Source organism: Scomber japonicus, chromosome 16 (genome assembly GCF_027409825.1).
Source record: "Scomber japonicus isolate fScoJap1 chromosome 16, fScoJap1.pri, whole genome shotgun sequence".
In the NCBI taxonomy this organism is placed as follows: Eukaryota; Metazoa; Chordata; class Actinopteri; order Scombriformes; family Scombridae; genus Scomber; species Scomber japonicus.
Genome location: NC_070593.1, coordinates 5170262 through 5223837, shown reverse-complemented (window position 1 = coordinate 5223837; position 53576 = coordinate 5170262). Strand labels below are relative to the sequence as shown.

The 53576-nt window shown below is 42.1% G+C and overlaps 2 protein-coding genes across 2 annotated transcripts; one reads left to right on the top strand and one right to left on the bottom strand.

Moving 5' to 3' along the window:
* The first annotated feature begins 29014 nt into the window (after positions 1 to 29014).
* On the top strand, positions 29015 to 34216 carry LOC128375674 (dr1-associated corepressor). The gene is made up of 6 exons (XM_053336073.1): positions 29015 to 29056; positions 29750 to 29822; positions 31522 to 31615; positions 32625 to 32741; positions 33656 to 33755; positions 34190 to 34216. The coding sequence occupies exons 1-6, from the start codon at positions 29015 to 29017 to the stop codon at positions 34214 to 34216; spliced, it is 453 nt and encodes a 150-aa protein (XP_053192048.1).
* Positions 34217 to 36075: 1859 nt separating this feature from the next.
* LOC128375666 (activator of 90 kDa heat shock protein ATPase homolog 1-like) lies at positions 36076 to 51279 on the bottom strand. The gene is made up of 9 exons (XM_053336063.1): positions 51111 to 51279; positions 43447 to 43637; positions 42244 to 42326; positions 42021 to 42138; positions 40321 to 40412; positions 39548 to 39676; positions 38852 to 38953; positions 38673 to 38724; positions 36076 to 37052 (listed from the first exon to the last, which is right to left on the bottom strand). The coding sequence occupies exons 1-9, from the start codon at positions 51188 to 51190 to the stop codon at positions 36880 to 36882; spliced, it is 1020 nt and encodes a 339-aa protein (XP_053192038.1). The 5' UTR covers positions 51191 to 51279; the 3' UTR covers positions 36076 to 36879.
* Positions 51280 to 53576: the final 2297 nt, after the last annotated feature.

Sequence of the window (53576 nt, the reverse complement as noted above, 5' to 3'; positions counted from 1 at the left end):
TGGGTTAAATATCATATTAAGTTATCCTCACTTTTAGTTTTTTAATATTAGTTAGTTTCCAATTAAAAAACTATTTCCTACATTTCCAAAATGCAACTTGATGGCCTCTTTTTTTTCTTTTTTTCTTTTTTACACTCCTCCCTGCCTGATAATCAGCCACATCGTTCAAACACAGGAGCCCATTTTGTAACGACGACTTTTCTGTTATAAGTTGAACTCTGATGATAACACCAATTACATCACCGTGACATCACAGAGGTTATCCTGTCACCTAGGAAACGATGAGCGATTGGAAGCCATGATTAAAATAGGTGGAATTCCCCTTTAATTGTTTTATATTGATCGAGTTTAGTGAAGGCTATCAAAGGAAAAAAGGCAAGACGCTCGTTTTTAGTGATGATTAACTTTAATTTTATAATAAATTAGTTATTAAAAGTTATTAATTAAGCAAAAGCAGGCGATCATTTAGCGGTTTTGGATTCTTAAATGTGAGGATTTTCTTATTTCGTCCAATTTTAAACATTTATAAGTTGAATAAAGTTCCTTTTGGGCTTTGAAAACTTATCATTATTATCATTATTTGTATTTTTAAGAGCTAAAAGTGTCGGTTGATCACTTTCCGAGCTGAAAAGCCAAATATTCTTCGGCTTATTGGATACTATAAATTAAATGATCTTATATTTTGGACATAATAAGAACAACAAAAAAGGAATTAAACTTAATGAGAAATTCTTAGACGATCTATTTTAATTTCTGGTTAAAACACTTTACAACCAATTGTGTCAATTAATAAGAAAAATCATCTGTATTTTAATCAGTTTTTGCTATTTTGCACTTTATGTATAAGAGATGTTTTATAAAATTCAACTTATTATCAATGATTTCTAATGACAAGAAACATTACGTGTTTAGTTGCAGCCCTAAAACAATAATGAAAAGATAGTCATATTTTCCCACAGAGTCAAAGGGAAAGTCTTCAGAGGTCTTTTTTGTCCGATTAAATGTCAAAAACTCAAAATATACTATTAAACTATAAATTTTCCTCCATATACGACACACAGAAACGTACCATCATCACATTTAAGAAGCTGAAATCTGCTCATTTGTCATTTTTGCTTTAAGAAATGACCAAAAACGACGAATAAATTACTAAAATAGTCGCCTTTTAATTTTCTGTCATTGACTAATTGATTAATTGACTAAACTGTTGCAGCTCAACGATAACGACAGTCAATTAAACATTTGTCAAATCAGTAAAAGGCAACTTTTCTGATATTCAAATAATCATTTTGATGTGTTTTTAAAAGGAAAAATGTGAATGTTTGCTGATTGAAGCTTCACAAATGTGACAATTTGAAGCTTTTGAGTATTGAAGTTCAATATTGTTGCATTTCGGACTGTTAATCTGACAAAACTAAGCATTCAAAGACATCATTGTAAGCTTTAAAAATATATTAGGCCGATAATGAAATACTGAAAACTTAGCTGCGGCTCAAAACTAACATTCCAATTCATCCAAAGTAAATAAACTAATAATACATTAAGCATAAAAAGAAGGAAATCTGACTTGTGACCAACCACAATACAAGAAATGTTTCTTTCACATGAAAGCTGATAAATGAAGTTTCACTTTAACATTCTTGACCTACTTTAAACTTTAAGAGGTGTTAAAATAACACTCGGTCATCTAAACACAAGCCACACCGTGTATTTAAACTCTTTAACACTTATATATTAGTATTAATTAAGATATCTTTATGTTTAATATTGTGAGTGTGTGCCTCAAACTTCCCTCCTCTCCTTTTTTTGCAGAACAAATACTAAAAAAAAAAGAAAGATATTTAAATAGAATATATACAATGACTTTTTTTTTTTTTTTTTTTTTACAACCCCAGATCTACTTTAACACACCTTTGCAACCACCTTGTTCACACACACATGCTTGTGCTTTTTCACTAGTGACAGTGGAGGAGTAAGGCTGGTGGGAGGAACTGCAGGCTGGCAGGCCATTGGACATGCAAAACGTGTCTTTACAGCAGCAGCAGCAGCAAGAGCAAGCTAGCCTCTCTCTCTTTCTCTCTCTCTCTCTCTTTTAGCTCCTCTATTAGCTTTTTTTTCCCATGACACCGAATCAACCTCTTTGCAGCTGATCCTTCGTGTTGTATTAGCTCACAATGACAGTGTAATAAAAGGAGGTGTGTGTAAAAAAAGAAAAAAGAAAAAGAAAAGCAATGTGAGAGGTAGCTTGGTAGCAGCTAAAATGAAGTAGCAGTTGTCAGCAATCAACACGTGGAGCTCACACACACATAGAGAGAGAGAGATGGAGGAGAAGGGGGGGATGGGGGCACACACACATAAAAAAATACATATATAGGCAATCATCAACACCTCCTGACTCTCATTAGACTTTAAAGCACTTTAAATCAACTCTTAAATAAAGCTCCTAGCTGTGACAAGACACAAGACACGTGCTGGAAGGAGTTTTTTTTTTTTGGAAAGGGGGGTTGGATGTCATGAAATAAAATAAATATAAATGTTCACCTTTCTCCTGGTTGTTGCTGATGTTGTTGCTCGGTACTCTGCCTGTTGTCCTCTTCGTCCAAGGGTTGACTTTAGGTGGAGGAGCCTCTACAACTTTCCTCTTCACCGTCTCAGCAGCAGTAGTAGTAGCAGTAGTAGCAGCAGAGTCTGCAGCGTTGCTACTCTGCTCGTTTTCTTTGTCGTTTTCTTTGCATTTCTTGTTGTTGTGTGTGTCTGCTACTTCTGAGGTGTGAGTGTCCGCCAGATGTTTCTCTGAGCTTTTTTGCACAGCTGTTTCTTCTTGTTTTATGCTGGTGTTGGTGTTGGTGTTGGGTTTCTTCTCCGACTTGTTGTTTTGGTTGCTGCTGCTGTCCTCCTTGTTTGCTGCTGCTGTCAAACCAAACTGAGTGCTCTCGACCTCGGTGGACATCCTGCTAGTTTCCTAACAGCATACACAGTGTTAAATCCAGGGTGAAGTTTTGGTCCTTTGCTCTTTTATCCCAAAAAAAAGAAGAAAAAAAAGTCGTGGAATAGGCAGCTCTGACCACATCCACAACTTGAGGTAAACAACTTTTTTTTCGGTTTTGGGGCTGGACCTCGTTTAGCCTCGTTAGCTTCGTTAGCTCCCCGAAGCTAACCTGTTAGCTCAAGGCTAGCGACCATGCAAGAAGTCAGCAGAGGAGCCTCCTTTTTTTTTCTTCTTCTCTTTTTTAAATGTTGTCCTTTCTTTCCCACGATTGATCGTTTTTACACCATCAAGTAGTTTCCTCCGTGTGTGTAGTCGGTCAGGCTCTGAGCAGGATTCACTTGCTAGTTTGGTGTAACTTTTTTTTTTTAAAGCAGCTACTACAGCGACCTCCTCTATATCTCTCTCCTGCTCTCGCTCTCTCTCTCTCTTCGTCTCTGGTTTCTACTCCACGCTACCAGAGAGGAGCTACACCAGTAAACAGTGACTCTGCTGCCCCCAGCGGCCACGCGGAGGTACTGCACCACACATGCTCACAGTCACTTCGTGTGTGTGGGATCAGGGGGCGATTTTAGACCCTGTTTATGACTCTAAATTTGATCTCAGCACCCCTAAAAATAATATAATCTTTTATACAACTTTTAGGGTTTTTTGTATATATTATTTGTTCTTATTTATTTAGGTATTTGTGTATATATTTGAGCCTTTGGATAGGCTACATTAAATTTCCCTATGGTGATGAATAAAGTATATATCTATCTATCTATATCTGTCTATAATTATTTTTGTAAGCCTGTCTGTTAGAGATGTGACAAACACTTATGCTACAGGTTCAAATGGTTTTATTTTAACAGGTTCAATGATAGTTCTGTCATTGATATTGTCTTTCCCCTTCAAGGTTCATTAACTATCTTAGAGTCTTTTCTTTAGAAATCTGTGATTGTTTATTCTGAACCATTATTATTATTATTATTATTATTATACCGTATTATACACTACAGTAAACCACTCTACTATGTTTTAATGTCTTGTTGCCCCTAGTGGCCACATGGAGGTACTGCATCACACATGTTCACACAGCTCTATGTCACATATTAGTGTGAGTAGGGGGGGAGTAACTAGTTACATCAGGGGTGATTTTAGGATCAGACCTCTAGGGGGGGAGTTCAGCTCCTAATAAGAATTTGACATACAACGCCCTGCAAGTGTTCAAACCCCCCTCTGCTAAACTACTCATCTTACAAAACAGCTTTTACGCCAAAAAGCTATTAATGCACTAAACTTCATTAAATAATGGCTTTTTTTTGGTTTTGTTTTATTACTGCACTTTAAGGACGGAATCTGTTTTGTTGTGCTTTGTACAATGACAATAAAGACTTTCTATTCTATATTCTACTCTATAACGTAAATTACAAGAAGAAGTATTAATACATAATAGAGTGGTCTACTATAATGTATAATAATAATAATGGTTCAGAATAAACAATCACAGATTCCTACAGAGAGGACTCTAAGATACTTAATTAATCTAGACCCTTTTTTGGGGTCCCTAAATTTGATCTCAGCACCCCTAAATATATATATATATATATATAATTGTATTTTCTTTCTAAAAATCATTGTATACAACTTTAATTATTTTGTGAGCCTGTCTGTTAGAAATGGGACAAACACTTCAAATGGTTTTATTTCTTTTATTTAAAAATGAATCCAATATCCAATAATTAAATTTTGCACATTTGATTTGATTTTTAAAATGTATTTATTTATTTTCTTTCATGTGTTGCCTGTTTTATTGGTTCCCATCTGTCTTTCTGTCTGTCATTTAAATAATTTATCAGCTTCTATCATTTAGTCTGAAACACAACTGCAATGAACACTTGTGATTTAGTCATTTGTATAATTTTTAACTCAACTTTATATAAATGAAAAAAACAACAGTTAAGGAAACACTTTATAGCTACAGCAATGAAACTGATCAGTATTTAAACCATTCTCACTGATTGTTGAGTTTAACTGAGCGTGTTAAAGTACGCTGGGTTAAAGTGTCGGTCAATAATAAAAAGTGAAGCAGCGATCTAACTCAACATTTACTTGATTTGCATTACATTTGCAAATGAAACCAGAGTATATTCAAATCACAGGTTTGTTCCAGCGCTGTTATCTGCTCATGTTTACGGCTCAAAATATACAACAACAACATTTTCAACTCATAAAGTTTTAAAATGTTTAAGAGCAGCAAAATTGAGTTAACCCTCCTGTTGTCCTCAAGTCAAGGGAGGGAGGGAGGAAGAAGGAAGGAAGGAAGGAAGGAAGGAAGGAAGGAAGGAAGGAAGGAAGGAAGGAAGGAAGGAAAGGAGGGAGGGAGGGAGGGAGGGAGGGAGGGAGAAAGGAAGGAAGGAAGGAAGGAAGGAAGGAAAGGAGGGAGGAAAGGAGGGAGGGAGGTAGGGAGGAAGGAAGGAAGGAAAGGAGGGAGGGAGGAAGGAAGGAAGGAAGGAAGGAAAGGAGGGAGGGAGGGAAGGAGGGAGGAAGGAAGGAAGGAAGGAAGGAAAGAAGGAAGGGAGGAAGGAAGGTAAGGCGGGGGAAAGAAAGAAAAGGATGAAGGAAAGAAAGGAAGGAAAGAAGGACAGAAGGAAGGAAAAAAGGAAAGAAGGAAGAAAGGAAAGAGAGAAAGAGGGAGGGAGGAAGGACAAATAGAAGGAAAGAAGGAACAAGTCAAAACAGACGGGGTCAATTTGACCCGGGAGGACGACAGGAAGGTTAAATTCAAGTTTTTTGTCTGGCAGCATAGAAGACAAGTACATTTTTACTCATTTAAACCAAATATTTAGAAGTATTATGAGTCACAGGAACATTTTTATTTAATATTTTGATATATTAAAGGCACATTTAAAAAGTAAACATCAATACAGGAGGATTTTATTTGAAAATAAATATACAATCACACAATTTAAGAGACAAAATACAGAATATTGTTCAACATAAAGAACTAAATGTCTTAAAGTTTTAAGTTCTTTAACTGATCCGAGCGTCTGAACTCATCAATCAATTACTGCTGTGCGGTTAGAAAACAATCTTTAGAGAAAATAAAAGATAATTAAATTAAATATAATTAAACATGACGAACACAGACAGCAGTGACATCAGCACGGAGAAATGTTTGGGAGGCGCTGCCGACGGGTCACTCTGAGGTCTGGTGTAAATGTAAGGGTGTTCCTGCAGAAATATAAGAAGAAAGAAATATTATTAAAATCAAATTAATACACATAAATATCTTCAACGTGTCAGTCGTGTGTGTACCTTTGACGGGCAGATGAGTTTTACTGGATTTGAAAACGTGTCTATTCGTTCCTTCCCGTCTTCGGGCTGGAACTGAAGAAAATAAAAGCAGGATGATAATATTGAGTGTAAGTATCATAAAACTCAGATATATAAAAGATATATAAAGATAAATAAAATATATTCCAAATCAATGTAATTAGCGGTTTATCAGAACTGTTTATGAGTCAATTACGTGATGCAATCCAGTGTCAGTTGGTGTAACCAGTATATTTTTTTCCATTAAAATCTGATTACATGCAGGAAAATAAATGTAAATGTAAATATAATAAACTTTGAGCAATGCAACACTGTGTTTTGTTACAAAATTTGCATAATTTGTCAAATTTTATTCAGAAAAAGTGGTTGTTTTTAGGATATTTTCTACTTCCTGTTTTGACAAAGTACTTTAAAAATTTAAAGCACTTGTAGAAATGTACAAATACTACAAAAATGTTCTTTTCATTTAATGTTTTAAAATGTAATTATTTGTATAAGTCCACTTAAATACAATGTAGGTGGATAACATATCTAATATGTATCATTCTTTTGTGGTTACACCATTTGACATTTTCAGGAGCATTCAGTCTTATTATTGGTTAAACAAATGGTGCAAATGTAATTTAAACAATACACAATGACCTTTTTCCCCTTTTCTTCCTTCCTTCTGTCCTTCCTCCATCCTTCCTTCCTCCCTCCCTCCTACCTTCCTTCCTTCCTTCCATCTGTCCTTCCTCCCTCCCTCCTTCTTTCCTTCCTCCATCCCCTTTTCTTCCTTCCTTCTGTCCTTCCTCCTTCCTTCCTTCCTTCTGTCCTTCCTCCCTCCCTCCTACCTTCCTTCCTTCCTCCCTCCTTCTCTCTTTCCTCCCTTCCTTCTTTCCTCCCTCCATCCCCTTTTCTTCCTTCCTTCTGTCCTTCCTCACTCCCTCCCTCCTTTCTTCTTCTCTTCCTTCCTTCCTTCCCTCACTCCTTCTATCTTTCTTTCCTCCCCCCTACCTTCCCCCTTTCTCTTTTCCTTTCTCCCTTCCTCCCTCCTTCCTTCTTTCCTCCTTCCCTCCTACCTTCCTCCCTCTCTCCTACCTTTCTTCCTTCCTTCCTTCCTTCTCTCCTTCCTCCTTTCCTGCCTTCCTCCCATCCTTCCTTGACTCAAGGACAACAGGAGGGTTAAGATATTAAGTAGAAGTCATGTGAGGTCATTTCATGGAGACTTTAAGATAAATAATTTGTGTCTAATAGTTAAAATATCTTGATTCTGCCTCGTTCAGTAATCAAGATGTCTCCCACTTTACTGTAAAGTCTGATGTCAGTGTTTGTGCTTCAAGTTTCAATGTCACTCTCACTCCAATCCAGCTTTTCTAGTCCCGATGCTGATACTGATACCGATACCTGGGCTTTAGGTATCAGTCCAGTATCAATCTGATCCCAGTGATTAATTAATAAACTGTAAACCTCACTCTGGAGAAGAGACTGAGATCAATATTTTATGTGTAAGACTTGACTTAAAGTTACTACTACTCTACTGGATTATAATTTATTAACCCTCCTGTTGTCCTCGAGTCAAGGAAGGAAGGAAGGGAGGAAGGAAGGAAGGGAGGAAGGAAAGAAGGAAAGGAGGGAGGGAAGAAGGAAGGAAGGAAGGGAAGGAGGAAGGTAGGGGGGAGGAAAGAAAGAGAAGGAGGGAAGGAGGGGAAAAAAGCACAGAAGGAAGGAGGGAAGGAAGGATGGAAGGGGGGAAGGAAGGAAGGAAAGGAGGAAAGAAGGAAGGAAGGAAGGAAGGAAGGAAGGAAGGAAGGAAGGAAGGAAGGGAAGAAGGAAGGGAGGGAAGGAAGGGAAGAAGGAAGGGAGGAAAGGAGGAAAGAAGTAAGGAAGGAAGGAAGGAAGGAAGGAAGGGAAGAAGGAAGGGAGGAAGGAAATGGAGAAAGGAAAGAAGGAAGGGAGGAAAGGAGGGAAGGAAGGAAGGAAAGAAGGAAGGAAGGGTTACTAACTAATTAATGCTGTTACATTATTTAATTACAAAATCAATGTAACTGTCATCTGTTGCAGTTACTGATGATTATAAAAGGAGGTTACATCTGAAGTCAGAGCTTTAAGATTTTACTCAGGAGGGTTTTTTCCTTATTTTTTAATATTTAACATGCTACTGAATACATATATTACTGTTTTTAATTCTTTTATATCAATATTTTATTTAATATTTAGTAAATAAATCATGATGTGGGCTTAAATGGAGCACACATGGGCTTAAATGGACCAATTAAACCCACTTAATTCATCAAATATCTTTATTTTATATTCCAAAATCTACATGAACTAATGAATATATTTAAAATGAGAGATAAATGTTGCTTTATAAGAAATGATCTCCCTTATAAATCAAGTCAGTATCCATGACAACACAGCTGGACTTAGATTTTGGTGCTTAATGGGAACATTTACCCTAACAGCTGATCTTTGATGTAAGGAAGGAAGGAAGGAAGGAAGGAAGGAAGGAAGGAAGGAAGGAAGGAAGGAAGGAAGGAAGGAAAGAAAGAAAATAGGAAGGAAGGAAGGAAGGAAGGAAAGAAAGAAAATAGGAAGGAAGGAAGGAAGGAAGGAAGGAAGGAAGGAAGGAAGGAACATTTACCCTAACAGCTGAAAACATTGGTTAGAAAATTAGAAAAATGATCAAATGTTATAACTTTGCACATTCATCATTCTGCACAGAGAAGAGAACGACATCCAGAACAGAAGGAAGAAGAAGATAAAGCTTTTTTTTTTTTTGAGTGGAAGAGGACTTTAAAAACTTTAAACGCTCACCATGTTGTTCCACAGTCCCTTCGCCAGCTCCTCGTGTCCTTTAACGGTGAAGTGGAAACAATCTGCTGTGAAGAAACTTCCGTCCACCGAACCGTCCTGAAGTTAAAAGAAAGAATTAAAGGAAATAGACACACTAGTAAAAACAGACACCCAAAAACTGTTAAAGCTCCTCAAGTCAAGGAATGAAGTTAGGAAGGGAGGAAGAAGGAAGGAAGGAAAGGAAAAAGGAAAGGAATGAAGGAAGGGATGAAGGACGGTAGGAGGGAGGGAGGAAAGAAGGACAGAGGGAAGAGAAGAAGGACAGGAAGGAAGGAAGGGAGGAGGGAAGGAAAGAAGGACAGAAGGAAAGGAAAGAGGGAAGAAAGGAAGGAAGGAAAGAGGGAGGGAAGGAAAGGAAAGAAGGACAGAAGGAAGGGACAAAGGAAGGAAGGAGGGAAGGAAAGATTGACACATGGAAGGAAAGGAAGGAAGGAAGGAAGGAAGGAAAGGAATGAAGGAAGGGAGAAGGGAGGAGGGAGGAGGGAAAGAAAGAAGGACAGAAAGAAAGGAAAGAGGGAAGAAAGGAAGGAAAGAGGGAGGGAAGGAAGGAAGGAGGGAAGGAAAGAAGGACCAAGGAAAGGAAAGAAGTACAGAAGAAAGGGACAAAGGAAGGACGGAAGGAGGGAGGGAAGGAAGGAAGGAAGGAAAGAAGGACAGAAGGAAGAAAGGAAGGAAGGAACAGTCAAAACAGACGGGGTCATCTGCATCACACACACATTTACAGAAAAAGGAAGTAACTTAACGCTGATTCAAAAGAAAACAAAAAGAAAGCAGAGCGTCAGAGCGTGTGTGAGACTTACAGGAAGTCTCGGTGGAGCTGAGCTCTCCAAATAAGGCTGAAGGACGACAGCGAAATCCTTTTTGAAGAACCGGTCGCCAGACAGAAGCGTCTTCAGTCGCCTCTGTAAAACAAGTTACCGTAAATAAATGTTTAAATCTAGAAGAGGTCAGATATCAGCTGATTGGTGATAGACATGAACTCTGAGTGAGTCTTTTAATTATGATTTATCTCCTGCTCTTCCTTCCTTCCTTCCTTCCTTCCCTCCTTCCTTCCTTCCTTCCTTCCTTCCTTCCTTCCATCCCTCTTTCCTTCCTTCCTTTCCTCCCTCTTTCCTTCCTTCCTTCCTTTCTTCCCTTTTTCCTTTCCTTCTGTCCTTCTTTCCTTCCCTCCTCCCTTCTCCCTTCCTTCATTCCTTTCCTTCTTCCCTTCCTTCTGTCCTTCTTTCCTCCCTCCTTTCCTTCGTTCTGTCCTTCTTTCCTCCCTCCTTTCCTTCCTTCCTTCCTTGCTTCCTCCCTTCTTTCCTCCCTCCCTCCTACCTTCCCCCCTTCCTTCCTTCCCTCCCTCTTTCCTTTCCTTCTGTCCTTCTTTCCTTCCCTCCTCTCTTCTCCCTTCCTTCATTCCTTTCCTCCTTCTGTCCTTCTTTCCTTCTTTCCTTTCCTCCCTTCTCCCTTCCTTTGCTCTTTCCTCCCTCCCTCCTACCTTCCTTCTTTCCTCCCCTTCCTCCTTCCTCCTTTCCTTCCTACCTTCCTCCCTTCCTTCCTTCCTTCCTTCCTCCCTTCCTTCCTTCCCTCCCTCTTTCCTTCTGTCCTTCTTTCCTTCCCTCCTCCCTTCTCCCTTTCTTCCTCCCCTCCCTCCTTCCTCCCTTCTTTACTTTCCTTCCTTTCTTCCTTCCTTCTTTCCTCCCTCCCTCCTACCTTCCCCCCTTCCTTCCTTCTCCCCTCCTTCCTTCTTTCCTTTCCTCCTCCCTCCTTCCTTCGTTCCTTCCTTCGTTCCTTCGTTCCTTCCTTCCCTCTTTCCTCCCTCCCTCCTTCCTTGCTTCCTTCCTTCCTACCTTCCTCCCCTCTTTCCTTTCCTCCCTCCTACCTTCCCCCCTTCCTTCCTCCTTTCCTTCCTTCCTTCTTTCCTTTCCTCCTTCCTCCCTTCTTCCTTCGTTCCTTCCTTCCTCCCCTCTTTCCTCCCTCCCTTCCTTCCTTCCTTCCTTCCTTCCTCCTTTCCTTCCTACCTTCCTCCCTTCCTACCTTCCTCCCCTCTTTCCTTTCCTCCCTCCTACCTTCCCCCCTTCCTTCCTCCTTTCCTTCCTTCCTCCCTCCTTCCTTCTTTCCTTTCCTCCTCCCTCCTTCCTTCGTTCCTTCCTTCCTTCCTTCCCTCTTTCCTCCCTCCCTCCCTTCCTTCCTTCCTCCCTCCTTTCCTCCTTTCCTTCCTTCCTCCCTCCCTCCCTTCTCTTTAAACCTCCATCATACTTAATAAAGTTGTCCAGAGGGCCGGATTAGACCCTTTGGCAGGCCGGTTCTGGCCCCTGAACCATATGTTTGACACCCCTTAGTCTCATTTAATAAGCCAGAGAAGACAAAAGTACAGTTTTTTATTTCAGTATTTACCCTTTATGCTTTTAGGAGGTCAGATCTAAATACAAAGTGTGTCCACATTAAGTCAGATAAATTTAAAAATGTATCTTCCTGTTGAGCTCGTTTATCGGCAGTAAGACTAAAATGTTCTCATCTAAAAAAGAAAAAGAGCATTTACAGGCAAACTGAGTCTGAAAATATCAGCTGTAGATGTCTGATAGATATAATGTCAGTGTGTTTTATTTTGAAAGGGTGAAACAATGACACAAAGCTCCCACAGTAACGAGGAGGGACAGTGTGTGGCAGTAAATAGTCTGTGTCTAATGTCTAATGTAACACTTTTTACTATTCTGACTATTTTATGGCCCTTAATCCAACAGCTATTTCATACTTATATTACCCTCCTCCCTTCCTTCTTTCCTCTGTCCTTCTTACCTTCCTTCCTCTTTTCCTTTCTCCCTCCCTCCCTCCCTCCCTCCTTCCAACTGTCCTCCCTTCCTTCTTTCCCCTGTCCTTCTTTCCTTCCTTCCTCTTTTCCTTTCTCCCTCCCTCCCTCCCTCCTTCCAACTGTCCTTCCTTCCTTCTTTCCTCTGTCCTTCTTTCCTCTCTTCCTCTTTTCCTTTCTCCCTCCCTCCCTCCTTCCTTCCTTCTTTCCTCCCTCCCTCCTACCGTCCTTCCTTCCTTCTTTTCTCTGTCCTTCTTTCCTCCCTTCCTCTTTTCCTTTCTCCCTCCCTCCTTCCTCCCTTCCTTCTTTCCTCTGTCCTTCTTTCCTTCCTCCCTCTTTTCCTTTCTCCCTCCCTCCTTCCTTCCTTCTTTCCTCCCTCCCTCCAACTGTACTTCCTTCCTTCTTTCCTCTGTCCTTCTTTCCTCCCTTCCTCTTTTCCTTTCTCCCTCCCTCCTTCCTTCCTTCTTTCCTCGCTCCCTCCAACTGTACTTCCTTCCTTCTTTCCTCTGTCCTTCTTTCCTCTCTTCCTCTTTTCCTTTCTCCCTCCCTCCCTCCTTCCTTCTTTCCTCCCTCCCTCCTACCGTCCTTCCTTCCTTCTTTTCTCTGTCCTTCTTTCCTTCCTTCCTCTTTTCCTTTCTCCCTCCCTCCCTCCTCCCTTCCTTCTTTCCTCTGTCCTTCTTTCCTCCCTTCCTCTTTTCCTTTCTCCCTCCCTCCCTCTTTCCTTCTTTCCTCCCTCCCCCCTACATCCTTCCTTCCTTCTTTCCTCTGTCCTTCATCCCTCTTTTCCTTTCTCCCTCCCTCCTTCCTTCTTTCCTCTGTCCTTCTTTCCTTCCTTCCTCCCTTCCTCTTTTCCTTTCTCCCTCCCTCCCTCCTCCCTCCCTCCTCCCTCCCTCCCTCCCTCTCTCCTTCCTTCTTTCCTCCCTCCCTCCTACCGTCCTTCCTTCCTTCTTTCCTCTGTCCTTCTTTCCTTCCTTCCTCCCTTCCTCTTTTCCTTTCTCCCTCCATCCCTCCTACCTTCCTTCCTTTTTTCCTCTGTCCTTCTTTCCTTCCTTCCTCCCTTCCTCTTTTCCTGTCTCCCTCCATCCCTCCTACCTTCCTTCCTTCTTTCATCTGTCCTTCTTTCCTTCCTCCCTCTTTTCCTTTCTATCCTCTCTCCTTCCTTCTTTCCTCCCTCCCTCCTACCGTCCTTCCTTCCTTCTTTCCTCTGTCCTTTCCTTCCTTCCTCTTTTCCTTTCTCACTCCCTCCCTCCCTCCCTCCCTTCCTCCCTCCAACCGTCCTTTCTTCCTACTTTCCTTCCTTCCCCTTTTCCTATCTCCCTCCCTCCTTCCTTCCTTCTTTCCTCCCTCCCTCCTACCGTCCTTCCTTCCTTCTTTCCTCTGTCCTTCTTTCCTTCCTCCCTCTTTTCCTTTCTCCCTCCCTCCTTCCTTCTTTCCTCCCTCCCTTCCTTCTTTCCTTTCCTCCCTTCCTTCCTTCTTCCTCCCTTCCTCCCTTCTTCCTCCCTTCCTTCCTCTTTTCCTCCCTCCCTCCTTCCCTCCTACCTTCCTCCCTTCCTTCTTTCCTTTCCTTTCCTTTCCTTTCCTTTCCTTTCCTTTCCTTTCCTTTCCTTTCCTTTCCTTTCCTCCGTTCCCTCCTTTCCTTCTTCCCTCCCTTCCTTCCTTCCTTGATGGGAGACAACAGGAGGATTAAAAAAAACTGTTTACAGAACAAGTTTACCCTGCAGCTACTAATCTACACATGACTGCGTTAACACACTTCACACCTCACTTTCACTATTCATCACACACACACACCACACACACACACACACACACACACACACACACACACACACACACACACACACACACACACACACACACACATAAACACACACCTGGAATTCATAGTTAATCTCGACCAGCTCCTTCAGCTCAGTCGAGTTTTCTTCGGGTAGAACGAGGCAAGAGCAGAAACTCCTGTGATGATGAGATTATCAGATTATCACACGACTGGATTATAAATGTTAATCAGATTATCAGATTAGTTGTGACTTCACGTCTGAATAGATTTAGACTCTAATATGAAGCAGCTGAAATATGACGGCTCTGTTTTGAGCTTTGTTTCGTCCTCCCGGGTCAAATTGACCCCGTCTGTTTTGACTGTTCCTCCTTCCCTCCCTTTCTTCCTTCCTTCTGTCCTTCCTTTCTTTCTTCCTTCATCCCTCCTTTCCTTTGTTCCCTCCCTTTCTTGTTTCCTTCTGTCCTTCCTTCCTTCCGTCTGTCCTTCCTTCCTTCCTCCCTACCGTCTTTCCTTCCTTCCGTCTGTCCTTCCTTCCTTCCTCCCTACCTTCTTTCGTTCGTTCCTTCCTTCATTCCTTCCTTCCTTCTTTCCTTCTTTCCCTCCTCCTTTCCTTTCTTTCTTCCTTCCTTCCTTCCTTCCTTCCTCCCTCTCTCCCTCCTTCCTTCATTCCTTCCTTCTTTCCTCTGTCCTTCTTTCCTTCCTTCCTCCCTTATTCTTTTCCTCCCTCCCTTCTTCCCTCCTTCCTTCTTCCTTCCTCCTTTCCTTCCTTCTTCCTTCCTCCTTTCCTTCCTCCTTCCTTCCTCCCTTCCTCCTTTCTTTCCTTCTTCCTTCCTCCCTCCTTCCTTCCTCCCGCCTTTCCTTCTTTCTTCCTCCCTCCCTCCCTCCCTCCCTCTCCTTCCTTCCTTCCTTCCTTCCTTCCTTCCTTCCTCCCTCCCTCCCTCCCTCCCTCCCTCCTTCCCTCCCTCCCTCCTTCCTTCGTTCCTTCCTTCGTTCCTTCCTTCATTCCTTCCTTCTTTCCTCTGTCCTTCTTTCCTTCCTTCCTCCCTTATTCTTTTCCTCCCTCCCTTCTTCCCTCCTTCCTTCTTCCTTCCTCCTTTCCTTCCTTCTTCCTTCCTCCTTTCCTTCCTCCTTCCTTCCTCCCTTCCTCCTTTCTTTCCTTCTTCCTTCCTCCCTCCTTCCTTCCTCCCGCCTTTCCTTCTTTCTTCCTCCCTCCCTCCCTCCCTCTCCTTCCTTCCTTCCTTCCTTCCTTCCTTCCTTCCTCCCTCCCTCCCTCCCTCCCTCCCTCCTTCCCTCCCTCCCTCCTTCCTTCGTTCCTTCCTTCGTTCCTTCCTTCGTTCCTTCCTTCTTTCCTCTGTCCTTCTTTCCTTCCTTCCTCCCTTATTCTTTTCCTCACTCCCTTCTTCCCTCCTTCCTTCTTCCTTCCTTCCTCCTTTCCTTCCTTCTTCCTTCCTCCCTTCCTCCTTTCCTTCCTCCTTTCCTTCCTCCCTTCCTCCTTTCCTTCCTTCTTCCTTCCTTCCTTCCTTCCTCCCTACCTTCTTTCTTTCCTTCCTTCCTTCATTCCTTCCTTCCTTCTTTCCTTCTTTCCCTCTTCCTTTCCTTCCTTCCTTATTCTTTTCCTTTCTCCCTTCCTCCCTCCTTCCTTCTTCCTTCCTCCTTTCCTTCCTCCCCTCCTTCCTTCCTCCCGCCTTTCCTTCTTTCTTCCTCCCTCCCTCCTTCCTTCCTTCCTTCCTCCCTCCTTCCTTCCTTCCTTCCTCCTCCCTCCCTCCTTCCTTCCTTCCTTCCTTCTTTCCTTCCGTCCTCTCTCCCTTCCTTCCTTGACTCGAGGACAACAGGAGGGTTAATAAGGATCTAAACCTTTTGTTTCACATTTTAATGATCAAATTAAACACTGAGGAAGGATGAAGGAACAGTTTTAGCAGCTGTGATCACCTGTTTGACTCTAGAGCTGAACTTTTCTGCTTCATTTTACCAATAAAATAAATAAATGTCCTGAAAATGTATCCTATAATCCTTATTAAACCCTCTGCTTACACTTAAAATCTAATATTATCTAGTATTTATGCATCAAATTCTGCTAATAAATAGAGATAAATATATAAATATGACATCAAAACAATGTAATCAAGTTTAAAAATGTACATCTTTTATATAATTTACTGCTAAAGGTTGATTAAACTTGATGTGTCAGAGGTGTCAGATGTTTGAGTTTACAGATAAAAGTAAAACTAAGTCCGTTACCTTTGAAGCTGACAGCCTAAAGTCGGTTTCTGAACTTCTCTGAGAGGTTTCATGGGAAGAATCTGCACCACGTTCACAATGGTCCGAGGGATCTGAAACCAGAAGACGACACTCATTCATCTCTGGACAAGTCACAGTGCATCCTTCAATTTATATATATATATATATATTTTTTTTTTAATTCTCAGTATGATAAAGCAGAGAGAGGATAAACTATTCTTATGAAATATCAACCAAAGTGTGAGGAAACAGTGAAAAGGTAACGATGATTAGGCAACACTGTTCACACATAGATATCGTCTCCATTCCTTCGAATAACTTGTGTAATGTGTGTTTTTATCTATAACTCTTCTATAGACTTCTGCATTTCTACAGTAGTTGTGCAATTAAAGTTAAAGTCTCAACCTTTTATTTTGTTATATTTTTAGCTACATTAGCTGCACGGCTTTAGGGATGATCATGTTGCTAAGACTGTCACTATGTAAAGACAGCGTTACATGAAACTAGTCATCTGTAAAAAAACAAAACAGGCTCATTTAGCCCCACTCCTTCTTTCCTTCCCTCCCTCCTACCTTCCTTCCTTCCTTCTTTCCTTTCCTCCCTTCCTTCCTTCTTTCTTCCCTCCCCCCTTGCTCCCTTCCTTTCCTTTCCTCCCTCCTACCTTCCTTCCTCCTCCCTTCCTTTCTTTTCTCCCTTCCTTCCTTCACTCCCTCCCTCCTTCCTTCCTTCCCTCCTTCTTTCCTTCCCTCCCTTCCACCTTCCTTCCTACCTTCCTCCTTCTTTCCTTTCCTCCTCCTACCTCCTCCCTTCCTTCCTCCGTCCTTCTTTCCCTTCCCTCCCTCCTACCTCCTCCCTTCCTTCCTTCCTTCCTTCCTTCTTTCCTCCTCCTTCCCCTCCTACATTCCTCCCTCCCTCCCTCCTCCTTCCTTCCTTTCCTCCCTCCCTCCTCCCCTTCCCCCCTTCCTTTCTCCTTTCCTTCCTTCCTCCCTCCTTTCCTTCCTTCCGTCCCCTCTTTCCTCCCTCTTACCTTCCTTACTCCTTTCCTTCCTTCATTCCTTCTTTCCTCCCTCCCTCCTACCTTCCCCCCTTCCTTCCCTCCTACCTTCCTTACTCCTTTCCTTCCTTCATTCCTTCTTTCCTCCCTCCCTCCTACCTTCCCCCTTCCTTCCTCCTTTCCTTCCTTCCTTCCTTCTTCTTCCTTTCCTTCCTCCCTCATTTCCTTCCTTCTTCCTCCCTTCCTTCTTTATTTCCTTGACTCGAGGACAACAGGAGTGTGTGGGCGTTACTCTTTTCCTCTGAGCCTCACAAGCTGAGTCTAAAATGTGCTAAAATGTCCAATAAACATTTCTGATTTCGGTCGTCACTCCAATTTTTATCCATCTAATAATTCTTGTTTTGTTTTCTTGTGAGTAAAAGTTTTTTAAATCTCACCTCGTTCATCATCATCTCCAGAGCTTCTGTCATGTAGTAGATGAAGTTATCGGGGGAGAAGAGAGTCTGTGGAGAGTTGGACACAAGAGTGGAGCGATTATTCATTACTTTTCCTTTCATTTGATCATTTTCATACATTTTAATTAGTCTAATTGGTTGAGTATAATCTTTTTTTTAGAGGCCTTTAAGCTCCTCTGCCACTGTCAGAGGAGCTTAAAGAGCAGTTTTTGTGTCACATGTTGAAAGAAAACAGTTCATGGTCATTTATTAAGTATCAAGTTTAACTGCCCCGTCTGGTTTAGCGCTTCAAGTGTTTTTAATCTGTATCCACACCCTTCAGTATCGCTATAGGGATAGGGACGTGGTCATAAGCACAGACCACACTGCAACTATATTTAACACTGATCAGATTAAAACTTGTACATCGCTGCATCAAAGTAAGAAGATTATAAAAAGCAAAACAAACATTTCTTAAAGGGGGACATATCATGCTTATTGAGAGGAACATGCATAAAGGACCAGTAGAAGATAAATAAGTAGTTTTTAAATGTAAATTATGCAGAGTTATTCCAGAGCTAGAAATGTGCAGTTTGTCCCTTTTAAAGATGGCAAGAAATCTTTAAAACCATTTAAATGAAGAACATAAATTTGGTTAAAACTGTGAACAACAAACAAACATTTGATAATAAACAGTAAATGGTAAATGGACTGAATTTTTATAGCACTTTTTTAGTTTTTTTGACCACTCGAAGCGCTTTTACACTACATGTCACATTCACCCATATATTCATTAATTGTTGGTGCAGCCATCAGGAGCGATTCAGGGGTTTAGTATCTTGCCCAACGACAAATCAGCATGTAGACAGGAAGAGGTGGGGACTTGGCGAAAGGAAGAAGGAAGGAAGGAAAGAGGAGTAAGGAGGAGGGAAGGAAGGAAGGAAAGAAAGAAAGAAAGAAAGGAAGGAAAGGAGTAAGGAGGGAGGGAGGAAGGAAGGAAAGGAATAAAGGAGGGAGGAAGGAAGGAAGAAAGAAAGAAAGAAAGAAAGGAGGAAGGAAGGAAGGAAGGGAGGAAAGGAGGAAGGAGGGAGGAAGGAAGGAAGGAAAGGAGTAAGGAGGGAGGAAGGAAGGAAGAGGGAGGAAGGAAGGAAGAAAGAAAGAAAGAAAGAAAGAAAGAAAGAAAGGACGGAGGAAGGAAAGAAAGAAAGAAAGGAGGGAGGAAGGAAAGAAAGAAAGAAAGAAAGAAAGAAAGAAAGGAAGAAAAGGAGTAAAGACGGAGGAGGGAAAGAAGGGAAGGAAGGAAGGAAGGAAGGAAGGAAGGAAGGAAGGAAGGAAGGAAGGAAGGAAGGGTTTAGTATCTTGCCCAACGACAAATCGGCATGTAGACAGGAAGAGGCGGGAATTGGCAATCTTCTAATTGGTGGACGGCCGCTCCGCTCCGCTCTACTTCCTGACATTCAGAAACTCCACCAAACCTCTCACCTTGTCTTTACAGTAATCACAGATGTCGTTCATGCCGATCAGCATCGTTACCACCTTCCAGTCCTCATGAAAGTTCAAACCCTAAAAAAAAAAAAAAGAAGAAAAAAAAAACCTCATGAGTTAGTTTTTTTGGGGGGCGGTGATCATAACAGGAAGTCTTAAATAAAGATTGTACCGGGTACGTCTTGAAGGAGTGGATCATGTGTCTTATCTGGTCCGACACGTTCCTGCAGGAGGACGGACAGAGAGAGCGGGGGTTAAAGCACCACCAATAAAACCTTATCATATAATAAACTAATAATTTGCAGCTGTAATTATTCTGAGCTTTGATCTTTAGGTGGAAAAACATTTGAAGGCAAAACAGGATGGAGACAATCATCCATCTATCAGCACTTTACTGTTCCACTTCATCAGGTCCACAACAACAACAACAACACTTCCTGGTTCCTCACTCACTTCCTGACTCAACTGACCAATCATAACCTCCTTACTCCTTTCCTTCCTTCCTTCCTTCCCTCCTCCGTCTTTACTCCTTTCCTTCCTTCCTTCCTTCCTTCTTTCCTTCTTTCTTTCTTTCTTCCTCTTTCTTTATTTTTTCCTTCGTTCTTCCCCTCCTTCCCTCTTTCTTTGCTCCCTCCTCCTTCCAACACTTCCTGGTTCCTCACTCACTTCCTGATTCAACTGGCCAATCATAAGCCAGGAGGAATGTATCTCCTCCCTCCCTCCTTACTCCTTTCCTTCCTTCCTTCCTTCTTTCCTTCTTTCTTTCTTTCTTCCTCTTTCTTTATTTTTTCCTTCGTTCTTCCCCTCCTTCCCTCTTTCTTTGCTCCCTCCTCCTTCCACACTTCTTTCCTCACTTCCTTCCTTCCTTCCTTCCGTCCTTCCTTCCCTCCTTCCTTCCTCCCTTCCTTCTCTCCTTACTTCCTTCCTCTTTTCCTCCCTCCCTCCTTACTCCTTTCCTTCCTTCCTTCCTTCCTTCCTTCCCTCCTCCGTCTTTACTCCTTTCCTTCCTTCCTTCCTTCCTTCCTTCCTTGCTTCCTTCATCTATCAGCGCTTTACTGTTCCACTTCATCAGGTTCACAACAACAACAACACTTCCTGGTTCCTCACTCACTTCCTGACTCAACTGACCAATCATAAGCCAGGAGGAATGTATCTCCTCCCTCCCTCCTTACTCCTTTCCTTCCTTCCTCCGTCTTTACTCCTTTCCTTCCTTCCTCCGTCTTTACTCCTTTCCTTCCTTCCTTCCTTCCTTCCTTCCTTCATCTATCTAGAGCACTTTACTGTTCCACTTCATCAGTTTCACAACAACAACAACACTTCCTGGTTCCTCACTCACTTCCTGACTCAACTGACCAATCATAAACCAGGAGGAGTTAGACCAGTGAAAGCACATTTGAAGATCTTTTAACCCTCCCGTTGTCCTCAGGTCAAGGAAGGACAGGAGGACGGGAGGAAAGAAGGAAGGAAGGAAGGAAGGAAAGGAAGGAAAGGAGTAAGGAGGGAGGGAGGAAGGAAGGAAGGAAGGAAGGAAGGAAGGAAGGAAGGAAGGAAGGAAGAAAGAAAGAAAGAAAGAAAGAAAGAAAGAAAGAAAGAAAGAAAGAAAGAAAGGAGGAAGGAAGGAAGGAAGGAAGAAGGGAAGGAAAGGAGTAAGGAGGGAGGGAGGAAAAGAGGAAGGAAGGAAGGAAGGAAGGAAGGGAGGAAGGAAGGAAGGAAGGAAGGAAGGGAGGTAGGAAGGTATGAAGGAAGGAAGGAAGTGAGGAAAGAAGTGTGGAAGGAGGAAGGAGCAAAGAAAGAGGGGAGGAGGGGAAGAATGATTCTTACAGCGTGTTGTGTCCGGTGACGGCGAAGTTGAAGCCGGTCTCGTTGACGGATACGTTCGTGTTGTGGAACGTCATCATCGGGGACGGACCGAGCAGTTTGGGATTGAACAATTTAAAAATATCTGCACGACAAGACCAACAAATATTTAAACAATAATAAGGATCCTGTAATGCATAAAATGTCAGAATTAATCTCTCCCTTTCTTTCTTTCTTTCTTTCTTTCCTTCCTTCCTTCCTCTTTCTTTCTTTTTTCCTTCGTTCTTCGCCTCCTTCCCTCTTCCTTTGCTCCCTCCTCCTTCCTCACTTCTTTTCCTCACTTCCTTCCTTCCTTCCTTCCTCCCTTCGTTCCTCTTTTCGTCCCTCCCTCCTTACTCCTTTCCTTTCTTCCTCCCTTCCTTCTCTCCTCCCTTCCTTCCTCTTTTCCTCCCTCCCTCTTTACTCCTTTCCTTCCTTCCTTCCTTCCTTCCTCTTTTCCTCCCTCCCTCCCTCCTTCCTTCCTTCCTTCTTTCCTCCCTTCCTTCCTCTTTTCCTCCCTCCCTCCTTACTCCTTTCCTTCCTTCCTTCCTTCCTTTCTTCCTTCCTTCCTTCCTTCCCTCCCTCCTCCATCTTTACTCCTTTCCTTCCTTCCTTCCTTCCTTCCTTCCTTCCTCCTTTCCTTCTTTCCTCCCTTCCTCCTTTCCTTCCTTCCTTCCTTCCTTCCTCTTTTCCTCCCTCCCTCCCTCCTTCCTTCCTTCCTTCTCTCCTCCCTTCCTTCCTCTTTTCCTCCCTCCCTCCTTACTCCTTTCCTTCCTTCCTTCCTTCCTTCCTTCCTTCCCTCCCTCCTCCATCTTTACTCCTTTCCTTCCTTCCTTCCTTCTTCCTTCCTTTCCTTCCTTCCTTCTTTCCTTCCTTCCTCCTTTCCTTCCTTCCTCCTTTCCTCCCTTCCTCCTGTCCTTCCTTGACCTGAGGACAACAGGAGGGTTTAGAAACATCTGTAACTATGATCTATCAGCTTCATTCATGATTTGACTCTCTCTCTCAGTCTCTTACATTATTACTGTAATATATGAACGCCATTAAAATCTACTTACTTGCCAGCGTAATGACGTTTTGATAAGTCCCGTATCCTCCGATGCTGCAGAGAAGGAACCGAGTCGTTTAACATCGTCACCCATAATTATAAAATCATTAATGATGATGTCACCGACCAGATAAGATCAAAATTAAACAAGATTAACGAGTTTAAAATAAACTGCGGGCTGTTATCAGCTACGTAATAATGACTCATATGATCTTTTCAGGGGGCGTTAATGTTCCTCGATGCTTTGAAGATAATCTGTGACGGACTTTATTGATTTACCTGAAGGACACCTGGCGAAATTCAAAAGGTATGGAGAGGATCGTGGTGCCGTTTGCACCGATAGCCGTCTGCAATAAAACAGAGAGAAAATATGTTTTAATGATTAATATGTCTTTAATAATGATGATGTCATAGCTGTGAGTTAAATGGAAAAAACTCCACTATTAAATATTGATTATAATACTTAGATAATATATATAAATACTTGGACTTCTTGGAGTTTAACCCTCCTGTCGTCCTCACGGGTCAAATTGACCCCGTCTGTTTTTTGACTGTTCCTTCTTTCCTTCCTTCCTTTCTTTCTTCCTTCCTTCCTACCTTCCTTCCTACCTTCCTTCCTTCCTTCCTCTTTCTTTAATTTTGCCCTCGTTCTTTGCGCCCTCCTCCTTCCACACTTCTTTTCTCACTTCCTTCCTTCCTCCCTTCTTTCCTCTTTTCCTCCCTCCCTCCTTACTCCTTTCTTTCCTTCCTTCCTTCCTCCGTCTTTACTCCTTTCCTTCCTTCCTTCCTTCCTTCCTCCCTCTCTTTCTTTCTTTCTTTCTTTCTTTCTTCCCTTCCTTCCTTCCTTCCTTCCTTCCTTCCTTCCTTCCTTCCTTCCTTCCTTTCTTTCTTTCTTTCTTCCCTTCCTTCCTTCCTTCCTTCCTTTTAAATATGCTCTGAGCACTTTCCTGAGCACTGGTCAATGTGTTTTATTATTTAAGGATAGTGTAGGCTCTATGTACTCTGATTATAATACTGTATTTTATATATTATATATTATATATCGTCTGTTGTACCTATATCATGTGTACTCCAACAGTTGAGCTATAACTTCCCCAATAAAGGAGATCTTATGTTTTATTAAATTATCTTATTTCTGTATTTCAGACAGACAGTAGCAACATTTCACTCACAGTCAGAGAGTCTCCCAACGCAGCGATGACTTTGATGTCTGCAGCTTTGACGTATTCGACTAAAACAGGAGTAAAAAAAAAGAAAAGGAGAAACTGTTAATGTCCAAACAAGCAAAGCCATCCTTCAATTGGGATTTTCCTTCTTTCCTCCCTCCCTCCTACCTTCCTTCCTCCCTACTTCCTTCTTTCCTCCCTCCCTCCCTCCTACCTTCCTTCCTTCCTCCCTTCCTTTCCTCCCTTCTTCCTTTCCTTCCTTCTTCCTCCCTTCCATCCTTTCTTCCTTCCTCCCTCTTTCTTTCCTTCCTCCTTCCTCCTTCCTTTCCTTCCTCCCTTCCATCCTTCCCTTCCTTCCTCCCTCCTTCTTTCCTCCTCCCTTGCATCCTTCCTCGCTCCCTCCTTCCTTCTTTCCTCCCTCCCTCCTACCTTCCTTCTTCCCTCCTTCCTTCCTTCCTCCCTTCCTTTCCTCTCTTCTTCCTTTCCTTCCTTCTTCCTCCCTTCCATCCTTCCTTCCTTCCATCCTTCCATCCTTCCTCCCTCTTTTTCCTTCCTCCTCCCTTTCCTTCCTCCCTTCCATCCTTCCCTTCCTTCTTCCTCCCTTCCACCCTTCCTCCCTCCCTCCTTTCCTTCCTCCCTTCCATCCTTCCCTTCCTTCTTCCTCCCTTATAATCTCAGAGAAATAATCTCAATTAGCCAAATAAATGATACTGATTAAAATGTAAATGGATTCTCCTTTCTTTGCAAAGTAAGAAACTATCATTCAGTAATCAGAGATCTGTCTTATTCACATGAGCTTTCCCTTTTTTTAAAGTTTTCTTTTATATCCTTCAATGCAGAATCACAATTAAATTCATTAGGCATTTATACTTTAACGAGGTCCCTGTTTTTAGGTGAAGAGCATAAAAGGAAGATATTATATGAAAAGAATTAATAACTTAAGATTTGACCCAGTTTGAGTCAATTTAGCACCAACATGATGAACATATGACTTTTAAAAGATTCCCAAACTGTTAATAATAAATAAAAAACTGTGATATGTCAGTTTAAAAATAGTCGAGACGATTATGAGAAGCTTTAGTTTGGATAAAAACCCAAAAACTAAAATAAAAATGACTCTAAAACCACATTAAACCAGTACTGTGTGAGTCCTGTATTGACCCAAACCTCTTACATGGTGAGTATTTATGAGCAGAACCTTCCAGATGTTGACAGATGTGAGGTGAAGTGAGACTCACCTGATGTGGGGACGGTGGGAGACGGACTCATATCAGGGCAGTGGAAGAGAGGATGGAGACGCTCCTGCAGGAAATCTGTTCCAAAAACATCCTGCAGGAGAAAAAACAGGAGGAGTGTTTCAGTTTATCTATTTCAATTTGAGTTAATGTAAGTAACCCTCCTGTTGTCCTCGAGTCAAGGAAGGAAGGAAAGGAGGGAGGGGGATGGAGGAAGGAAGGGAGGAAGAAGGAAGGAAGGGATGGAGGGAGGAAGGAAGCAAAGAAGGAAGGAAGGGAGGAAGGAAGAAGGAAGGAAAGGAGGGAGGAAGGTAAGAGGGAGAAAGGAAAAGAGGAAGGAAGGAAGGACGGAAGGGAGGTAGGTAGGGGGGAGGAAAGAGAAAGAAGGAGGGAGGGAGGAAAGGAAGGAAGGAAGGAAGGGAGGAAGGAAGGGAGGAAGAAAGAGGGATGGAGTAAGGAAGGGAGGAAAGAGAGAGGAAAGAAAGAAAGAGAAGGGTGGGAGGAAGTAAGGAAGGAAGGAAGGAAAAAAGGGGGATTGCGTAAGGAAGGGAGGAAAGAGAGAGGAAAGAAAGAAAGAAAAGGAGGGAGGGAGGAAAGGAAGGAAGGAAGGAAGGAAGGAAAGAGACAGGAAGGAAAGAAAGAGAGTAGGAAAGAAAGAGAGTAGGAAGGAAGGAAGGATGGAAGGAAGGAAGGGAGGAAAGAGGGAGGAAGGAAGGACAGACAAAGGGAAGAAGGAAGGAAGGAAGGAAGAAGGGAGGGAAGGAAAGGAAAGGAGGAAGAAAGGGATGAAAGGAAAGAAGGAAGGGAAAAGGGTAGAGAGAGAAGGGAGAGAGGAAAGAAGGGCGCAGGGAGGGAGAAAGGAAAAGAGGGAGACGTCTATTTACTGGGTTGTTCAGTGTTTGGATGTTTTACCTGGTCTAATATTTCTCCTTCTGCTGGTAATCTGAAACCTGCAACAGACAAGAAACAAACACATACATTCACATTTCTTACAGATTTGGTTTAAATCCAGAATGAAGAAGATCTGATGTCGTTTTTAGTTCAGTAAACACAGACAGGAAGTGAAAAATACTAAAATGAAGTCATCATCAAAGCGTTTAACCCTCCAAGTCAAGGAAGGAAAGGAGGGAGGGAGGGAGTAAGGAAGGAAGGGAGGGAGGAAGAAGGAAGGAAAGGAGGGAGGGAGAAAGGAAGGAAGGGAGGGAGGAAGAAGGAAGGAAGGGAGGAAGAAGGAAGGAAAGGAGGGAGGGAGGAAGGAATGGAGGGAGGAAGAAGAAGGAAGGAAAGGACGGAGGGAGAAAGGAAAAGAGGAAGGAAGGGTGGAGGAAAGAAAGAGGGAAGGACGGAAGGAAGGAAGGAAGGGAGGAAAGAGAGAGGAAGGAAATAAAGAGAGAAGGAAGGAAGGAAGGAAGGAAGGGGGAGAAACAGAGAAGGAAGAAGGAAAGAAAGGAGGTAGGGAGGAAGGAAGGAAAGGAGGGAGAGAGAAAGGAAGGAAAGGAGGGAGGGAAAAAGGAAGGAAGGGAGGGAGGAAGAAGGAAGGAAGGGAGGGAGGGAGTAAGGAAGGGAGGGAGGAAGAAGGAAGGAAAGGAGGGAGGGAGGAAGGAAGGGAGGGAGGAAGAAGGAAGGAAAGGAGGGAGGGAGGAAGGAAAGGAGGGAGGGAGGAAGGAATGGAGGGAGGGAGGAAGAAGGAAGGAAAGGATGGAGGGAGAAAGGAAAAGAGGAAGGAAGGGTGGAGGAAAAAAAGAGGGAAGGACGGAAGGGAGGAAGGAAGGAAGGAAGGGAGGAAAGAGAGAGGAAGGAAATAAAGAGAGAAGGAAGGAAGGAAGGAAGGGGGGAGAAACAGAGAAGGAAGGAGGGAAGGAAGGAGGAAGGAAGGGAGGAAGGAAAGGATAGGAATGAAGGAGGGAAGGAAGGAAAGAAGGATGGTAGAAAGGGGCGTGGAGGAAGGAAAGAAAGGAAGGAAGGAAGGAAGGAAGTAAGGAAAGAAAGACAGAAAGAAGGAAGGAAGGAAAGAAAGAAGGAACAGTTAAAACAGACGGATCAATTTAACCCTGGAGGACGACACAGGAAGTTGAAACACCTACCGTCTACTCAACAAGGAAGGAAAGGAGAGAGGGAGAAAGGAAGGAAGGGAGAGAGGAAGAAGGACGGAAAGGAAGGAAGGAAGGAAGGAAGGAAGGAAGGAAGAAAGGAAGAAAGGAAGGGAGGAAGGAAGGAAGGAAAGGAGGAAGGAAGGGAGGAAGGAAAGGATAGGAAGGAAGGAGGGAAGGAAGGAAAGAAGGAAGGGAGGAAGGAAAGGATAGGAAGGAAGGAGGGAAGGAAGGAAAGAAGGATGCTAGAAAGGGGCGTGGAGGAAGGAAAGAAGGAAAGAAAAGAAAAGAAGGAAGGAAAGAAGGAAGGAATGAAAGAAAGAAGGAAGGACAGAAAGAAGGAAGGAAGGACAGAAAGAAGGAAGGAAGGACAGAAAGAAGGAAGGAAGGAAAGAAAGAAAGAAGGAACAGTCAAAACAGGCCCTGGAGGACGATACAGGAAGTTGAAACACCTACCGTCTACTCGACAACACGCAGCGAACCAACACACAGCGAGCAGCACCCAGGACGACATCATGCTGCCGTGTTTCTCCCAACAGGACGATTCAGAGACTGAGATAAACATTAGCCGGTCGTCCCTCACGGTCGGAGCTTTAATAGAGTCGTACAACCTTAAACACTGATTAACCTTATCTCTCACCTTTGTCCGCAGTCTTCCAAACACAGATTATTGAGACGTTGATAATATGAAAAGCACTTCATGTCCACATTAGACACTTTAATGACACCCAACATGACACTTTAATGACACCCAACATGACACACTGGGAAGATTAGGATTAATGACCTTAAATAAACTTTAACCCTCCTGTTGTCCTCGAGTCAAGAAAGGAAAGGAGAGAGGAAGGGAGGAAGGATGGAAGGGAGGAAGAAGGAAGGAAAGGAAGAAGGGAGGAAAGGAAGGGAGGAAGGAAGGAAGGTAGGAGGGAGGGAGGAAAGAAGGAAAGAGGGCGGGAGGAAGGAAGGTAGGAGGGAGGAAAGAAGGAGGGAGGAAGGATGGAAGGGAGGAAGGGAGGAAGAAGGAAGGAAGGAAGGACAGACAAAAGAAGGAAGGAAAGGAGGGAGGGAGGAAGGGTGGAAGGGAGGAAGAAGGAAGGGAAGGATGGAAGGGAGGAAGGAAAGGAGGGAGGGAGGAAGGGTGGAAGGGAGGAAGAAGGAAGGGAAGGAAAGGAAGGAGGAAGGAAAGAAAGAGGGAGGAAGGAAGGAAGGAAAGGAAGAAGGGAGGAAAGGAAGGGAGGAAGGAAGGAAGGAGGGAGGAAGGAAGGTAGGAGGGAGGGAGGAAAGAAGGAAGGAGGGAGCGAGGAAGGATGGAAGGGAGGAGAAAGAAAGAAGGAAGGAAGGAAGGACAGACAAAAGAAGGAAGGAAAAGAGGGAGGGAGGAAGGGTGGAAGGGAGGAAGAAGGAAGGGAAGGGTGGAAGGGAGGAAGAAGGAAGGAAAAGAAGAAGGGAGGAAAGGAAGGGAGGAAGGAAGGAAGGTAGGAGGGAGGGAGGAAAGAAGGAAGGAGGGAGCGAGGAAGGATGGAAGGGAGGAGGAAAGAAGGAGGGAGGAAGAAGGAAGGAAGGAAGGACAGACAAAAGAAGGAAGGAAAGGAGGGAGGGAGGAAGGATGGAAGGGAGGAAGTAGGAAGGGAAGGAAGGAGGAAGGAAAGAAAGAGGGAGGAAGGAAGGAAGGATGGAAGGGAGGAAGAAGGAAGGAAAGGAGGGGAGGAAAAAAGGAAGGAAGGAAGGAAGGAAGGTAGGAGGGAAAGAGAAAAGAAGGGAGGAAAGAAAGAACAGTCAAAACAGACGGGTCAATTTGACCCGGGAGGACGACAGGAAGGTTAAATAGATCCACCTGTAAATAAATTAAAGTATAAAGTCTGAGTCAAGGTTTTAAAATAATCAGAGTAAAAAGTCACATTCTTCTTATTAGTATTTAATCAGTTTGAAGCATAAAGAGCTGCAACAATTACTCTATTAACAGAAAATTATTATAATATATAATAATAATAATGATAATAATCTTAAAATAGGACATATACCTGCTGTGAAGTCGGGTCAAAGGTCAGTAGCAACTATATAATCTTATTATTGTTTCTCATTGCTGGTGATTTTATTCCTTGACTTTAAAGACATTTCAAGTTGTATTTAAAATTAAAATAAATAATAATAATAAGATAAGTATTGATGAAGGACGTAAAGTAATTTAAAGTTAGAAGGATATATTAATCTGTCATAAGTGAAGTTACACTGACAGTTTTTATGATATATTCATGCCTGAAAAATATGTTATAATATGATTAATTTATATATATATATTTTTATTTCAATCAATTTCTCATTGTCCCACTATAAAATGTGGTTTGAAATGTGGGTTAGTTAATCAATTTGCAGATAGAAAATGACATTACTAATATTAATAAATAATACTATTGAAACTGACACTACTGTCATTTAAAAAAAATGTTTTATTATATATTTATTGTTTTTTTTGTGGAGGTGGGGAGGAGGATAAACACACTTTTTTGTAAACTTGTTAATTTTGATATTTAATATGTTAAAAATAAAAATAAAATAAAATACCTGAAATACAATACCAAAAAAAAAAACCCTACCTACCTGGCCGGGGTCATGACGTCATGGCGGGGTCACGTGGTTGACCTCAGGTGTGTTTTTTTTTTTCCCCAGGTTTTTTTTGGGGGGGGGGTTTCTTCCTGCTGAACGTAAACAAATGGACTCAGCGGCGTTTTGCAGCAAAAACATGAAAAATGTGACCGAGCTTTGTGGATTAAAGCGACTAACATGCCCGGACAGAAGAGAAGATATAATGTACGGTTCCCTCCTGTGAGTAAAAACTGCACTTTGTTAATTTAAAGCTGTTTGAAAGTCAGAAAAAAGCAACTAGAAGCTAAAAGTGGTAGCATGTGGAGAGTCTGCTGCCTTCAGGGACCCGTCGGAAATCTCCACTGCTGCTCTGACAGGGCGGTAAATATCTCTACTGTGAGTTGAATAACTGGATTAAATATGTAGATTTTAACAGTGAAGACACCAGGGAAGCTGAGCCAACAATTTATAGCAAAATTGATGTTGTGCACGGCATTAAAAAACATAATTTAGCGAGTAAATGAATCAAAATCTGATACGCATATGTTAAACTGTGCACATAAAAGCTGTAAATCCCAGGAATTTTGCTCACATGTATATAATCTCAGTCTTTTCTGCATATTGCACATTTATATATTGCAGAGATTGTTTACTGTATATAGTATTTTAACTCTTACACTGCTACTGTTGGAACAATAAAACTACATCTTTAAGAGCTGCCATGACTAATCGATTAATTTAAAAATACGTAGTTGTCAGATGTTTTAGTAATGGCATAGTGCTTTCTATTTTAAGCTGTCAAAAGCTATCAAACATTAGACTAAACGTGGTTCATGTTTTAACGTTTTAAATAAAACAGCCGCTCAGGGTCTGGGGTGTACGAGGAGCACCTGAACGCAGCATCTTAACTTGAACTGTGCGGGTTTTTGGCAGAGTCGCATCAAGAAGATCATGCAGAAGGACGCGGAGGTGGGGAGGATTGCGATGGCTGTTCCTGTGATCATCTGTATCCTTTGAACGCAGCACAGTGATGCTTCACTTCCACCTCCACCTGTCTGTCTGCTGCAGCCTCTTCCTCCTCCATCTGTCTCTCTGCTGCAGCCTCTTCCTCCTCCATCTGTCTGTCTGCTGCAGCCTCTTCCTCCTCCATCTGTCTCTCTGCTGCAGCCTCTTCCTCCTCCATCTGTCTGTCTGCTGCAGCCTCTTCCTCCTCCATCAGCCTCTTCCTCCTCCATCTGTCTGTCTCTCTGCTGCAGCCTCTTCCTCCTCCATCTGTCTCACTGCTGCAGCCTCTTCCTCCTCCATCTGTCTGTCTGCTGCAGCCTCTTCCTCCTCCATCTGTTTGTCTGCTGCAGCCTCTTCCTCCTCCATCAGCCTCTTCCTCCTCCTCTTCCTCCTCCATCTGTCTGTCTGCTGCAGCCTCTTCCTCCTCCATCTGTTTGTCTGCTGCAGCCTCTTCCTCCTCCATCAGCCTCTTCCTCCTCCTCTTCCTCCTCCATCTGTCTCACTGCTGCAGCCTCTTCCTCCTCCATCTGTCTCTCTGCTGCAGCCTCTTCCTCCTCCATCTGTCTCACTGCTGCAGCCTCTTCCTCCTCCATCGGCCTCTCTGCTGCAGCCTCTTCCTCCTCCATCTGTCTGTCTGCTGCAGCCTCTTCCTCCTCCATCTGTCTGTCTGCTGCAGCCTCTTCCTCCTCCATCTGTCTGTCTCTCTGCTGCAGCCTCTTCCTCCTCCATCTGTCTCTCTGCTGCAGCCTCTTCCTCCTCCATCTGTCTGTCTGCTGCAGCCTCTTCCTCCTCATCTTCCTCCTCCATCTGTCTGTCTGCTGCAGCCTCTTCCTCCTCCTCCTCCATCTGTCTGTCTGCTGCAGCCTCTTCTTCCTCCATCTGTCTCACTGCTGCAGCCTCTTCCTCCTCCATCAGCCTCTTCCTCCTCCATCTGTCTCTCTGCTGCAGCCTCTTCCTCCTCCATCAGCCTCTTCCTCCTCCATCTGTCTGTCTGCTGCAGCCTCTTCCTCCTCCATCTGTCTGTCTGCTGCAGCCTCCTCCTCCTCCATCAGCCTCTGCCTCCTCCATCTGTCTATCTGCTGCAGCCTCTTCCTCCTCCTCTTCCTCCTCCACCTGTCTCTCTGCTGCAGCCTCTCCCTCCTCCATCTGTCTCTCTGCTGCAGCCTCTTCCTCCTCCATCTGTCTCTCTGCTGCAGCCTCTTCCTCCTCTGTCTGTCTCTTCCTCTTCCTCCTCCATCAGCCTCTTCCTCCTCCATCTGTCTGTCTGCTGCAGCCTCTTCCTCCTCCATCTGTCTCACTGCTGCAGCCTCTTCCTCCTCCATCTGTCTGTCTGCTGCAGCCTCTTCCTCCTCCATCAGCCTCTTCCTCCTCCATCTGTCTGTCTGCTGCAGCCTCTTCCTCCTCCTCTTCCTCTTCCACCTGTCTGTCTGCTGCAGCCTCTTCCTCCTCCATCAGCCTCTTCCTCCTCCATCTGTCTCACTGCTGCAGCCTCTTCCTCCTCCATCAGCCTCTCTGCTGCAGCCTCTTCCTCCTCCATCAGCCTCTTCCTCCTCCATGAGCCTCTTCCTCCACCTCTTCCTCCTCCATCAGCCTCTTCCTCCTCCTCTTCCTCCTCCATCTGTCTGTCTGCTGCAGCCTCTTCCTCCTCCATCTATGTGTGGTGTAGCGTGATGTGAAGCGTCCTGAACTGCGGAGATCAGCGCGAGCGTTGGAGATGTTCCTGAAGTCTCTGCTCACCAAAACCTTCCTGATCACTCAGGCCAAGCTCAGCACCGTCGTGTCTCTCACTCACATGTGAGTACGACTTCCATCTCTCTGATAACCGACCCGTACTGCAGACCTGAACATATCACAGCTGACTGACAGTTACTAATGATCAGGTGTGTCAAACATGCGGCCCGTGGGCCAGAACCGGCCCACCAAGAGGTCCAATCCGGCCCAGTTTCCTTCTTCCTCTTTTTCTTCCTTCCGTCTGTCCTTCCTACCTTTCTTTCTGCCTTCCTCCCTGTCTTCTCTTCCTTCCATCTGTCTTCTCTTCCTTCCTTCCTTCCTTCCTTACGGTCTTCTCTTCCTTCCATCTGTCTTCTCTTCCCTTCCTTCCTTCCTTCCTTCCTTCCTTCCTCCCTATCTTCTTTTCCTTGCTTCCTTCTTCCCTTCCTTCCTTCCTTCCTTCCGTCTGTCCTTCCTACCTACCTTTCTCCCTTCCTCCCTGTCTTCTTTTCCTTCCTTCCTTCTTTTCTTCCTTCCTTCCTGTCTTCTCTTCCTTCCATCTGTCTTCTCTTCCCTCCCTCCCTTCCTTCCTTCCTTCCTTCCTTACGGTCTTCTCTTCCTTCCATCTGCCTTCTCTTCCCTTCCTTCCTTTCTTCCTTCCTTTCTTCTTTCCTTCCTTCCGGTCTTCTCTTCTCTTCCTTCCATCTGTCTTCTCTTCCCTTCCTTCCTTCCTTTCTTCCATCCTTCCTTCCTTCCTTCCTGCCTGCCTGCCTTCTCTTCCCTTCCTTCCTTCCTTTCCTTTCCTTTCCTTTCCTTTCCTTTCCTTTCCTTCCTTCCTTCCTTCCTTCCTTCCTTCCTTCCTTCCTTCCTTCCTTCCTTCCCTCCATCTTTTTAATGGTCCGGCCCACATGAGATCAAACTGGTCTGTATGTGGCCCTTGAATGAAAATGAGTTTGACACCTCTGCTCTAGATTATTGTCTATCAGTCTTTTATTGTGAAAGTTCTTGCGATGCGTTCACTGCCTGGCAAAGAAGATAGGAGATAAGATAACCCTAACCCTAACAACAGGTTTATTATGTTTGTTGTGTTCAGGAAGCAGTGCATAGAGGCAGAGAAGCTCTTCCACTTCCTGAAAGACACGGTGGAGCGAACCGCAGCTACGGCAGCCCAGAAGGACAACAGAGGCATGAGTATGTGGCCGCTGTACAGGTAGAGACCGACACGCTTTTTATGTTTTAAGTGATTGAAGAGTTTAGCTCAGTGATCATCTTTCATCTCAGAGTAGCGGTTTGTTTTGAGCTCTATCAGACGCATTAAAGCAGGGGTGTCAAACATGTGGCCTGCGGGCCAGAACCGGCTCATCTAGGGGAGCAATCCGGCCCACTTTCCTTCCTGTGTCCTTCCTTCCTTCCCTCCTTACCTTCCTTCCTTCCTTCTTTCTTTCTTTCTTTCTCCTTTCCTTCTATTTGTCCATCCTTCCTTCCTTCCTCCTTACCTTCCATCTGTCCTTTCTTCCTCCTTACCTTCCTTTTTTCCTTCCATCTGTCCTTCCTTCCCTCCTTCCATCTTTTTAATGATCCGGCCCACTTTCCTTCCTGTGTTCTTTCCTTCCTTCCATCGGCTCCTTCCATCCTTCCATCTGTCCTTCTCCTTACCTTCCATTTGTCCTTTCTTCTTCCTTCCTTCCATCTGTCCTTTCTTCCTCCTTTCCTTCTATTTGTCTTTACTTCCTTCTGTCTGTCTGTCCATCCTTCCTTCCTTCCCTCCTTCCATCTTTTTAATGATCCGGCCCACTTTCCTTCCTGTGTTCTTTTCCTTCCTTCCATCTGTCCTTCCTCCATACCTTCCTTTTTTGCTTCCATCTGTCCTTTCTCCCTCCTTTCCTTCTATTGTCTTTCCTCCTTCTGTCTGTCTGTCCATCCTTCCCTCTTTCCCTCCTTCCTTCCATCTTTTTAATGATCCGGCCCATGTGAGATCAGAGTGGTCTGTATGTGGCCCTTGAATGAAAATGAGTTTGACACCTCTGCATTAAAGGAAGGAGGAGTCTTTAAATTGTTTTAATTACTGGTTTCTTTCTCATGGTTTCAGCTCTAATCTGTATTTTACGTGTCGTTCTTTTTTAGAACCAAGCGGCTCGATGTTCCTGTCAAGAAAACAGCTGACGTTGCAGAAAAGGCTCCGCGGCAGAGCCTCGACTCACTCGACAACGACTCCAGCTCCAGTGTACGTACTCCTTCTGTACTCACTAATGACAAGCGAAAATTAGCAAAAAATATAAAGGTGCAATTTTTATACTTTGCAAAGTTATCCAACGGGCCAGATTGGACTCCATGGCGGCCCGGTTCTGGCTCGTGGGCCTCATGTTTGACACCCCTATGATTCGTCTGTGCTGCTGGTTAAGATGAGTCCTTTTAAAAAACTTCAAGCTGCAACAGTGACCCCATGAGGCCATAATGTGCAACACACACACACACACACACACACACACACACACACACACACACACACACACACACACACACACACACACACACGGAAACTAAGACTCATAAAAGGCCAAAAATACTTCTCTCAGCTTTTTCATGGAAATAAGAGCTGGATGGATATGACTTTTATTTTGAAAGGATCACTGCATAACCTCCTCTTCTTTCTTCCAGGAGTCGGAGCTCTACATCTGCTTATGATTCTTCACCTTATTATTTCATCATATCAGATTCCTCTTCTTTTGTTTCCCTTTCCTTTTCTTTTTTTTTATAATCTGTGCTCCTCCAGGTCACAATGAGATGTTTAATACTGTGAAATAATGCTGACGTTTAAGTAAAAGTTGTTTATTTTTGAAAAGAAAAAAAAGATTTAAGTTATGTTATATATTTTTAGACTTTTGCCTCGTGGTTAAATACAGATGTTACGCTGTGATTTTTCTTTCTTCTAATTTAATTTATGCCCTTCTGTAATGAAGTATTGTCTTTTTTTTTCCTTTATAAGATTGTAAATATATTTGTGACTGAAATGTGTGAATTTGCACTTAAGAAAGTTTTTTTTTGTTTATAACTTCATTTGTAGAAGACGCTTGAAGCTTTTTTTTTTGTATTTGAATGAAATATGTGATGTTATATCTACTTATATTACCCTAAATGTAAAATACTGACACATTTCTCTGTTGGAATATAACTTTTTCTAACCTTTTTAGACACTGAGCATCTTGTTTTAAACCGTGTTCAGACAAACAGCTCAGTGATATCCGTGAGTTGTGTTTCCAAAACTTGATGAGATTAGGTTTTTCCCCCTAAAGATAAAAAAAAAATAAGATGTTAAATTCCCCCCCCCCCCCCCCCCCCCCCCCCCCCCCCCCACTGCATTGATCTTTAAAGTGCTTATATTCTGCTGAGGGTTTCCTTTGTGGTTTAATTTTTTAAAAGCACTTGTAAATTAACATTTTAAAGAAACAAAACCAAAACCTTTTCTGCATGTGGAAGTTCATTCATAAAAAAAAATAATAAAAAAATAAATAATTTCACCTTCTTCTCTCGAGTGACAAATTTAATGCTTTAGTAGTTTAAAAGATGTGCTCACATAAATAAAAACAAATCAAAGAGCATACAGGATTTGTTTAATCTTTTTACATCATGAACGGGATGAAATAAATAGATGCAGTTTGTTCTGAAAGCCTTTTTTTTCTTTCTTTCTTCTTTTTTTTTTTTTTAAACTGTAAATGTACATTTTGAAGCCAAATATAGCAAAAACTTTAGTTGCTACGCTAGCTACCTGCATAAAGACTTGAAACTATTTTTTTAATGTTTTCCAACACTGATAAACATTTATAACGTTCCTGCTGAAGGTTCCCAGATGATCGATCTGCCCCCCCCCCCCTTTCTTTCTGCCGAGCTCGTTAATTAATGTGCACGAAATCATCATCAAGTCTTAAACGCAGAGGTGTCAAACTCATTTTCATTCAAGGGCCACAACGCAGACCAATTTGATCTCATGTGGGCCGGATCATTAAAAAGATGGAAGGAAGAAAGGATGGAAGAAAGGAAAGACAGACAAAAGGAAGGAGGGAAGAAAGGTAGGAAGGACAGACAGAAAGGTCAGCGGAGGGAAGAAAGGTTGGATGGACAGATGGAAGGAAGGAGGGAAGGGAGAACAGATGGAAGAAAGGGTGGAAGGACAGAAGGAAGGTAGGAAGGACAGATAGATGGAAGGAGGGAAGAAAGGTAGGAAGGACAGATGGAAGGAGGGAAGGGAGGACAGATGGAAGAAAGGGTGGAAGGAGAGATGGAAGGAGGGAAAGAACGGAGAAAGGAAAAAAGGAAGCTAGGGAGGTAGGACAGACGGAAGGAAGGAAGGAACGAACGAAGAAAGGAAAAAAGGAAAGTAGGAAGGACCGATGGAAGGAAGGAGGGAAGGGAGAAAGGTAGGAAGGACAGATGGAAGGAAGGAAGGAGGGAAGGGAGGAAGGAGGGAAGGGAGGACAGATGGAAGGAAGGAAAAAAGGAAAGTAGGAAGGACAGAAGGAAGGAAGGTAGGAAAAGAACAGGTAGGTAAAGTGGGCCGGATTGCAACCCCTCAACGGGCCGGTTCTGGCCCTCGGGCCTCATGTTTGACACCCCTGTCTTAACGGAAACAAACTGAAGAAGTACAGCGCTGCACTTTAAAGCGATTTTTGTTTTTTTTAAAAGTGTCGGACTTTGCCAGGAGAAAGTTCAAGATCCAGCAGTCGTTTCCTCGGTCCGGCAGGTTTGAAATGAATCATGCATCATCTTCACTAAACACTTAACACTTGAAAAAGAAGTAAAAGAAAGTAAAAAATAAAAACATTCATTTCCCGAAAAAGCAACATAATAATAATTTTAGCATTTCGACTTTTAACCATTTGATTTATATTAAATCGGAGGCCAATTTTTGCATTAGTGGTTCATTATATTCTTCTTTGCTTTATTTTCCATTTTCCATCCAGAGTCTCAAAGGCACAGTCCATTCACGCTACTTTGAACAACTGACCCAAATACTGAAGGAGGAGGAAGAGGAAGAGGAAGAGGAGGAGGAGGAGGAGGAGGAAGAGGAGGAGGAGGGGGGGAAAAAGTCTAGATTTAAATATTTGAAATCAGAAATTAAAACATTTACAGATACACAGACAGACAGGTGACATGTCGGCCTCGTCTATTTCATTTCATCTCTTTTCCTTTTTAACTCGTGCTAGGAGGTTTTTTTTTTTACACTGAAGGATCTTGTGCCAGAGAGAGATCGACGGACAAGAAGATTAAAAATCCGAGAGAAGAGAAAAAGAAAAAAAAAAAAAAAAAACCCAAGAAAATGAAAACAGCGTATTACAGTACAACGGTGTTCTTCAGAAGAGCCGCGCTCCGTAGCCAAATGTCTGTTTAATAGCTTCAAAGTAGTATCTCTTCCAGCCCTCTTTTGTCCGCTCCTCCTCGTTTTCAGGGACGCCTCGACAGTCCACCTTCAGCTCCGTCTCGCTGCTCCGGTCCATGAACGTCATCGTGATTGTCGCGTAGTGCTCTGGAGGAAGAGGAAGAGGAAGAGTCACATGATAAAAGATTAATGTGTGAAATAATATGAACGTACAGAAACACAAAGTGAGGTCAGACCGCGGTTATTATAGTTTTGAAATTTTCTTTAGTTTTAATTTTTATTTATAATTTTTCAGTTTGCTTTTTTATTTCAGTTTAGTTTTAGTTAGTTCAACAAGTGATTTACTAGTTTTAGTTTAGTTTTATTTTGAAGGAATTGACTAGTTTTTAGTTTGGTTTTATTTTGAAGGAATTGACTAGTTTCAGTTTAGTTTTATTTTGAAGGAATTGACTAGTTTTTAGTTTAGTTTTATTTTGAAGGAATTGACTAGTTTTTAGTTCAGTTTTTATTTAGTTTTAGTCTTTCAGGTATTAAGAGAAAGCCTTGACTTGTAGAAACTGAAAAAGATGAAATAATGTGTGACACCAAATATGGTTTAACATCAAGTCCTTTTTAATTTCATTCTTTAACCATGAAGCATAGCGGCTGCTGCAGGACAGGAAGTCATCGAGGGAGAAAACAAACCTGAATTTATCTGCAATTCAGTTTAGTTTTAGTTAGTTTTACATTGTTCATTGTAGTTTTTTTTTAATTGTAGTTTTGATTTTAATTTCAGTTTACTAAATTATTTTTTCATTGCTAGTTTTAGTTTTAGTTAACTATAATAACCCTGGGTCAGACGGGACTTAAAATGGTTCTGATTTTGCCTAAAACAAAGCGTAAGCTCAGAACGGATCGTGCCTTCGCTGCTGCGGCTCCGAAATAGTGGAATAATCTGCGGAAAGGCTTCTGTCTGTTTCTAAATCTCTTCTTCTCTTTGGCCTTTCACACCTTGTAATACGTTGCCTTTATTTATTCAATCTGATTGTTTTTATTGTATGGTTGTTATTTTTACTCATGTTTTATGTTTTTTAATTAATTTTATTTGTATTTTATGCCTCGTGTGTCTTTTATTTATTCTTCTGTGCAGCACTTTGATCAAACTGTGGTTGTTTTAAAATGCTTTACGAATAAAGTTGGATTGAAGGAAATCACTAAAATGCTTCAAACAATGAAATCTAAAGTGTTATAATTTATATAAGAAACCACAATCATGAAGTTTAGTCCATTTATATTATTTTTCATGAATTAATAAACCAATATTCCCCCTTAATAATAGAATATATATCTACTGTATTCAACATCTTAAACTAGCACTTAATAAAGCATCTTGTATATATAATTTTAGTTTAGTTTTATTTTGAAGGAATTGACTAGTTTTTAGTTTGGTTTTATTTTGAAGGGATTGACTAGTTTTTAGTTTGGTTTTATTTTGAAGGGATTGACTATGAATAATTCCCCCAAATAATAGAATATATATCTATTGTATTCACATCTTAAACTAGCACATAATAAAGCATCTTATAATTATATATTTTATCTAACCAACAAAATAAAAACTCAATTTTCCCATTTAAAAAAGTTTAAAAAATTGATGTCAGTGCTGGATTAATTATTTTAACAACTGACAAAAAACTAAAAAAAAGTTTCAACTCATGTTTTAATTATCATTTCAGATGTATAAATATTTAAACTTAAACTATAGTGACTATAAATAAATGTACATACCACAGGGCCAGTTGTTATACCTCCACTTCATGACTATTTTCTCATCGGGAACCTGAAAACAGACGACGTTGAAAAGGAAAAATCATTTATTGAAGCTCAACATAAAAACTGAACACTAAATAACCTCTGAAGTTTTAATCAGCTGATTCAGGAGCGAGACGGTCGACGGTCAGACTCACCAGCTCCGAGAATTCACCGAAAACATTTCCATCTAGCAGACGAAACTTTCCGCCCTTCTCTCCCTCCACCATCGCTGGAGCGTGTGTGAACGCCTGGATCATCTGGAACAGGAACAAGAACAACGTGAGGCCGTCTGCTTGTCTCACAGATACCCCTTTTCCACCGAGCTGGTGCTGGTGCTGGTTCGGAGCCAGAGCCTGACTAAGCACCGGTTCTTTGCTTTTACACCGCCAAAGCTCCAGCCCCGAGCCTCAGAACGGGAGCCAGAGCAACCACCAACTCTTTGCTGGTCTAAAGCAAGAACCAATTACGTCAGCGGGCTGGAGGCGGGGCTAACGTTTATTAGCCGGCTAGCGGGGCTAACGTTTATTAGCCGGCTAGCAGGGTTAACGTTTATTAGCCAGCTAACGGGGCTAACGTTTGTTAGCCGGCTAGCAGGGTTAACGTTTATTAGCCGGCTAGTGGGGCTAACGTTTATTAGCCGGCTAGCAGGGTTAACGTTTTTTAGCCGGCTAGCGGGGCTAACGTTTATTAGCCGGCTAGCGGGGCTAACGTTTATTAGCCGGCTAGCGGGGCTAACGTTTATTAGCCGGGTAGCGGGGCTAGCACTGGCTCTAGCACTAGCTCCGAACCAGCACTGGCTCCAGCTTGGTGGGAAAGGGGTGACAGAGGAACAGAGAACGGATGGAACTCACCTCCTGGTTGACGAACACCCTGAAGAGGTCGGCCGGCGAGGTGAGGAACTTTTCCCTTATGCTGAATTTACAGGTGGGAATCTTAACGCCGGTGTTGACGGGAGCGGCTGAGCTGCTCGAGGAGGAAATCTGATCAAAGAAAGAGAGAAAAAAACCTCTGAGTGAGTCGAGACTGGGCGATATATTGAAATTATATCGATATCGTCTTAGATTTTGAATATCGTAATATGGTGATGTCATCAGAGTCGTCTTCTCCTGGTTTTAAATGCTGCATTATAATATATTTATGTATGTGGGAATGTGCAATATGTGTACTCATTATATTTACGGTATGTATTTATTATATTTATGTATTTATTGAGGCAACAGGAAGCATTGTATCATTTATTGTTGCGCAAATGTGCAACTTTACTTTTATTTTCTTTGTTCTTTTTAACTATGACGGCAGCTTGTCTCAGCACTTAAGAGTCCAAGACTAATTTCTCTTCGGGGACAATTAAGTATCCATCTATCCATCCATCTATCTATCTAGAGTATCTACCCATCTATCCATCTATCATGTGTGCTCCTCCACGTCATGATTTATTTACTAAATATAAAATAAAATATTGATTTCAAAGAGTTAAAAACAGCAATACATGTATTCAGTAACATGTAAGATATTAAAAAATGAGGAAGATCTTAAAGCTCTGACTTCAGATGTAAACTCCTTTCTAATCATCAACATCGAATAACAACAGAGTTCTTTTGTCTGAACGTGTGTCGGCACCAACCTGAGTTTTATTCAGCTTGGCTTTGGACTGTGATGTGGACTGAACCTTCGCCATACCGTTCGCTGTCGGCAGGATCATCCCCTGAGTGAACTCTGTGATCCAAGAAACAACACAAACACAAAACATGAGATTTAAAAACTACTTTTTTTGAATTAGAAGTGTGGATCCCTGCAAGAATGAACACAAACTAATGTATTTTTAGTAGTTTTTGGAGCATTTTTGTGCTTTGATAACTGTGGATTTACACTCTAAGTGCGTTATGAAAGGAACTTCTAATATTCAGTATAAACAGGAGGAATGATTACAGCGAGGAAAACATGTTTCAGTGGTAATTTGGGCTCCTGACTTGAAAACTTGCAACTCTTTCCTTTAAACCTTAAAGTACAGCGATATCTAATAAGTAGTTTTAACTTAAACACAAACATAAAAATGATTTGATTCTACAAACTCTGCTATCTAAAAAGAGTTTATTCTGTAGTTTATGGATAATTTAACTTCTCAATATTAACAGATACACCAGGGGTGTCAAACATACGGCCCGCGGGCCAGATACGGCCAGCCGAGGGGAGCGATCCGGCCCACTTGCCATCCAGTGCTCTTTTCCTTCCTTCCATCTGTCCTTCCTTCTGTCTGTCCGTCCTTAACTATCTCTCTTTCCTACCCTTTCTTCCCTCCTTCTTTTTGCATGTCTTTCCTTCCTTCCCTTCTTATTTCCTTCCTTCCTTTCTTCCCTCCATCTTTTTAATGATCCGGCCCACATCAGATCAAATTGGTCTGTATGTGGCCCAGGCGGGGAGTTCCTGTCCTCTGAAAAGAAGCCAATGCGGAAGTAATTTAGAGCTGCATTCTATCAAAAGGCCACCAGGGGGCGATCGTTTTGTGTTCAAAAAGACTTCCGTCTCTATACAAGTCAATGGAGAATTCACCAACTTCTCACTTGATTTCTAACCTCAGTAAACGTTTTCAAAATGTGTTTATGGTCTCAATCGCTAGTTTAAAGCCTTCTTCAATGCAGTATGATGTTCATTTGGGACATTTTGGCCTCTCTGATTTTATATTTGACGATAAAGCAGGCTACGTGGCTACGTTGTGATTGACAGGTTGATTGACCAATGTCCTTGAGATCCAGCCCTCGCAACCAATCGCAGCCTCCCCGCTCCGCCGTTGGTCCCGCCCATACTTCCGTCCATGACTCCGTCTCATACCCATATAAGTAGAATCCGTGTTCTTTTTTTCCCAGCATGCACCTGAAATTTTCAAGATGGCGCTGCCTAGATTCGATACTATTGGCTTCCGAGCAGCAGTCCACAAACCAATGGGTGACGTCACGGATGTTACGTCCATTTCTTATATACAGTCTATGATGTGGCCCTTGAATGAAAAGTTTGACACCTCTGATCTACACTTTACATATCCGTCGTCTTTTATTGAGCTTTTTCACATCAGACAGAATCACCATTAAAATATTATTTACTGTTTTCTTCTGCTTTCACGCCTCAAAATATCTGCTGTGAAAATAGACTTTATAATCTCATTTATATTATAGTCTCATTAATTTACTACACAAGTCAAAGTAAAACTATTTAAACTGACTCATCACATTTTCCTCTACATTTAAATTACAGGTTTGTATTTTATATACTTGTCAATCAGCTCTTGTGTTTTAACTTTTAATTAGTAGATTGATTTCTTTCACTCGCCTGATTTTAAGTAGCCCACGTAGCTCCCCAGAGCTTCACGGATCTTATCGGCTCCTTTTGTCCTCATCAGGTTGGTCAGTGGCGTCTCGGGTTCGTCTTTGTTCAGCGATACGCCGATCTGCATTTAAAAAAAAAAAAAAAAGCTGTCACCATGTCGATCCTACGCCGATGATCAGCCAGTTAGAAAATAATCCAACACAAAGTCTGAAAAGTGAAAACTCACATCGAGATCCTCCATGTCGTTCTCGTCAGACAGGTTCGGGACTTCGATCGTTCCTTTATATTTGATTCCTGCTTTTGACACCGCTGTTAAAATGAAGAGAGTAAAAGACGTCAGCAGAGATTTACAACCTCTTTCCTTTCTAATTATTCAATATTAATAATCTAATAATGATCATCGACTACTCTCCTGTTTCTTTTTACCCTTAAATACTGTTCAGGGTCAAATCTGATCTTTGTTTTTTAACATTTCAGAACTGTAAAATCATCATATTCACATTTATATTACCCAGAACATTTCCTAATGCGACCCACAGTATGTAAAAATTCAAATTTGGGCAGCTGATTTTGACCTGTGTTTATTAAAAAAAATCATAAAATAGTGACTGTGAATGTTTTAGCATCAGATTAATTAAATATTTATGAATGACTGAACAGTATGTGAAGGGTTAAGCTCCTTTTAACCCTCCTGTCGTCCTCCCGGGTCAAATTGACCCCGTCTCTTTTGACTGTTCCTTCTTTCCTCCCTCCTTCTCTCTTTCTTTGCTCCCTTACTCCTTCCATACTTCTTTCCTCACTTCCTTCCTTCTTTCCTCACTTCATTCTTTCCTTCCTTCTTTCCTCTCTTCCTTCCTCCTTTCGTTCCTCCCTCCCTCCTTCCTTCTTTCCTCTCTTCCTTCCTTCTTTCCTCCCTCCTTTCTTCCTCCCTCCCTCCCTCCCTCCTCCTTTCCTTCCTTCCTTCCTTCCTTCCTCCCTCCTTCCTTCTTCCCTTCCTCCCTCCCTCCTTCCTTCCTTCCTTCTTTCCTCCCTTCCTTCCTTCCTTCCTCCCTCCCTCCCTCCTTCTTTCCTTTCCTCCCTTCCTCCCTCCCTCCCTCCCTCCTTCCTTCCTTCCTTCCTTGACCTGAGGACAACAGGAGGGTTAATGTGAAGTACTTGTCATTTCTCTAGTTTTAAAGCACTTAAAGCTGCATTTCTTCTTAAAAAGGTGCTATAAAAATAAAGATATAATTACTTTGTTGTTATTGTGAGAAAGTGCTGATGAATCTGAGTAAATAAAAGCAGCTATAAGCCGATAATGAAGCTGATTTCTACTGTAATTAATCAGCTATAACGAAACATCTCAGTAAAAACAGTATTAGAGGTAAATGACTGAATCAAGAATATAAACTTTAACCACACTGATGTTAAACTCGATGCGTTTACGTACCGGTCCAAGTTGCTTTTAGGTTCCATTCATAAAAGAAAATAAGTTTCCCTTTCCGGTTGTTGATCGAAGCCTCTCCTTCCACCTTGCTGACCTCTGTGACCTCGCAGCTCCCCTCCTCGTTCTCCACGCTCAGACCGAGCAGCAGAGCTTTTAACTTGTCCGACGACCAGTTTGTCGCATCTCGTTCGGTCCTGAAAGATATTTAGTGATACGTCAGGTTTATTTCCTCTAAAATGCTACAAGGGACAAAATCCAAAGTACTGGTTCTGTGCAAAAATGTATTTAAAAGTTGATCTGAAGGAAGGAAAGGAGGGGGGAAGGAAGGTAGGAAGGAAAGGAAGGAGGAAAGAAGGAGGGAAGGACAGAGGAAAGAAGGAAGGAAGAGAAGAAGGTAGGAGGAAGGAAGAAGGAATGAAAGGACGGAGGAAGGAAGGATGGAAGGAAGGAAAGAGAGAAGGAGGGAGGGAGGAAGGACTTCCTTCTTTCCTCCATCCTTCCTCCCTTCCTTCTTTCCTTTCCTCCCTCCCTCTCTCCTTTCCTTCCTTCCCTCCATCCTACCTTCCTTCCTTCTTTACTCCCTCCTTTCCTTCCTTCCTCTTTTCCTTTCTCCCTCCATCCTACCTTCCTTCCTTCTTTCCTCCCTCCCTCCTTCCTTCCTTCCTTCCCTTCCTCTTTTCCTTTTTCCCTCCCTCCATCCTACCTTCCTTCCTCCCTCCTTTCCTTCCTTCTTTCCCCCCTCCCTCCCTCCTTTCCTTCCTTCTTTCCTCCCTCCTTTCCTTCCTTCCTTCCTCTTTTCCTTTCTCCCTCCATCCGACCTTCCTTCCCTCCCTCCCTCCCTCCCTCCCTCCCTCGTCCCTCCTCTCCTTCCTTGACTCGAGGACAACAGGAGGGTTAAACTGAGTATTTTTTCCTTTAACAAACTGCTGCATAAAAGAAAAGGTATATTTGATTTTAACCGCCTGTCTGCCTTTATAATGTCAGAGTTTAAAAGTATTTTGTTAACAGCTAAGGCTTTTTTATATAAAGGCTATTTCTGTATTTGTTTATTTATAAGGCGACAGCAACAACTTCATAGCAACGAGAAAGTGTGGAGGTTTTAGGACATGAAGTCTCAACACGACTTAAAAACTAATAAATAAGAGAAGAAGAAAAAAGCTTCATACACGACAGAGTTATAATTAAAAGAGGAAAAACTGTAAATCAGAGGAGTCAAACTAATTTTCAGTCAAGGGCCACACACTGCCCAATTTAATCTCACGTGGGCCGGATCATTAAAAAGACGGAAGGAAGGAAGGAAGGAAGGAAGAAAGGAAGGAAGGAAGGAAGAGAAGACAGGAATGAAAGACGGAAGGAAGAAAGGAAGGAAGGAAGGAAGGAAGAACAGAAGACAGAAAGAAAGGAAGGAAGGGAAGATGGAAGGAAGCAAGGAAGGAAGGAAGGAAGGAAGGAAGGAAAAGAAGGAGGAGAAGGAAGAGAAGACAGGAATGAAAGATGGAAGGAAGGAAGGAAGAGGAAGGAAGGAAGGAAGGAAGAAAAGACGACAGAAAGGAAGGAAGGAAGGAAGGAAGGAAGGGAAGATGGAAGGAAGGAAGGACAGATGGAAGGAAAGCAGGAAGGAAGAAAAAGAAGACAGAAAGGAAGGAAGAAAAAGAAGACAGAAAGGAAGGAAGGGAAGATGGAAGGAAGGAAGGAAGGAAAGGAAAGTGGGCCGGACCGGACCCCTCGGCGGGCCTGATCTGGCCCTCGGGCCGCATGTTTGACACCGCTGCTGTAAATGAATCACGACTCTGAGCAAACAATCCTTAAACTAACGACGTTATCAGACCGACTACACACAAGTTAATCAATAATATATATAAAAAAACTCTTGAGCAAACATCCGAGTAGATTTTTAACTATATATTTTAAACTTGTACAAAGTTCCTGATTTATTTCCTGGCGGAGTTTCTCAATGATTCGCTGACCTCACAGGAAAAATGCTGACTGTGCAAATTTGAGGCAGCTGTCGTTACTTCACTGTGACTCAATAACCCAACACACTCGAACATGATCACTATTACTATTAAATTAACTGCTAACCTTTTTTTTAACCTTCCTTCCTTCCTTCCGTCTATCTGTACTTCATCCATCCCCATTTCTTTCCTTCCCTCCTTCCTTCTCTCTTTCTTTCCTCTGTCCTTCTTTCCTACATTTCTTCCTTCCTTCTTTCCTTTCCTCCCTTCCTTCCTCCTTTCCTTCCTTCTTTCCTTTCCTCCCTTCCCTCTTTTCCTTCCTTATACCTTCCTCCCTCCCTCCTTCTCTCTTTCTTTCCTCTGTCCTTCTTTCCTACCTTTCTTCCTTCTTTCCTTTCCTCTCTTCTTCCTTCCTCCCTTCCCTCTTTTCCTTCCTTATTCCTTCCTCCCCTCTTTCTTTCCTCTGTCCTTCTTTCCTACCTTTCTTCCTTCCTTTCCCTCTAACCCTTTCCCCTCTTCTTCCTTCCCTCCTTCCTTCTTTCCTTTCCTCCCTCCTTCCCTTCTTTCTTCCTTCCTTTCTCCCTCCTTTCCATCCTTCTTTCCTTTTCTCCCTCCTTTCCTTCCTCCTTCCTCCCTCCTTTCCTTCCTTGACTCGAGGACAACAGGAGGGTTAAATATAATTAATTAAGAGTTTATTATTTAAAGGTGCAGTATGTAGAATTTAGTGGCATCTATACAGACTTTTAAAATTGGATATAACAGTTATAAGTTTGTTTTAATTAATGTTTAATCACCTTAAAATATGAATCCTTGTGTTTTTATTACCTTAAAATGAGCCTTTTACTATTTTACTATATTTTTTTACTACTATAGTTTGTTTTAATGCTTGTGTACTTCTTCTTCTTTTTTCTTTCTATTGATGCTCTTTCTATTTTTGCTCTCCACTCTTCACACTGTGGGACTAAATAAAAGGAATATCTCTTATTTTATCTTTTATATCTACAGAGGGAGCGGATCCTCGTCATGTTTCTACAGAAGCTCAGAGCAGACAATCCAGAAACAGACTCTAGAGAGTGAGGGAGTTTTAACGTTTTCATGACCTTTCACAACCGCTGTAGATTCTCCTGAAGGTTAATTTAGTTCATAGAGACATGAAACTTCTCTACTAGATGAAACTAAATATTACAAAATCAAGAAAGAAAGAAAATGTCTCCTTTAACCTTTGTGTCGTCCTCCCGGGTCAAATTGATCCTTCCTTCCTCTTTTCCTTTCTCCCTCCTTCCTTCCTTCCTTCCTTCCTCCATCCTTCCTTCTTTCCTTTCCTCCCTTCCTTCCTCTCTCATTTTCTTCCCTCCTTCCTTCTTTCCTTTCCTCCCTTCCTTCCTCTCTCCTTTTCTTCCCTCCTTCCTTCTTTCCCCCCCCCCTCGTTCCTTCTTTCCTCTGTCCTTCCTTCCTTCCTCCCTCCTTTTGTTCCTTCCTTCCTTCTTTCCTTCTCTTCCTTCCTTCCTCTCACCTTTCGCTTGTTCGTTCCTCCTTGTCTTCCTCTTTTCCTTTCTCCCTCCCTCCTTATCTCTTTTCCTTCCTCCTTCTGTTTCTTTCCTTCCCCCCTTCCTTCTTTCCTTTCATTCCTCCCTCCTTTCTGTCCTTCCTTCCTTCCTTCTCTTGCTTCCTTCCTCCCTCCCACCTTTCATTCGTTCCTTCCTTCTTGTATTCCTCTTTTCCTTTCTCCCTCCCTCCTTATCTCTTTCTTTCTTTCTTTCTTTCCTTCCTTCCTTCCTTCCTTCCTCCCTCCTTCCTTCCTTCGAGGACAACAGGAGGGTTAAATGTGAATATTTTCTGCTTTCTTTGATCTTTTATGAAAGTAAACTGAATATATTTGTACTCTTGACTGTCGGTTGAGACAGAAAAGAGACATTTGAAGTCGTCATCTTGAGCTTCGGGACACTTTTCTGACGTTTTATGAACCAAACATCAAATTAGATTAATCTAGAAACTAATCATGTAATTAAATCACAGCCTCGATGGCGTCATATCAGATGAATTGCCTTCCTCATGCAGGTTTTAAGACTCTTTACAGTCGCTACAACACACTGAATAATACTGTGAGACACTTTAAAAGACCTTAGACATATGACTGTACGAACTCTAAATGTGATTAACCCTTTATAGGACACTCATTGAAAGGGAAGGGAGGAAGGAAGGGAGGAAGGAAGGAAGGATGGAAGGATGGAAGGAAGGAGGGAGGAAGGAAAGGAAGGAAGGACAGAGGAAAGAAGGAAGGAGGGAAGGTAGGGGGGAGGAAAGAAAAAGAGAAGGAGGGAGGGAGGGAGGAAGGGAAGAAAGAAGGAGGGAAGGAAGAAGAAAGGGGAATGGAGGAAGGAAAGAAGGAAGGGAGGAGAGAAGGAGGGAGGGAGGAAGAACAGATGGAAGTAAGGAAAGGAAGGAAGGGAGGACGGAGGAAGGAAAGAAGGAAGGGACGAGAGAAGGAGGTAGGGAGGGAGAACAGATGGAAGGAAGGAAAGGACAGAGGAAATAAGGAATGAGGGAGGGAGAAAGGAAAAGAGGAAGGGAAAAAAGAAGGCAGGGAGGAAGGAAGGAAGGAAGGAAAGAAGGCAGGGAGGAAGGAAGGGAGGAAGGAAGGGAGGAAGGAAGGAAGGAAGGATGGAAGGATGGAAGGAAGGAGGGAGGAAGGAAAGGAAGGAAGGACAGAGGAAAGAAGGAAGGAGGGAAGGTAGGGGAGAGGAAAGAAAAAGAGAAGGAGGGAGGGAGGGAGGAAGGGAAGAAAGAAGGAGGGAAGGAAGAAGAAAGGGGAATGGAGGAAGGAAAGAAGGAAGGGAGGAGAGAAGGAGGGAGGGAGGAAGAACAGATGGAAGTAAGGAAAGGAAGGAAGGGAGGACGGAGGAAGGAAAGAAGGAAGGGAGGAAGAACAGATGGAAGTAAGGAAAGGAAGGAAGGAAGGACAGAGGAAATAAGGAACGAGGGAGGGAGAAAGGAAAAGAGGAAGGGAAAAAAGAAGGCAGGGAGGAAGGAAGGAAGGAAGGAAAGAAGGAAGGAAGGAAGGAAGGATATTTTGGGATATTTACAGAAGTTACCAAATATAATTATTTGCCCAATAAAGGGTTAAACATGTTCAGCAGTTTGTTTCCTCTCTCTCTAAAGTGACTCTGAACAGCTTTATCTCTGAAGTGCCTTCCAGTGATTTCCAGAAGCAGCAGCAGCAGCAGCAGCAGCAGATCCCTTGATGGACCAAGTTTATTTTGAGTGGCAGCAGCATGTGTTGTTCCAGAAACACCCTCCGTATCACCGGCCGGCTATTATTGGAGGTACCGAAGCTGTACATTACATTTTGGTTAAACTATGAACTTTTATGGAAACTACACTGTGAGCTACATTAAACACTACTCTATTACTTATTATATATTATTTACTTCTGGTCAATACTCTACTCTATTTAATTTTTTAATCTGTAGCTGTACACCATGACTGTTAAGACACCATGAGTCCCAAGTCAAGAGTAATCGTATTAACTACTTGGCAAATGAAACTGATTCTGATTTAAAAGATCACACGGGGACAGTTGTTGTTGTAAGTTGGGCCTCCGAGTTTCAAGCTTGTGTTAAAACTACAGTCAGGTTCCCTTTGATCAATGAGAAGAGGTTCTTCTGTAATGTATGTAATCATTCATCTTGTTCATACTGAGCATATTAAAAGATCCTTCATAACGCTGCACTTATAATGTAAGAGATGAGGGACAAAAAAGAGAGAGCAGAGTACTTGTTCAATATAAAAGCATTTGCATAAAGTTTGTCTGGAGATAATATTCAGCTTCAGCAGTCTGAGGTAGTCATATCAAGTGGATATCGGACACATTTACAGTCTTTTTAGCATCAGAGTCCCTCTTAGTGTTTCCCTGTTGAGCTGTGGTGGAAGTATAGTAACAAAAAGAGGGAAATCTAGCACTAAAAACACTGCAAAATTTAAAGATATCTACTTGATTTGACTCATTTGGACGACTGAAGCTTCATATTAGCTTCAGATAAACATTTAAATCCCTTTTTTTTTTTTTACACAGAAGGAGGACTTTTAATTTAGTCCTCCATCACTTCCATTATAAGTGCATTATGAAGGGATCTTCTAATGATCAGTGTGAACAAGAGGAGTGATTACAGCAAGAAAAAAAAAAAGTTTCAATGTTCATTTGGACTCCTGAAAAATTGTGAACCTCACCCTTTAAGTACATTTACCTGATGGGAATTTATCACATATTACAATCTAACGTCTCTTTAGAGCTGAGCGCAACCATTCAGCTGCTATCACATGATGAAATATAATAATATATCAAATAATCTAAATATAATACCTCACAGACACACGCTCAGACTTATTTATATTTACTTACTCTAATTTTTATGTGTTCATATTATTATTATTATTTTTCTTATTGTAACCAACGGGTGCAGGGTGAGAACAGACCAGGGATAAAAGTCAAGTCTGCTAGTTCTCGTGTTGGTATCAATCTAGCGAACGACTAGCCCTGATCTGACCATGGAGGGATCGAACAGGCGAGAATAGTTCGCAGTCATATTATTTTCTGAAATTTTTATTTTTTTTAGATGAAGGCTTTAAATCAGGTTTTCTGCTGGGTATATTATCTGTCTTTATATTTATAAACATTTTAACTTGTGCAAACTAAACTAAACTAAATGTACTGAATTACTGTTTTACATCAAACCACATTAGTGTGTAACCATGGAGATGAATAAAGTCACCATGGAGTGTTTCTTTTGGGATTTGTGCTGCAATATTAAGACTTATGACCTCATTGTTTTACCACATTACACTCACTAAACCACAGAAACTACAAAACCTTGAATCCATTCATAAATAATTATGAGCCTCTCACGTGTTCAGTTATGGTGCAGCAACTACGGCTTTAAGCTCTAATGGTTTCTTATTACACAGACACACAGGTGTAGTAGTGTGTAATGAAGCTGTTGACCATCCTTCATCTCTATAATTGTTCCTTATTCTTTGTAATGTTTGGATCAGTTTGTATATGTTGATATGGTGTGTATATATGTGATGTATGCTTACTTATTTTTGCATAACTTTCAATAAATAATATGTTTTACATCAAACCACATTAGTGTGTAACCATGGAGATGAATAACGTCCACATGGAGAGTTTTTTTTTTATGGGATTTGTGCTGCAATATTAAGAAGTATAACCTCGTTTATTACTACACTACACTCACTAAACCATAAAAAGAAACAACTGTAAGAGCCCCTGAATCCATTCATATTTATATAATCATGAGCCTCTCACGTGTTCTGCTATGGTGCATCAACTATGGCTTTAAACTCTAGCATAATATATATTAAACATATTCAGAAACACACGTGTAGTAGTGTGTAATGAAGCTTTTAACCACCACACACCGGCTTTATAATAATAACCTCAACACAAGCATGGGAAGCTAAATTAGCCTATTAGCTTGAAACCTAAAACTATAACACTTTCCAGCAATAATACTAAAAATATTAGCTTCCTATTAACAACCTAATCACCTTACCTGAGCTCTACACATGTTAAAACCACCAATTTATATAATAATAAATGCTTTTACTTTGACATAAATACGAGCTCAATGTGACGTTAGCATTAGCCACCTAGCTCATCCTCCTCTTTTCCTCTCTCATTATATTTCTCACCAGTGCCAGTTGTTGACATTAGTCGCGTCTGCTCGCTCCTCTACGATCCAGCGAGGGTCTCCTTCTCCCCATTTAGCCATGTTTAGGTTTCCTCTCACTGAAGAGATATAGTGTAAAAGGTAGCAGAGCAGGTTTTTGGCCGCTGTCGGTCCCGGTGCACGTTGTTTCTAGAAGCCTCTCCTGGCTCTCTGTAGCGGTGCTCCTCCGATTAAGGTCCGACGAAGGACAATAGATGGAAACGGAACTGTCGAGGTTTAGAAACATAAAAAATAAAAGTCCCCCTTCCGGAAGTGTTCATCTGAAGAGTAGTTCCGCATCAAGAAAGAAGAGAAAAACTTTTAAAACAGATTTGTGATGATGTGGTTTTCATTTTTTTTTATCTTAAAGGATAAATTCACAGTTTTTTTTAAAGTCCGTCTTAAAAGTTCAATCCAATCCACTTTATTTATACAGCACGATTTTAACAAACACAAGGTTTTGCAAAGTGCTGCACAACAAGATAAAACACATTAAATAGATAACACAATAGAACTCAACTCAACTCAACTCAACTTTATTTATAAAGTACTTTAAAACAACCACAGCTGAAACAAAGTGCTGTACATAAATAGATAAAACAACACAGGAACGTAAAACAATTAGAAGAAGATAATTGTTTATTGTTTTTAAAACAAATTAAAAACAATAAAACAATAATTAAAACAAACAAACAAACAAACAAACCATAAAACACTAAAACAGGAGCAGAGTCTCATGCCGGGTTTGAAAGCCAAGGAATAAAAATTGGTTTTTAAGACGAGTTTTAAAAATGGACAGTGAGGAGGCTTGTCTAATATTTAAAGGAAGCTCGTTCCATAATTTAGGAGCAGCTACAGAAAAGGCTCTAAAAGCAATAAAATAAATAAAATACACTGCCTACACAAGGTAAAAATGCATGTATACACATACTGTCCCTAGTATTGATTGCCAAGTTATAATAATGATAATAATAATAATGATAATAATAATAATGCATCTTATTTAAAGCCGCCTTTCAAACCACTCAAGGACACCGTACACACATAACACAACAACAGTACATCAAACAATATAAATCAGGTAACACTGATGTGGAAGTTAGTTTAATTTTGCAAAGTTAAAGGATAAATTCACAGTTTTTCAAGTCTGTCTTTAACCAGAAGTCAAAGGCCGAAATCAACATTGAAAGATGTTTTTCCTAGCTGTAATCCAGGGGTGTCAAACATGCGGCCCGGGTTAGGGTTAGAACCGGCCCACCGAGGGGTGCATTCCGGCCCACTTTCCTTCCTGTGTTCTTTTCCTTCCTTCCATCTGTCCTTCCTACCTTCCTTATTCCTTTTCTTTGTTCCTTCCATCTGTCCTTCCTTCCTTCTGTCCTTCCTTCCATCTGTCCTTCCTTCATTTCTTCCTTCTGTCCTTCCTTCCATCTGTCCTTCCTTCTGTCCTTGACTATCTGTCTTTCTTTCCTTCCTTCCTTCCTTCCTTCTGTCCTTCCTTCCATCTGTCCTTGACTATCTGTCCCTCTTCTCTACCTTCCTTATTTCCTTTCTTCATTCCTTCCTTTCTTCCTTCTGTCCTTTCTTCCTTCCCTCCATCTTTTTGTCTGTCCTTCCTTCCTCCTTCCTTCCTTCCATCTTTTTAATGATCTGGCCCACATCAGATCAAATTGGTCTGTATGTGGCCCTTGAATGAAAATGAGTTTGACACCTCTGCTGTAATCATTCCTCCTGCTGCTCCGGTGGTGGAGAGTATAAACTAACTAGTCTCACAGGTAATCTGGGCCTGTAGACGTCCGGATGACAGATTTCAGTCCTTCTAGCTTCAATGTTGATTTTCATTGTGCTTCTCTCTCCTCTATCCTTCCTCTCTCTCCTCTCTACCCCAACAGGTCGAGGCAGATGGCCGCCCACTCTAAGCCTGGTCCTGCCTGAGGTTTCTTCTCGTTAAAAGGGAGTTTTTTCGTGCCACTGTCGCCAAGTACAATACAATGCAACATACTTTACTGTCCCGCTCAGGGAAATTTGTCTTGGACTCAGCAACTTCGCCATAAATGCCTTGACAGCCACAATGACAACAAACAGTACATCACCATCCCAACAACAATTACATAACAGTGTCACACACAACACATACAAACACCAATGGGAAAAACACATGCTAAAAGATCACCAAAATAAAAGCACTAGAAAATTATGGTGCTTGCTCATGTGGGAAGTTGGGTCTCCTCAAGAGTAGGGTTTAGACCTGCTCTATGTGTAAAGTGCCTTGAGATGACTCTGTTGTGATTTGGCGCTATACAAATAAAGATTGACTGATTGATTGATTGATTGATTGATTAGGCAACATTAACTCAAGTACTATATTTAAAGTAAAGGTTTCAGTTATAGTGTACTTGAGTATTTCCATTTGATGTTACTTTACACTTCCATTTCAGAGGGACTTTCTACT

Excerpts from the sequence above, each read along its gene's own strand:
- LOC128375674 (XM_053336073.1), top strand. The coding sequence starts at position 29,015 with ATGCCCGGACAGAAGAGAAGATATAATGTACGGTTCCCTCCT. Across the intron at positions 29,823-31,521 it reads GGCTGTTCCTGTGATCATCT|CGCGAGCGTTGGAGATGTTC; the intron begins GTATCCTTTGAA and ends TGCGGAGATCAG. Across the intron at positions 32,742-33,655 it reads AGTATGTGGCCGCTGTACAG|AACCAAGCGGCTCGATGTTC; the intron begins GTAGAGACCGAC and ends GTTCTTTTTTAG.
- LOC128375666 (XM_053336063.1), bottom strand. The coding sequence starts at position 51,190 with ATGGCTAAATGGGGAGAAGGAGACCCTCGCTGGATCGTAGAGGAGCGA. Across the intron at positions 38,954-39,547 it reads GGGTGTTCGTCAACCAGGAG|ATGATCCAGGCGTTCACACA; the intron begins GTGAGTTCCATC and ends TTCCTGTTCCAG. Across the intron at positions 37,053-38,672 it reads GTATAACAACTGGCCCTGTG|AGCACTACGCGACAATCACG; the intron begins GTATGTACATTT and ends CTCTTCCTCCAG.